This window comes from Nicotiana sylvestris, chromosome 10 (genome assembly GCF_000393655.2).
Source record: "Nicotiana sylvestris chromosome 10, ASM39365v2, whole genome shotgun sequence".
NCBI lineage: Eukaryota > Viridiplantae > Streptophyta > Magnoliopsida > Solanales > Solanaceae > Nicotiana > Nicotiana sylvestris.
In genome coordinates this window covers 44,688,632-44,760,720 of record NC_091066.1, presented here as the reverse complement: position 1 = coordinate 44,760,720, position 72,089 = coordinate 44,688,632, and the positions used below count along the sequence as shown (strand labels likewise).

Below are 72,089 nucleotides of genomic sequence, written 5' to 3'. Positions count from 1 at the left end.
GCTCAGCTCACGACAATGTGTGAGCCCATCTTTAAGCTGCTGAAGAAGAATGTTGCGGTCAAGTGGACTGACGAATGTTAAGAGGTATTTGATAAGATTAAGAGGTACCTGTCGAATCCACCTTTGCTGGTCCCACCAGAGCCTGGAAGACCTTTAATTCTCTATTTGACAGTCTTGGATAATTCTTTTGGCTGTGTATTGGGTCAACATGATGTCACGGGAAAGAAGGAGCAAGCAATCTATTACCTCAGTAAGAAGTTCACTCCCTATGAGGTTAAATACACTATGCTTGAGAGGACATGTTGCGCCCTGACTTGGGTGGCGCAAAAGTTGAAGCATTATCTATCTTCCTACACTATTTACCTCATTTCTCTCATAGATCCTCTAAAGTATATCTTTCACAAGCCTATGCCCACAAGAAGACTTGCAAAGTGGCAGATTTTACTTATAGAGTTTGACATCATCTATGTGACTCGGACCGCGATGAAAACCCAAGCCTTGGCCGAGCACTTGGCCGAGAATCCGGTGGATGATGAATATGAGCCACTGAAAACTTATTTTCCTAATGAAGAGGTCATGTGTGTTGATGAGGTTGACCATGATGAAAATCTAGGTTGGAAACTCTTATTTGATGGAGCTGCTAACATGAAAGGGGTTGGAATAGGGGCTGTACTTATCTCTGAAACAGGGCAACACTACCCTGTAACAGCCCAGCTTCGATTTTATTGCACCAACAACATGGCTGAGTACGAAGCATGCATTCTGGGTTTGAGGTTAGCTATAGACATGGGAGTCCAGGAAATACTTGTTTTGGGAGAATCAGATTTGTTGGTTCACCAGATTCAAGGAGAATGGGAGACTCGAGATTTGAAGCTCATACCGTACCGATAGTGCCTGCATGATCTTTGTCAACGATTCAGGTCAGTTGAATTTAGACATATTCCCAGGATTCATAATGAGATTTTTGATGCCTTGGCCACTCTAGCGTCAATGTTACATCATCCGAACAAGGCTTATATTGACCCAGTGCATATCCAAGTTCATGATCAACATGCTTATTGTAATGTGGTGGAAGAGGAAATCGATGGCGAACCTTGGTTCCACAATATCAGTGAATACATCAGGTCAGGGGTATATCCAGTACATGCTACAGGTGACCAAAAAAGAACCATTCGACGTCTGGCTAGTGGATTTTTCTTGAGTGGAGGAATCTTGTACAAGAGGACTCCGGATTTAGGACTGCTGAGGTGCAAAGATGCTAAAGAAGCTTCAACTATCATGGCCGAAGTGCATTCTGGAGTTTGCGGGCCGCATATGAACGGGTATGTCTTGGCAAAGAAGATACTTCGAGCAGGTTATTATTAGCTCACCATGGAACGAGATTGTATCAGTTTTGTTTGCAAGTGTCATCAATGCCAGGTACACGGTGATTTGATTCATTCTCCCCCATCTGAGTTACACACAATGTGTGCACCTTGGCCTTTTGTTGCTTGGGGCATGGATGTTATTGGACCAATTGAGCAGGCAGCGTCAAACGGGCACATATTTATTTTGGTGGCCATTGATTACTTTACCAAGTGGGTCGAAGCTGTAACTTTCAAGTCCGTGACCAAGAAGGTAGTGGTGGATTTTGTTCATTCAAATATCATTTGTCGGTTCGGAATTCCTAAGGTGATCATCACAGACAATGCTGCTAATCTCAATAGTCATTTGATGAAAAAAGTATGCCAACAGTTCAAGATCATGCATCGGAACTCCACTCCGTATCGCCCCAAGGCAAATAGAGCTGTTGAGGCTGCTAACAAGAACATAAAGTAGATACTTCGTAAGATGGTGCAAGGTTCTAGGCAATGACATGAAAAATTGCCTTTTGCCTTACTGGGTTATCGCACTACTGTCCGCACTTTAGTAGCAACTCCTTATTCGCTGGTATATATAACTGAGGCAGTTATACCTGCAGAAGTTGAGATTTTATCCCTTCGGATCATCGCGGAATCCGAAATTGATGATGATGAGTGGGTCAAAAACCCGGATCGAGCAGTTGAGTTTGATTGACGAGAAAAGATTGGCTGCAGTATGTCATGGTCAATTGTATCAGAAAAGAATGGCAAGAGTATACAACAAAAAGGTGCGTCCTCGGAAATTCAAAGTGGGGCAGATGGTATTGAAACACATCCTTCCTCATCAAATGTAAGCCAAAGGCAAGTTCGCCCCAAACTGGCAGGTGCCATTCGTGTGACAAGAGTATTGCCCAATGGTGCTTTGTATTTAATAGACATAGAAGGTAAATGTGTAGATATGGCTATCAATTCTGATGTAGTTAAGAGGTACTATGTATGATTTCTTTGCTTACCTTAAGTTATATTTTGTACTTGGCATATTCAAAGTTGAAATGACGAAGACATTTTGTTCCGCTACCCAGACACTTTCATCCTTTGTTACCCATTTTGAGCTTTATTTGTTTTCTTTCATACCCCTCTTTTGGAATCAGTAGTAGAAGTAGAGAATGAAAAAAAATGATGATGAATGAGTGAAAATAAGAAAAACGAAAAAAAGGAAAAAGAAAAGAAAAAAAAAAGGAAGAAAAGAAGGAAAAGGAAAAAAAAGAAAGAAGAAAAAGAAAAAAAGAAAAGAAAAAGGGAAACAAAAACAAACAACTTTCTTTTTGAACTACGTTCGGCCTGATTCCTTTTAAGGATACATAAGCAGCCTCACGGTTCGGTCCCATCAAAATAAAAATTAAAACTCCTCGGACCCAAAGAAACTGGGGCAGAAGTTTTGGTTTTGAAAAGATCTGATTCCAAAAGTTGTAATTTTGACCCCTTTTCATCTTAAGTTAGTTTGAGCCTTCATGCCACCCTTTCTTTCTAACCCTGTCCAAAAGCCTACATTACGGTCCAAAGAAAGACCTTCCGATCAATCTTTGAGGATGCCAGGTCAAGCGAGATAGAGGTATGATTTACATCATGGGTAACACTTTGTTCACGGGTGCAAGAGAGAAAATTTAAAATGAGAGAGTCTTATTGGTGAAAACCCTCACGGGCACCGTAAGGCGATGGTGAGTGAGAGAAAATATAAAATGAGAGAGTCTTATTGGTGAAAACCCTCACAGACACCGTAAGGTGATGGTGAGTTGAGAGATGAACAAATGAGAGAGGCTTGTAGGTAAAAACCCTTCGGGACACTGCAAGTCGAATGAGGCTTGTGACTTCACAAGGGAATTGGATCAGTGAAAGCCCGGTTTTTGAAGTATGAAGACATGACATAAACTGAAAATATGATTGGTTGGGCGGATTAGGCTAATCAGTCCGAAATGCATGTCATGATCATTGGAGCTGGCTGCTTCCCTCAGATAAGTCTTCTTTTTCTCATTCTTCTTTACATAGTCATCTGTGTTCAAAATTTTCATTTGTTCCTTTTGTCAAAAATCATTTTCACCTTGCTCTTTGAGTCTATCTTTATGAGTCTCTTTCGAATTAGCCCTTGTTGAACAAGCAGGAAAGGATTTCAAAGCTTACTACCAGCTTTTAAATTGCACAAAGCGGAGTCCGGCCAAGCACATCACAATTGACTTGATTTAGAATAAGCAATATGGTGATAACTAAGGTTCAGGCAATCAAGTGAATCTTGAATTTTGAGAAAATACAAGGATTCATCAACTTTCAAAATGAAAACATAATGCAACAAGTGAGGGTGAAATATTCATGTCGTGCAGAGGTTTTGTGGCCCAGTTCCAATCAAAAGGTCAAACAACTCCTTGCTAGCCCGAAGCAGCTAATTAGAATGAAGCATGGCAGTAGCGGAAGCAAATGCTCAGCAATGATGCCACAAACTAACCACCACGTTTTCAAACTAACAAGATTTTTCTGAAACAGGGGCAGGAAATATTTTTAATCCACAAGGACTTCCCATGGAAAAGCATGGTTCAGAGAGCAAGAAATTCTGTTCAGAATCCTCCAAGATGAGAGCATGGTTTAGGTAAGTTCATTCTAAGTTCTCAGGACCCACCTGGATAATGTGACTTAATTTTAAGTTTTTAGGACCCTCCTGGATAATGGGATTTAATTTTAAGTTTTCAGGACCCTCCTGGATAATGAGACTTAATTTTAAGTTTTCAGGACCCTCCTGAATAATGGGATTTAATTTTAAGTTTTCAGGACCCTCTTGGATAATGAGATTTAGTTTTTAAATTTTTAGAACCCTCTTGGATAATAGTTTTTAGTTTTTAAATTTTTCAGGGCCCTCCTGGATAATGGGATTTAGCTTTTAAATTATTAGAGCTCTTTTAGGTAACATGATTCGATTAACACTTACAGATGTGCCCAGATTCCAAACTGGGGCAGAAAAATATCTTTTGTTTTGTCTGTTTTGTCGTAATGGCAGACGCCCACCTGGAGAATAAGGGAATACAGTTCAAGTTTTGCAATCAAGCGCCCACCTGGAGAACAAGGGAATACCATTCAAAGTTTTAGCAATCAGGCGCCCACCTGGATAACGAGGGAATATAGTTTCAAGTTTTGGCAATCAGGCGCCCACCTGGATAACGAGGGAATACAGTTTCAAGTTTTTGGTAATCAGGCGCCCACCTGGATAACGAGGGAATACAATTTAAGTTTTAGCAATCAGGCACCCATCTGGATAACGAGGAAATACAATTCAGGTTTTAGTAATCAGGCGCCCACCTGGATAACGAGGGAATACAATTCAAAGTTTTAGCAATCAGGCGCCCACCTGGATAATGAGAGAATACAGTTCAAGTTTTGGTAATCAGGCGCCCACCTGGATAACGAGAGAATACAATTCAAGTTTTTAGCAAGTATGCGCCCACCTGGATAACGAGGGAACACAGTTTCAAGTTTTAGCAATCAGGCGCCCACCTAGATAACGAGGGAATACAATTTAAGTTTTAGCAATCAGGCACCCACCTGGATAACAAGGGAATACAGTTTCAAGTTTTAGCAATCAGGCTCCCACCTGGATAACGAGGGAATACAGTCCCAAGTTTTAGCAATTAGGCGCCCACCTGGATAACGAGGGAATCCATTTCGAAATTATTGTGATTTTCAGGCACCCTCCTGGAAAACGCGGGAATTCATGTTAAAGCTACTTCAATTCGCAAATTCAAGAAGCATCAGGAGCCTGCCTGAAGAACAGGGTCCATTTCTCAATTGCATATTGAAGATCAAGTAGAGATTCACGGAAGATTCAAGACAAGAAGTAGATAGGATCTTTTATTTTTCTTTTACTTTTGCTATAATTTTTCCTTTTTATTTTTGATGTAATGGCAGGAACCGCGGACCGGAACCTCGACGACGGCACCTCAATTGGCTCTCCACCTCGGTACACTCCATCACTGTTCCTACTTTTGAACTACACATGACCTGATTCCTTTATAGCCAAGGATATGTAGACAGCTCAGATACCAGGGCTCGGTCACATTCTCTTCATTTCTCTTAGTTTTTGGTCTCCCTAAATAAGGGTCGGGTAAAAAAAAATCTGTCTAGTCGTTCTTTGTCTGACAATACTTCGTATTTCCAGTCAAAGAGGAGCAGCTGTAGACATGTAATTTTTGACCCTCCCAGAGTTTTTACTCATTTTAGCCTTTAGATATTTAGTTTAGGCTTAATATCGCTATTTTACCTAGTTTTATTATTTATTTATTCGGCTATCATATTTTTATTTTTAGTAATTTCCTACCAATTAAATAATTAGTTTTTTTGTTTTGTCTTTAAAAACAAAAAGAAGAAATGAAAAAAACAAACAAACAAGAAAGGATGAAACAAAACAAGAAAAAAAAAAGAAGAAAAAAAGTAACGAAGCAAAAGCAGAACGGAAGTGCAAAAAAAGAAAAATCCAAAATGGTTTGTTTCATTCCTATATGAGCACATGTCCCATTATTTTTACTCCAAGTAATTTACTTTGTCCATTTTTATATTCTCTTAACAAATTCAATAGCTAAGGAAGAGAGACAAAGGGGCACAAGGTCATTTTTATGGACAGTGCACACATTGACAGTTGGGATTTTTGGCATATTATACGGGCCCACACGGTTTTGGGGTCTTCTTTTTCTCCAAGCAATGGTTACATTGGAGAGGCAGACACAGAGAAAAAAAAACCCCTAGGACACAAGACTAAAGACCCATGGCTGCCATCTTCAACCTAGAGACAACAATGAAACCCTAGTCCCCATAACCACTAGCAGCGCCACCCACCACGTCCAAGCCATAGCAGACCTTCAGCTTCATCTTCCTTACATATTACACAAAAAACACAAACCCTAGATGAACCTTTCTTTTTCAAGAAGACAAGAGCTGAACTCAAATCGTCACTCCTCACAGACCCATGGCTGGCTTCCTCGTCTTCCTCAGCTGAACGACCAAATGACCCCTGACCTCTCTAACCCCACCAACATCTCCGCCGCCCCTCACCCTCCAGCCCACGACCATAACTCCAGCTCCACACCTATCGTCTCCACTACGCACAACATCTGAACCTAAATCTCACCGGACCTTATGCTACTCAGGACCAAACGGAATGACCCCAACTCCCTTCAAAAACGAGCAACCATTTCATCTTTATCTACAAACAAGGAGGTAGCCATGGAGATAGCAGCTAAACCCTTTAGCCGTTTTTGAACAAAACCAAAATTCCTAAGCCAATCTTCTTCTTCACCTCGCACTCGCCGGAAAAACCAGCGGCCACGGCTGCTTACTGACCTCACTCCAAACGCCCAGCAACAGAAACCACCGAGCCAGACCCCCCTCATCTCCTTCACCCTACATCGCTAAAGACACTGAAGGTCGACTGTATCTAAATGAAAAATACAGAAACAGAGATAGGAGAGATTAACTAAGGATATCGTTCGAAAATGGAGTAACACTGAGGTAGGAGTTCGAAATTTGGGAGTCGTCGTTCGTGTTCCAGTCGCGGTTCGGTTTGAATTTGATTGCTACATGGCCGAGTTTCCTGTTTGTTGGTCATGATCTAAACGCCTTCCATTTTTTCCGTTCAAGTTCGAGTCGCCGGAATTTGACATTGTTGTGAACAAATTGGAGGTTCATCTTAATATGGAAAAGTTCTTGTTTATTAAAGGTTCACTCTTATCCTTCTTCTATCTATATAATATCCTTTAGTTTCATGTATGTGATTTCTTGGTGATGCAACTTTGTTGATTAATTTTGTGACTGTTTTGTTTGATTTCTTGGTGATACATTGTTGTTTGTTAAAGGTTCTGTTTGCTACTTTTTATTTAAGGCAAATAAGTCACAATTTGATAAATGAAAAAAGTTGAATTTGGTCAAGGGGTTAGTTCAATACAAACATGGACTTTGTAAAGGATTACTAGACGGGTTGGGAAGGGAATTATAAAAATTTGAGTTCGGATCGATATTCTTAGTTCTTTATCTTGCTTTGTTGCTTTTAATCGTTATGAGTATGTTTAGGCCGTCATCACTGGGTAGGAAAACTTTAGGATTTTTGTTATATTTGGGGTGAGAGGTTGTCCCTTAGATAAATTCATCCGGGGAATGCCCCGTGGACTCTGTAAGTATTTTAACCCGGGGAACGCCCCGAAGTACTTTGTAAATATTTTGGAGGGCGTAACGCGTTCGTGAAGGAAGCATAGTATAGTATTTTATTCTTATTTCTATTCTTATTTTTCTTTTATTAGGTGGGGACGACCTTGAGCCCTTTTATGTGTTTATTTTTCTGCGTTTGTTTTACCTCAACTTGAATATTTTAGAAGTCAACTAGATTGAGTATGCAACCGTGAATTTCACGGGACTTGGGGAGTGCCTAACACCTTCTCCCCAAGTCAAATGAACTCCCTTACCCGAATCTCCGGTGCAGACTTAGTTTTGGAGTCTAAAGTGTTTTAAAAGAAAAAATTATTTTTAGAAAAACGGTGACCTGACACACCGAAACCAATGTCAGGTGGAGACTCTGAAATATCTTTTGAAACACAATCCTTTGTCACTTTCATAATTGAAAACCCTTTTGAGCTTTACAAATCTTTTTATTTATTTAAGAGAATTAAGCGAGGTTTTTAAAAAATGGGGTGTGACAACATTCTGGTCAAATCAAAAAGGAAAGAAGATCATATCGACCACCTAAAAAATGCGCCTTCAGCGTAACCTCGGGTAAATTTCTCGGTTTCCTGGTATCCCAAAGCGGCATCGAGGTAAATCCTGATCAAATCAAAGCCATTAAAGGGATACATGAGGTATTAACCAACAAGAAACATGTGTAAAAACTGACTGGACGCATAGCCACCCAGTCGAGGTTCATCTCAAGGTCATCCGACTGGTGCCATAAATTCTTCAACGTGTTGAAGAAAGACAACGGGCTCCAGTGGAATTCAGAATGCACCAATGCCTTAAGAAAACTAAAGGCGTACTTGTCCTCGCCCCCATTACTCGCCAAAGCAGAACCTGGTGAGCGCCTCCTAATATTTGGCCATATCAGAGGTCGCGGTAAGCGCGGTGTTGGTCCACGAAAACAAAGGGACGCAATCTCCAATTTATTACATTAGCAAAACCCTAGTTGACGCCGAAACGAGGTACCCCCACCTCGAAAAGTTGGCCTTGGCATTGGTCATAGCTTCATGAAAACTTAGACCCTATTTTCAATGTCATCCCATATCGGTGGTGACAACCTTCCCTCTACGAAACATCCTACATAAACTCGAATTGTGGGGAAGATTGGCCAAATGGGCCATATAATTGAGCGAGCACGATATAACATATTAGTCGCGAATAGGGATAAAATCGAGGGTACTCGCCGACTTCGTCGTCGATTTCAGTGCCAAGATAATGCCCGAGGTCAAGCAGAAAGATTCTCGTACCCGTCTTGGACTACCTGACCTATGGGTCTTATATACCGACGGCGTATCCAATGTGTCGGGATCTAGACTAGGACTCGTACTCGAGGTCCCAACAGGTGAAATTATCCGCCAATCCATACAATGCCCCGATATGACTAAACATGAGGCCGTAATTGCAGGGCTTAAGTTGGCTCTCAAATACGGAGCACGACGAGTCATCCTCAGATGCGACTCACAGCTCGTTGTCAACCAAGTCACAACGACTTTCCAATTCAAAGAGCAGAGGCTACAAAAATACTAGGCAGAAATCCATAAACTGCTGCTAGAATTCGATAAATGTCGACTCGACTAGATACCCCGAGCAAAAAATGTCAAGCCAGATGGCCTCGCCACATTAGCAGCGGCCACCAGAAATATTACAAAAGAAAACGTGATCACCCTTCTCCACTCGTCAATACACCAACTTGTGGTATACTTTGTAAATTTGATTTGGGACGGGCGCACCCGTATTATAGTATATTTGCAGGAAGGAGCACTCCCAACAGATAAAAAGGAAGCCAAAAAGCTTCGAATGCAGGCGGCTAGGTACATCATCATAAATCATGACCTGTACAAGAGAACATTTGGGGGGCCCTTGGTGAAATGCTTAGGGCCGAATCAAATAAGGCGCATGCTCAAGGAAGTACACGAGGGCCATTGTGGTGCCCATACAGGCAACCGAGCTCTCATCATATGCCTCATTCGAGCAGGTTATTATTGGCCCACTATGAAGAAAGAAGTCTCCGATTACATCAAGAAGTGTGAATAGTGCCAAAAGTACGCACCTATGATACATCAAGCGGGCAAAAACCTCCACTCTGTCACTTCGCCATGGCCATTCATCAGATAGGGAATGGACATCGTCGTACTCCTCCTAGCAAGGCGAGGTAATGCACGTTTTCTCTTGGTTTTTAACTGACTACTTTTCCAAATGGGTGGAAGCAGGTGCATTCACCCAAACACGCGAAAAAAAAGTCATCACCTTTCATATGGAGAAACATCATATGCCGTTTCGGCATCCCTAAAGAAATCAGCTGTGATAATGGGCCCCAATTCACCGGAAAAAAACCACTGAGTTCTTCGAAAAATGGCACATCAAGCGAATACTCTCCACATCATATCATCCCACCGATAACGGTCAAGCCAAATCCTCGAACAAAACAATATTGAACGTCTTGAAGAAAAAGCTCGAGGACGCCAAAGGATTATGGCTAGAATTGCTACTATAGGTACTATGGGCCTATTGCACTACGCCAAAAATGAGCATAAGCAAAATGCCATATTCACTAGTCTACAGGACTGATGCCATGATACCTATCGAGGTTGGGGAACTTAGCTTGAGATACTCCAATGAAAGCGGACAAAACAGTAACGAGAAAAGAAAATAAGACCTCGACGAGGCAGAAGAATGAAGAGACATGGCGTACGTAAGAATGGTAGCCCAAAAACAGCAAGCAGAAAGGTAATACAACAAAAAGCCAAAATACAACCACTCAAAGTCGGAGACTATGTTCTCAAGGCCAAAACACAGGCGAGCAAAGCCCCGAAAGAAGACAAACTAGGAACCAAATGGGACAGGCCATACAAAATCACGGCAGCAGCAAACAAAGGAGCATTCCAACTAGAAACAATGGAGGAAAAACTACTACAAAACAATTGGAATGTTGCCCACCTCAAATACTTCAACTTCTAAAAATGGACTCCCCTCAAGTCGTACTCTTTTTTCCTCACCGGGTGTCACACTTCGTTTTTACACACCCGAAGGTAGTACAATGGAGTTTTTCCACTTTAAGTGACATTATTCGAAGTGAGATTATTTATTCATTTTTATTCAGAGCCGCCACTTGGGATGGTTTAATTGGTGTCCCAAGTCACCGATTTATTTTGAATCCCAAATCGAGGAAAATTCGACTTTCCTTTTGAAGTCTGCGAACCAGAAATTCTGAATAAGGAATTCTGTTAACCCGAGGGAAGGTGTTAGGCACCCCCGAATTCCGTGGTTCTAGCACGGTCACTTAAACTATTACAGTTGGCCTATTATCTGATTTTAATACATGTTTTAGCCTATGGTACATTTTTAACTTATTAGCCGCTTTTAAATTATTTTTAGGAAGATTCAACGTTATCTAAAACACGTCTTTGGACCACGCCACATGAAATGCACCCGTGATCCATGACATATTCATTTAACGTTGTTGAGATTTGGATTTGGGTCACATGAAATGCACACTCGAGTTTAAGAAGGTAATTTATTAAGATAACGCGTCTAAAACAACTATGCGTTTGCAACTTTGCGAGGGCCATGGAAACTCGTTAAATGGCGCGCCTCAATTTCTAAGGATCAAAACAAGATTAATTAAAATAAGGGCCGTGTAATTATCATTTTGTTTGGCACGACACCCCTCGATTTATTCTAACCAAAAGGTTTCTATGCTAACTCATGAGGGCCATAACTATTTGATCTCATTTACTTATGGCGCACCTCGATTAACAATAGAACTAAATAAAATGAAAATTCAATTCATGTCCACATGTTAACAACCCAAAATTAACGATCAAAGGATAATATGAAAGTGCTGCATATTTCTCGTTTTAGCATTTCAATCCCTTACAATGCACTTTAACTAATCATCACTGCCAAATCGCGACAAGAATTAACCAAGAGTCAGATCATATTATTTTGAGATCTCTACCAATAACTGACCTTAGAAAAGGGCAATTTAAAACCAATCAAATGCAACGAAAAAAACCAAAATTCATGGACAGATCTGTAAAGTTTGGTTCAAAGGAAAAGAAATACAAAAATTGAATAAACTAAACTTTATCAATGTTCTAACACCTCCATTCTCTAAAGAGATCTTATGAACAATAGAAACTTTCCATAAAGCAAAAAAAATCAAATCGCAGAAGGTTTGGCAAATTTGCAGAATTTAAATGAGAATTTAACCAATTCAATTAAACCCAACATGCTTAGATTAACCAACACAAACTTTCATAGCTGAAAACCGGAATCAAACTAATTCGAACAGATATCATACTCCGATGTTTCCAACAATTTCAACCAACTTGAGATGAAATACACATCTCTTACACACTAGAATAATAGAGATCAGAACTGGAACCAATATACAGGAAGCTAAAAGGGAAACCACAATTTTTGATCATTTGAATAAAGCATAAGAGAGAAAGTTTCCACAACTTACCCGATCGCACAAAGCAAAGCTCGAACAAGCCAAATGAAGGCAGAAACAGACTCGACGGAACTCGGATAGCGTATCAATGAACAACTCGACGGACCGGACACGACGACCTGAATAGATTCACTAAACTGGATTTGGGTAGCGAATTCGAGCTGACTTTCGCACTGATTTGGTGTAGTTTCAGGGAGTTTTGGAGCAGGACTTACTGTTGGGTCGACCTCTACTTCACCGGATTCTATGAAAGGTCATCAGAATTACATGTTTCCGGTCAGATTTGGTTCTGTCTAGCGTGGGTCCTACTGTTTCTTGACAACAAAACGGGGAGGTTTTGGGGGAAAACGTGAAGGGGGTGGAGTTGAGAGGTCGTTGGCTTCTGCTTCGTGGAGTGAAGAAGAATTTCAGGGGGTCGTTTCGGTGGGGGATGAAGAAGATGAGATCGTGAGGGGGAGGTCCTTGATGCAAAGCTGCACAGCTTTTTGTTTGCAGAATCTCTGCCTTGTGTATTTCAGTTGCTCTAGGATATAGGTGTTATTTTTTGTTCTTAGGTCCTTAGGGTCTTTTTTATTTTATTTTTTATTCCCAAGAAGAGTCTAGAAGGGTCCCTAGGGTAAGCTTGATGGGTATTGAGTATTGGGCTTAAGGAGTGGGCTAGAAACTTGGGCCTTTATGACTAGCTATGCTTAAAATTAGCTTAATTAACTAAAAATCTATCCATATAGAAATATTATCAAAAATATTAATTAGCCCTACTTAAATAAAATTATTATTAAAATAAAGACTGACCGTTAAAACAAAATTATTTTTTGGTATTTTTCAAGATTAAAATGACTACCAAACATTAATGAAACTACTTTTTTGTAATTTTCATTTTCTTGTAATAAAATAAAGTAAAAGAGTCAAAATTAATTAAAATAACGCTATTAGGCCTAAATTAAATATTTACATACTAAAATATAAAAAATCTTGGGGAGGGTCAAAAATCACATGTCTACATAAAAAATATTTTCCCTTGCACCTTGAACTATTTTCCCTTGAAACTTGAACTGTCTTCCTTCGAAACTGCTTTCCCTTGAAACTCGAGTTGTCTTCCTTCGAAACTGCTTTCCCTTGAAACTTGAGTTGTCTTCCCTTATACTCCAGGTGGGCGCCTGATTACAACAAAACAGACAAAACAAAAGAAATTTTTTCTGCCCCAGTTTACACTAGGAAGATTTGTGAGTTCTTAGCAAAATTGTAAACCACTTGTACTATTGATGCAATGATAAGATTAAACTAAGAATAGACTAGGAAAACTATAAAATAAGCTTGACTAAAGTAAAGACTGACCCTATTCTCCAGGGGGGCCCCTGATTTCAAGAAAACTAAACATTGATAACTTAAGAAAACTAAAAATTGACCCTTTTTTTCAAATCCAGACTTCCCTTTTTTTTTTTCAAAATATCCTAGGAGAAAATTCGTCAAAGTAGGTTTTCTATCTTAGGAGAAAGATTCATCAGACTAAGATGTTAATCCTAGGAGAAAATTCATCAGGCTATGTCCCTTTTCTCTTTTTTTTTTGGTATCTTAAGAGAGAGATTCATCAGACTAAGATTTCTATCCTAGGAAAAAGTTCATCAGACTAAGTCTTCTATCTTAGGAGAAAAATTCATCAGACTAAGATTTTGATCCTAAGAGAAAAATTCATCAGACTAGGTCTCTTTTTTGGTATCTTAGGAGAAAGATTCATCAGACTAAGATTTTGATCCTAGGAGAAAGTTCATCAGGTTTTCTATATTAGGAGAAAGATTCATCAGACTAAGATTTTGATCCTAGGAGAAAGTTCATCAGACTAGGTCCTCTGTCTTAGGAGAAAAATTCATCAGACTAAGATTGTGATCCTAAGAGAAAATTCATCAGACTAGGTCTTCTATCTTAGGAGAAAGATTCATCAGACTAAGATTTTGATCCTAGGAGAAAGTTCATCAGACTAGGACTTTTTATCCTAGGAGGCAAAATGTGACGACCAAATGACAAAATTTCATGCACATGAGCAAGATAGAAAATGCAAAAATTTGAGAAACTTCCCTTTGTCGGCTCTTCTCTTCTTTTCATTTTCGTTTTTTTCTCTCTTTTTTTTTATTTTTCTTTTTTTTCTTTTCTTTTCCCTTCTTTTTTTCTTTTTTTAACCACATTCCTTGCACTGCTTTGTTCTTGTTTCATACAATGAAAAATTTGTCAGTTTTAAAAATGGTGGTCGGTTTGTGGCCTTGTGTCTTGAGCAGCTTGGCTTTTGCTCGATCATCTTGAGTCGGTCTCAAGAAACTTTTGTTTTGCACCAACTCTAATTGTTTCACACCCAGTTCCATTTGTATTTCTGGCTCAATCAGCCTTATCCCAACTGGAGATCTTTGCTTATGTGAGCTTTTCTGATATCTTGAATGACTTCCTGCTTTTTGAGCAATTTGTTTGTCAGAGAGAACCACCAGTTATCTTTCTTGTGCCAAGTAGGATGACAAGAGTCTTTTTTGGGGAAGCCATTATATGAATACTCAATGTATATTGACAGAAACAACTTAGTGCTGGCCAAATTTGCTTTATGCAACTGAAAAGCTGGTAGCAATTTTGAAATCTTTTCTTGCTTGTTTTGACAAGGACTGACTCAGAGTGGAGGACACAATGATGCAAAGAAACAAGTATTAACAATAAATGCCCCTATTGGAAGGACAGAAGGAAGATTTTTTTTTTCAATAACTAGCCTTAATGATCTTGACATGCATTTTGGACTCCACGGCCTGATCTATCAAACTAATCCAATCTTCCCTTATACTATTCTTATGATCTTTGAAGTCGGGCCTATCCATGCCAATCCTTTGCATCAGCTTCACGACTCACTTTCGACTAATGGTGCCCCGAGGAGTTTTCACCAACAAGTCTCTCTCATTTATTCATCTCTTCTTACCGTCGTCTTACAGTGCTCGTGAGGGTTTAATAAGACTCGCTCATTTTTCTTTTTCTTTTTCTTTCCCTCTTTTTGGGAGCAACTCGACGATGTTCTAGGTCGTGTGACAACTGTTGCTCAATGCATGCGTCTCTTGGCATTTTTTAAGGCATATTGGGAGGTCTTTATTTGGAAGGTTTTTGGATAGGGTTGGAAAGAAAGGTTGGCGTGAAGGCTCAAAATAAACTCAAAATGAGGGGTTGTAGACTTACAACTCTTGGAATCGACTCTTTCAAAAATGAAATAAAATCCTTGCCCCAGTTTCAGATGTTGTGGAGTTTTGGATTTTTCTATTTTTTCTATTCTTATTTGGTTGGACCGAACCGTGAGGCTACCTACGTTTCCTTTTTTTAAGGAATCAGGTCGAACATAGTTCAAAGATCTGACCTAACTAATTTTTTCATTTTTCTTTCTGTTGTTTTTTTCTTTTCTTTTTTTCTCTTTCTTTTTATTTTGTTTCAAAACAAGTTGCCCCAGGCCCTATTTTTAGGGTATGGACCTCTGACAAATCTTTTTTTTTTTGAACTTTCTAAGAATTGCCCCAGTTTGTACTCTTAGGACCTGAATTTTTTTTTTACTCTAAACTTGATTCCAAAAGAGGGTAGTCAAAGAAAATAACACAGACTCAAAAGGGGTAGCAAAGGATATAAAGTGTTTGGGTAGCAGAAAAAGGGCCTCCCAACCTCGAGAACGCCAAACATAGTATCTTTTTGCGATCACAGCATTGATGAACATGTCTGTCTTCTTGGTGTGTCATGGTCATAAGACACTTTCCGTCCCTTAATGTCGAAATTTCTAACAAACTTCAATTGATTAAACATCCTCAAGCCCAATCTTCACAATGATTTGAAGGTGAATTTTACTCGACCATAATTCCAAAGTATTTCAACTCTTTATTCATCCTCAAAAATGCCTTTTCCTCAGTTGTCCAACTCAAACTTAAATCAATTTTCTAAGATCTGGCCAAAATTCCGCATGCATGTCATGTTATTAAGACTAGCGGGAAAATAACTAATCATGAAATGACACAAAAGGACAAACTGTATTTCATTAAGTAAACAACAAGACAAATAACCTAAAATTCGAGTTATAACCCTAAATAGCCCGGCTAATGAAAATAGCAACAGAACAGAAAGACAAGACTCACACAAACAGAATAGAGGGATAGAATGGTTTGACTAAATAAAACAAATTAAATTCGGATCACAACCCTAAAATAACCCAGATAATAGAAAAAACATCAAAACAAACTACCAAGATTCCTTCATAGTGCGGAGGGAATGACTTTTCAATTGGTAAGCTTGATATTTAGCCACAAATTTGCTCATCAGAATCAGCAGAGCCTTCTCCAATTTCAAAATCATTAACTTGGGTTAGCAAATTCCCGAGAGGATTCTCATACTCCCTGTCACCACGCATCATCCCCACAAAGTGTGCATCATGATGTGCAGGTAAAGGATTCTGCGCGATATTCTGGGTGTCACTGTCTTGGATCACAATCAGGTTTTCCAGGATCATCCTTTCTATTTCTCTTTTCAAATCCCGACAGCTTTCAACATTGTGCCCCTGGGCATTGGAATGGTATTTACACCTTTTAGAAGGGGCCAAAGCTTCTTGCACGGGGGTCCAGATGATTTGGAGGAATGGGTACAATCATGTCATAATGCTTTAATTTCTCAAACAAGCTTGCATAGGACTCTCCTATTGGTGTAAAATTATCTTTCAACTTTTGCTCCCCTCTATACCTCTGGCCTGGATGTGGGTTATAGGGTACCTAAAAATTTTGTGGAAGCTGGTGGAGATTTTGTGATACTCGTGCTCGCCTTCTGGGGTGTTTTGGTGGCTGGACGACATACTGAGGTGGAGCGACAGAGTATTGAGGGTTCTGAGGTGGATAATACTGCTTAGGGGAGTCATGGAAAACTTGAGGAGGCTGCTCATACCTTCGAGATGTTCTCCTGGGACCTCTTCTCGACCCCGATGTCATCATGATTTCTTCAACCTTCTCATTTGTGTCGCTAAAATTATCAGAATCAACCCGGACAGCCTGAGTTGCGGCTTTAAAAACTGCTTGACTTATAATTTTGCCTGTCTTAAGAGCATTCTCTACCATTTCTCCTATTTTGATTGCTTCCGATAAGGATTTGCCAACTGCGGACATCATGTTTTGAAAATAATCTGGCTCTTGAGCGTGAAGGAAGACAGTGATTAGCTCGTGGTCGTCCATGGGTGGCTTAACTCTAGCTGCTTGCTCTCTCCATTTAATGGCATATTCCCTAAAACTTTCAGTTGGTTTCTTCTTCAAGTTTGAAAGAGAATTGCGGTCTGGGGCAATGTCAATGTTGTATTGGAACTGTTTGACAAAGGCATGTGCCATGTCATCCCAGACATACCAGCGAGACGTGTCTTGATCCATAAATCATTCGGAGGCTACTCCCGTAAGGCTTTACCCAAAATAAGCCATCAACAATTCTTCATTTCTTCCCGCACTTCTCAGTTGATTGCAATACCTTTTCAGGTGGGCTATGGGATCTCCATGTCCATCATACTTTTCAAATTTGGGAGTCTTGAAACCAGGCGGCAATTGGACATCGGGGAACATACATAGATCTTTGAAGGCAACACTTTTTTGACCTGCCAACCCTTGCATATTTTTCAACCGTTGTTCTAAGCTTTTCACTCTTTGGGTCATTTCTTCCTGTACAATCTTTCGGGCAGGCTTCTCAATGTTTGCAGGACGATCAAACGAGTACGAGTGGTACTCAGGAGAGTGATACTGCTCTTGCTGTGTAGCAAAATGTGACTCATGACGAGGCTGTCCTTGACCACTGGCCCATGCTTTATACATTTCGGTCATTTGCTGATTCAATATTCTATTTTTCTCAAACACAGTAGACTCTTGTTGAACCCTCTGACCCTGAGTCTCTGGAGCACTTGTAACAGCTTCGATGTCAGTTATCATTTTTCCTTGGATCTTGTGTTTCCAGCTTACCACAAACCGACCACCTCAACTTTCTTCACAATTCAAAACAATACATATTAGAATGGACTCAGTCAATCCTTATTATTATCAATATTTTTTCATTTTTTTCATTTCTTTTTAATGGTAATCGAACCTGATGTGGGTTGCCTACGTATCATGTGGAAACATGAATCAGATCTTGCATAGTTCAGGAAGATCAGGAATAAAGTAAATAAACCAACTTTTATTTTTGGATTTTGAACTTTTCGAAAGAAAGACATATAAAGAAGAAAGAAAATATTTTTTGGATTTTGATTTTTCTTCAGCAATTTTGCAAAGAAAGACTTTTAAAGAAGAAAGATTTTTTTTCCTTTTTTTTGAATTCGACTTTTATTGTTTTTTTTGGAATTTCGATTGAAAAACTTCTAAAGAAGAAAGAAAATATTTTTGGAATTTTATTTTGAATTTATGAAAGAAATGCTTCTAAAAAAAGAAAATATTTTTGAATTTTGAATTTTCTTTTCAATTTTGAAAGAAGAATGAAAATATTTTTGGATTTTTGGAAGAAATTAAAAGAAAATATTTTTGTATATTTTTTTAAAAAAAAAACAATTAGGGTCTAAAAGAAAGGCTTTCTAAAGAAGCAAGTAATGGAAAATATTTTTTGGATTTTTGAAAATTGGGGTCACAAAAAAAAGACTTTTCTAGAGAGGAAGTAAAGGAAAATATTTTGGATTTTTTGAAAATTATTGGCCGGAACCGATGAGGTTTGCCTACGTATCTCACATCCGGTGAGAATCAGACCCGCGTAGTTCGCCCGTTTTGATGCAACCGGAAAATATGACTTATTGTGAAATGACTTTTTCTCTTCTTTTTTTCAAAATTTCGGCAGAGTTTCAGGATAATTCAAATACCTACTTCTCACTTTTTTTTTTTTCATTTTCTTTCCCTATCTAGAAGCTAGTCAACATTCAAGCCGAAACAAACAGATACACAAGTAGCACGTAAGATGCATCAGGATGGTCTTTTAATTTGGGTACACTTGTCCTAGACAGATCCAACCCCTGTGTTGAGTCCCCAAAGTCAAATGCACGTGATGCAAACAAGCGTTCCTACTGGGGATCCGGCATGAGGCTGAGTTATTCTAGGTTCAAAAACCTGGTTATTTGTTCTAGACTTGTGTACCAGAGCGGACGACTAGAGCCGAGGGGGGCAGCGTACCGGGAATACAGAAGCTTCACCGGTTTTGCAACTTGTCCGAACCTCGTTCTAAAATTTGGGATATGACTCTAACAGAAGAGAAGTCACACGAAGTGCACACTCCTCCATGATTTAGAAGACTCAGAGAGAAGAAGAGTTTCATAGCAGTTTATATACAATTCACAGAATATCAAAGCGGTAAAAGCAACACGTAGCACATTAGGCCCAAACATGTAATAAAACCAAATAATAAATAAAGTCAAGTATAACAATTATTCTAAGCTCGAATTCTTGAACCCTGAACCAGAGATTCTGGGTTCGATCCCCAGCAGTGTCGCCAGAGCTGTCACACCTCCTTTTTACACACCCGAAGGTAGTATAAGGGAGTTTTTCCACTTTAAGTGACATTATTCGAAATGGGATTATTTATTCATTTTTATTCAGAGCCGCCACTTGTGATGGTTTAATTGGTGTCCCAAGTCACTGATTTATTGTGAATCCCAAATCGAGGAAAATTCGACTTTCCTTTTGAAGTCTGCGAACCAGAAATTCTGAATAAGGAATTTTGTTAACCTGAGGGAAAGTGTTAGGCACTCCCGAATTCCGTGGTTTTAGCACGGTCTCTTAAACTATTACAGTTGGCTTATTATCTGATTTTAATACATGTTTTAGCCTATGGTACATTTTTAACTTATTAGCCGCTTTTAAATTATTTTTAGGAAGATTCAACGTTATCTAAAACACGTCTTTGGACCACGCCACATGAAATGCGCCCGCGATCCAAGACATATTTTATTTAACGTTGTTGAGATTTGGATTTGGGTCACATAAAATGCACACCCGAGTTTAAGAAGGTAATTTATTAAGATAACGCGTCTAAAACAACTACGCGTTTGCAACTTTGCGAGGGCCATGAAAACTCATTAAATGGCGCACCTCGATTTCTAAAGATCAAAACAAGATTAATTAAAGCAAGGGCCGTGCAATTGTCATTTTGTTTTGCATGACACCCCTCGATTTATTCTAACAAAAAGGTTTCTAAGCTAACTCATGAGGGCTATAACTATTTGCTCTCATTTACTTATGGCGCACCTCGATTAACAATAGAACTAAATAAAATGAAAACTCAATTCATGTCCACATGTTAACAATCCAAAATTAACGATCAAAGGATAATATGAAAGTGCTGCATATTTCTCGTTTTAGCATTTCAATTCCTTACGGTGCACTTTAACTAATCATCACTGCCTAATCGCGACAAGAATTAACCAAGAGTCGGATCATATTATTTTGAGATATCTGCCAACAACTGACCTTAGAAAAGGGCAATTTAAAACCAATCAAATGCAATGAAAAATACCAAAATTCATGGACATATCTACAAAGCTTGGTTCAAAGGAAAAGAAATACAAAAATTGAATAAACTAAACTTTATCAATGTTCTAACACCTCCATTCTCTAAAGAGATGTTATAAACAACAGAAACTTTCCATAAAGCAAAAAAAAATCAAATCGCAGAAGGTTTGGCAAATCTGCAGAATTTAAACGGGAATTTAACCAATCTCAATTATACCCAACATGCTTAGATTAAGCAACACAAATATTCATAGCTGAAAACCGGAATCAAACTAATTCAAACAGATATCATACTCCGATGTTTCCAACAATTTCAACCAACTTGAGATGAAATACACATCTCTTACACATTAGAATAACAGAGATAAGAACTGGAACCAATCTACAGGAAGCTAAAAGGGAAACCACAATTTTTGATCATTTGAATAAATCATAAGCGAGAAAGTTTCCACAACTTACCCGATCGTACAATGCAAAGATCGAACAAGCCAAATGAAGGCAGAAACAGACTCGACAGAACTCGGACATCGTATCAACGAACAACTCGACGGACCAGACACGACGACCTGAACAGATTCACTCAACTGGATTTGGGTAGCGAATTCGAGCTGACTTTCGTACTGATTTGGTGTAGTTTCAGGGAGTTTTGGAGCAGGACTTACTGTTGGGTCGACCTCTACTTCGCCGGATTCAATGGAAGGTCATCGGTATTACATGTTTTCAGTCAGATTTGGTTCCGTCTAGCGTGGGTCCTACTGTTTCTTGACAGCAAAACGGGGAGGTTGTTGGGGAAGACGTGAATGGAGTGGAGTTGAGAGGTCTCCGACTTCTGCTTCGTGGAGTGAAGAAGAAGTTTAGGGGGTTGTTTGGGTGGGGGGATGAAGAAGATGAGATCGTGAAGGGGAGGTCCTTGATGCAAAGCTGCGCAACTTTTTGTTTGCAGAATCTCTGCCTTGTGTATTTCAGCTGCACTAGGATATAGGCGTTATTTTTTGTTCTTAGGTCTTTAGGGTCTTTTTATTTATTTTTTGTTCCCAAGTAGAGTCTAGAAGGGTCCCTAGGGTTAGCTTTATGGGTATTGGGTATTGGGCTTAAGGAATTGGCTAGAAACTTGGGCCTTTATGACTAGCTATGCTTAAAATTAGCTTAATTAACTAAAAATCTATCCATATAGAAATATTATCAAAAATATTAATTAGCCCTACTTAAATAAAATTATTATTAAAATAAAGACTGACAGTTAAAACAAAATTATTTTTGGTATTTTTCAAGATGAAAATGACTACCAAACATTAATGAAACTATTTTTTGTAATTTTCATTTTCTTGTAATAAAATAAAGTAAAAGAGTCAAAATTAATTAAAATAACGCTATTAGGCCTAAATTAAATATTTACATACTAAAATATAAAAAATCTTGGGGAGGGTCAAAAATCACATGTCTACACCGGGTTTTGTCCCAATTGGGTTTTCTTGGGGATGTTTTTAACGAGGCGACGAAGGGGACGTCTCGAAGTTTAAGTATGGTTTATCGCTCCGCCTGCTGACTTCTTGTCTAGGCCGAACGATAAAGGGACTAGGTACACTAGAACTTCTCCAGTATGTGTGTGGAATAAACAGAAACATGTAACACTCTCCAATGAATGAAATAAAGCAGCATCTTTGCACATCTCCACCAAAGTCTTTCTACATTTTACATTCGACCTCGCTCGAATTGTTTTACATTCGACCTCGCTCGAATTGTTTTACACTCGACCTCGCTCGAATTATTTTACATTCGACCTCGCTCGAATTACTCTACATTCGACCTCGCTCGAATTACTTTACATTCGACCTCGTTCGAATTACATTACATTCGACCTCGCTCGAATTACTTTACATTCGACCTCGTTCGAATTATTTTACATTCGACCTCGCTCGAATTACTTTACATTCGACCTCGTTCGAATTATTTTACATTCGACCTCGCTCGAATTACTTTACATTCGACCTCGTTCGTAAACATAAGAGGCGATTTTCCAAACACTCTTTCTTCCCCAAAACACAAGTAAGTGATTTTTAACTCATTTCTTTTACTCCTTAACTTCTTTTTACAAGATTTCATCCTAGAATCTAGGGTTTCATGGTGGAATTGGGAATTTTGCATAAAACATAGAAATATTGAAATTTGGGGATTTAGACCTCAAATTGAGGTAGAATTCCAAAACCAATTGTATATCCGGGCTCGGGGGTGAATGAGTAATCGGGTTTTGGTTCGAATTTCAGGTTTGGACCAAGCGGGCCCGGGGTCGATTTTTGACTTTTTGGGAGAAATCACTAGAAAACCTATTTTCATACTTTACAATTGGTTCAATTAGCATATATTGATATTATTAAGTAAATTATGGCTAGATACAAGTGAGTTGGTAGTAGAATCAAGAGGTAAAGCGGTACTTGAGGCTTGATTGTGTCAGTGACATTGAGGTAAGTGTTTGGTCTAACCTTAGCTTGAGGTAATAGGAATTGTAGTCTTATTTGCTATGTGTTAATTGTTGAGTACGACGTCGTGGTGACGAGTATCTATACGTTGGTGTCAAGCATGCCCGTGAGTCTTATACTATGATTGTTGTGACTCCGTTATGTATTGTCCGTGCTTAATATGGTAATTTCTAATGTTGAAAAATGATTATGGAAGTATTCTTGGTAATTGACCATTATAGAGCATTGACTCAAGTTGAAAATTGAGTTGTGAAGTAATTGTGAAAAAAAGAAGAGGAGGATGCAAAGATACTTGGACAAAATCCAACTCACGTTACGCCGTTTCAATGAATGAACCCTGGTCCACATACCTCGGGAGCAGAACAGTGAGGCCGTTGCTCTCGCAAACATGGGATCGTCTGTTGAAGAAGATGACCTACTCCCCGGGGCTGTTGTTCAGCTATCCAAATTAGTGGCCGAGGAAGGTCATCCCGAGATTAATTCCACCAGCCTAATATGGGATTGGAGAACTAAATATATTGACTATTTGAAAGATGGGAAACAAGCCACAGATCCAAAGGAATCAAGGGCCCTGCGAACCAAAGCAGCTCGATTCTCGTTCGACGAAAATAGGACTCTATACAGAAGAACCTTCGATGGTCCCCTAACAGTATGTCTGGGGCCGGGAGACACAGATTATGTACTCCGAGAAATTCACGAGGGTACCTACGGAAACCACTCCGGCGCCGATTCCTTAGTCCGAAAGGTGATCAGGGCAGGCTACTACTGGGACAACATGGACAAGGACACCAAGGAATTCGTCTGAAAGTGCGACAAATGGCAGATATTTGCCCCTATGATTCACCAACCCGGTGAACAACTGCATTCAGTCTTATCACGATGGACGTTCATGAAATGGGGAATGGACATCATCGGACCTCTACCAACGGTACCAGGTAAAGCTAAATTTATTTTATTCATGACTTACTATTTCTCAAAATGGGTAAAAGTGCAAGCCTTCGAAAAGATAAGAGAAAAAGAGGTCATTGACTTCATCTGGGACCACATCATGTGCTGATTCGGGATTCCTTCGGTGATAACATGCGATAATGGGAGGTAGTTCATCGGAAGCAAAGTAACATAGTTCCTCGAGGATCACAAAATCAAGAGAATCCTGTCGACGCCCTACCACCCGTGTGCAAACGGTCAGGCCGAGTCTACAAACAAAACCATCATCCAAAACTTAAAAAAGAAGTTGGAAAGTGCTAAGGGAAAATGGAGAGAAAAAATACCCGAAGTGCTATGGGCATACCGAACAACTCCAAAATTAAGCACAGGGGAAACACCTTTCTCTCTAGTATACGGTGCCGAGACTTTGATACCAGTGGAGGTCGGAGAGCCGAGTGCCAGATTCCGACACATCACCGAGAGCTCAAACAACGAGGCCATAATTTCATACTCGGAGAAATATTATAGAATCTTGATTCAAGAGATGTTTTTTCTTTCGATGCTTTTATATACTTTCCATTGGAGTGAGGACATGAAAGAAAGACTAAAGAAGATGTAACTTAGACATAATTTGAGCTGACTTCTAAAGTAGAAGTTACATTATGTCTATTAATTCAAGTAGTTTTTTTTTGTTTCCCATACGGTGTCCGGTACCCACATTAATTCAAGTGCTTGATTTCATGTAAGATGAAGTAGAAGCATACTATCTAAATAACAAGCAGAATATTTGGTGTATTAGAATAATTGGTTATTGTTTGAATATTACTTTGTTACATTGAGCTTTATCTTCAACACAATATTAATATTTTTTATACATAACAAGACATAATGATAAACTAAAGTATTAATCTTAACCAAGTGAGAAAGGGTGATACCAACTTAGTTGATTGTGCAACTGCAAACTATAACGATGTCAAAATAGTAAAACAACACTACTAACAAAATGTGTCTATCTCCCTAGATTTAGACTTCGATTATTCATTTTCATAGGTTCAGACAATATCCAATCATTTTAACCTCAACAAACACATTACCATATGACAATCATCATTAATCATGCATTAATAGAAACTTGTGTTTAATTTTTTATTCATAATTATTTATTTAAAGTTTTTTTTCATAACATTGAAAATCTTACAACGCCGTATATTCTGATCAGTTGCCCTACAGTGCACCACCAGCTCCTATCAGTGCACCTCCGCTCCAGAGTTTTCAGGGTGGTTATCCAGGTTGTTAGGGTCAGTTTCAGGGTCAGTAGTCTCAGCAGCCCAAGTCTTGCTATACTTATGGTGATATGAGGCACATTGCTAGGTTTTTCCCTCGAGCCTCAAGTAGTTCTCAGCACCAGGGTTCTCGTGCTATGGTCCCAGCACCGGGTGTTCCACCACCCGCTCAACCAACTAGGGGTTGGGGTTGAGGTAGAGGCCGGGCTGCTAGAGGTGGAGGTCATGCAGCTAGAGGTGGAGGCCAGCCAGTAGAAGGTCGTCTTAGGGATGCAGTTCAGAGTGGTGGGGCCCAGCCCCAATGTTATGCTATGCCAGGCAAACTTGAGGCTGAGGCCTCCGATGCAGTTATCACAGGTAACGTTTCAGTGTGCAGTAGAGATGCCTCAGTTCTATTTGACCCAGGGGCCACATATTCTTATATATCATCTTATTTTGCCCCCTATCTGGTTGTGCCTCGTGATTCTTTGAGTGCTCCTATATATGTGTCTACACCGGTGGGTGATTCTATTATGGTAGATCATGTTTATTGTGCTTGCATGGTTGTTATTGGGGGTCTTAAGACCTAGGTAGATCTCCTATTTCTCGACATGGTGGATTTCGATGTTATTCTGGGGATGGATTGGTTATCCTCATATCATGCTATATTGGATTGTCACGCCAAGACCATGACCTTAGCATTACTGGGGTTGCCTCGTTTGGAGTGGAGAGGGACTCCAGGTCATTCTACCAGCAAGGTTATCTCATATATGAAGTGTTACGCCCCGAAATATTACATCAATATTATGTCCCGCAGTATTATATTGCGACGATATTATGCACTGCAGTAATATATTATGATTGATATTACGTCCTACAGTATTAAGTTATGACAGTATTGTGCCCGACAATATTACATTACAGTGATATTACGCTTCACAGTAATAAGTTACGACGATGTTGCATCCTGTAGTATTTTACATTGAATTTGTAGTAAGGTAATTGACATTAGTCCAAGGAAAATATTATTTGGGGATTATAAGGATTATGCTATTTCACAAGTGATTAGTAAATTCATGAAGGTGAAATGGGGATCAAGTCTAAGAAAATGAATTTTGTCAAAGTTTGGCATTTTGGGGTAAAATACTGCTCGAGCTAAAATATCTGGTATTTATGGACTAGTGCCATACAAGGTACTACATGGCGATGATAGTAAGGTGTATAAGGTATGTGGAATGTGAATAATATTTTAAGTAATTTGGGGTAATTTTTAAATTATGCGGGCAATTGATTAATTACCGGGTAACAGGATATTACCCAGTTAACCAATAAGTGGATAAATTTTTTATTAAACTAACCCCCCAACGTGGCAAAAAGCCACAAGACTTAGAAGTGACTAAGCAATAACTTTGCCAAATGGCTAAAATATAGCAACCAAGTCATACTTAGACTTGATAAGATTTATAAAAATCTTATCTATAACATTAATAAGTAGTCTTGTAAAGATTTCAAAAAATCAATCCGCCTTTGAGTTTAAAAAAGAACCAAAGACATTCATAAATCCAAGAGCAAGAAACGACAATTTCAATTGGCATGTCTTGCAAACTTTTGACCTCAAACATGCAGCAGATCATCATTAATGGCACTTCAATAAAGGTTTGGATTGTTACTGGAGATAAGCAAGAAACGTACATTATTTCCAAATTCAAATAATCAAGGAACAGACGTGATTCTTAGCAATATGAAATTTTTTGCAATGAAATTCTTGCAAACAATTCCAACGACAATTATTAGAACCGTAGCAACATAAAATTTTGCGGTTCTAAAGGAGTACGGTGCAATCTTTTTCAAGAGTATTATACGGAGTTTTCCTTACTTCAGGTATGTTAAGGCTATCACTTCTTTCTTTTGGCATGATCCATACGATACGAACGAAATGTGCAAATGCGCAAATTCCATAAATGACTCTATTCATAGAAGTATTAGAGATATCTATGTTCCTGAATTTCCATGTGTCATAATATTGTATCATCTGTTCATGGGTCTCAGAAAAATATGAAAGTTGAGAAAAAAAAAGTTTACTTTATGAGATTGCTCAAGACAAAATGGTCTTATGAAATTCTGAAAGATTTTATTAACGTACTTTTCATGTATTGCATTCATGTGCATTGACCATGACCAGATGACGTTATATACGCGTATATATGTAAATATATGTATATGGGATATGGAAAAAGGTTACGACATTATATACGCACCACCACCTGATCAGCTGGTATATGATGGTGATGTTGCCCACAGTGGCTGAAATATGATACAAACAGCATTATATACGCATATACATATGTAAATATGATTCAAACGGCGTTATATACGTATATATATATATATATATATATATATGTATGTATGTATATATGTATATGGGATATGAGAAAGGTTATGGCGTTATATACGCACCACCACCTGATCAGCTGGTATACGATGATGATTTTGCCCGCAGTGGCCAATATGATATGATGGGATGCCCTCAGAGGCTGATGATGTTATGAAATATGTACCTATGCACGACATAACATTCATACGCATACGCATGACACTAAAAGTAATTTATGATTTACAAAGTTATTCAGACTTACAGGTTGAGTCATGTACTCTATATGTCTTCCATGTCTCTTATGTATTTATTTATGTACCTTACATACTCAGTACATTATTCGTACTGACGTCCCTTTTGCCTGGGGACGCTGCGTTTCATGTTCGCAGGTCCCAATAGACAGGTTGAGAGCCGTCAATGTAGGTTACCAGCTCAGCGGAAGATGTTGGTGCGCTCCATTTGCTTCGAAGTTGCTGGTTTGATTAGTATGAGTTATATGTATATTGTTTGGTATGGCGGGACTCTGTCTCGGCCTTTATGATATTTATGTATTCTTAGAGGCTTGTAGATATATGTCGTGCACATAAAAGATTGTACGGCCTTGTCGGCCTATGTTTCGAGTTTATAAAGAATCGTGTTGGCCTATTAAGACCGTATGTCATGTATATATGATGATGTAATAAGAAAGATATGTTACGTTGGTACTCGGTTGAGTAAGGTACCGGGTGCCCATCGCAGCCCATCGGTTTGGGTCGTGACAAAAGTGGTATCAGAGCAGTTCTATCCTAGGGAGTCTATAAGCCGTGTCTAGTAGAGTCTTGTTTATGGGTGTGTCGTGCACCACACTTATAAGCAGGAGGCTACTGGGCATTTAAGACTGTCACTCTTTCTTCTTACTCTAGATCGTGTGGTAGAGCTCACCTATAAGAATTCGATTCCCTAACTTCTATTCGTAATAAGGCGATGCCTACATTCAGAAAGACGATCGATAAGAGATACAACTATGAGATTATTGATTTAGAGGAACTCGATTTTGCATCTTGCTTATGATAAGTAAATGTGAAATCTTTAGAAAATCATAGATGTATTGAAAGGTGTAAGCCTCTTGGTAAGGATCTTGAGGCAAGAATACATATCCACCTTAATGGTGAAAGACAATGAGAGATTTAGAAGGTAAATACAAGTGTCAACAAGTAAAAGAAGTAAGATGAAGAAAAGTACGAGGCTCCCAGTTAATGAAGGTTAACAGTGTTTATAATTCAAGCAGAGGAATATAAGCTTTTTGAGTTATATTCAATGGTAACAGAGGTATGTATAATTGGTCGTACCCATCTCAGTGATGCCCTATGGGGGCTAACAGATATAGTTTAAGAAAAGGACAAGTTATCAGGATCCGGCTAGGGATGTAGTAACCCAAAATAGTGAATGGATTGGTAGAGTTAGTTGACGTTTCCGAAGGATAGTGCAAACATGGTAATGGATCTCCCTGTGAGACATCTCGATGATGCACCCTAAAATAGTACAACTAGATATGAGTACTACAAAGACATACACTATAAGCCTTGATGGGATAAATATTACCTTAGTGTGGCTCGCGTCCCTAGTAAAGCAAGAACGTTAAGCCACTTGAAGAGCCACTGGATGGAGCAAAGGAAATCTAAAAGCAAAAGATTATCGTATTGAATTTTTCACAAGAAAAAGGATATGTAAAAATATTAGCAGAGTAATGAGAAGAGAGATAAGGAAGCATTATGAATAAGGTGTGATACATGGATGAAAATGGTAGAGTGTTACGGAACCTATAATCAAATGAAGGAAGAGAATGAAAGGTGATAGGCCTCAAGACAACGAAAGAGTATAGGCCATAAGGTTATGTCCTCATTTCGAGAAATAAGTTCGTGACTCCAACGCGACTACCAGAGGGGAGAGTTAATCCCAGAGAAACATAAATCAGTATGGACTGGTAAACAAGATAAACCAAATATGAATTAGGGACTGAATAATTGGAAAGTACTCGGCATCATGGGAATTTCAGATTTCATTCCGGCGGTAATAGAATGGACCACAGAAGAATATTCACGATGAATTCAGAGAATAGTCATTCAGGGAGATACTTTCCTAGAGCAAGCAATATGAGCAAAGTTATTAAGAGATTGTATGTGCCAGTTACGCTAAGTGTCACCCTCGCGAGTAAGGGAATTTGTTATCCTTGGTACAGGAGAATTGCTGCAAGGCGAGTAAAGATCATTGATGTTAAGAAACGACGCCAAAGATGAAGAGGAAAACATCTATAGGTAGATCCTCATAGCTCCAACTCTTAGTACTCCCCTAAAGGGGGAATATGGAATGATAAAAGGAAGAATGCGATAAAAATGAGAAAGGGTTGAGATTGCACTTATCCAAATGCTACAAGTATGCTACGATTCCAGAACATTATGCAAATGCAATGTCAAGGAGAAGAAGTAAGGGTTCCTGCCCGAGATGTTATTGATAATTAAGGAGCCAGTGCGAGACGTAAGTTAAGACCAAAGAAATAACCCAAGGAAGATTTCACGGAATATTGACATGAGGATGGGCCAACGAGTAGTTAGTAATTAATTCAGGAAGAGCCTAGTCACGTCTAGTCAAAAGGATACAGACAAGACAGCAGGTCATGCAAGATAAAGATAGTAAAACCCAATATAGTGAATTTAGCCCCATAATTATGACACTGTAATACTTGAGAAGTATTCAAATAGGAGTTGGGGTAGTTAAAGGTACCATATGAGTATTACGAAAATAAAAGATAGTTCCACTGGAAAGACAGTCAAAACTTCAGTTCAGAAGCAGCCGAACGGGCAGATGAGTATGGAGGTAAGTAACTAAAGATAATGACAAGTGAGCACGAACATCAAAAATTCTATCAGGAATACGGTATAATAAGCTCACAGCTTTACGAGAGTCAAGGGCTCTCCCTAAGTACTGCAACGAAAGACTAGCTGAGGAGATAAGAAAGAAGGATTCAACCTAAGCACAACGACCTAAAGAGAAAATGGTCGTGTAACAACAATCTCGCAACAACATTGTAAGCATTCCAAAGGAAAGTGGCATCTACCATGGCTAATGAACGGGTAGTAAGAATTAGAACTAATATTCGAGATCATATGAGTTGTGTGAAAACTCTGGAAAGTGTGGGCACTAAGATAAGCTAAGTAGGGACGCAACAAGGGGCAGAAAGATCAGGAAAAGTAATTACACGCGTTTAAAGAAAGCTGAGATGGAACAAAAGGAACTATTCAATCAATGATCCCGAGTTACTACGTTATGGATACACTCAAGAATTTGGAGCTTTATGTAGGCAACATATTGTTGATAATCATAGAGCCATAGAAGACTCCGATACAAGTTAAAAGAAAGAATTGATCCCAGGGCATAGACAAAGGATTGAATTGTTAGAAGATTGTATCATGGATATTCCATAACGCCCATGAAAGGCTAAGGTAATAACTGATACCATGAGCCACGGATCAGAAGATAGTTTAAGCCTACGTAAAGGCTGATCAGAATAAAGAGGAAACTAAAGAATTACATCACCAAAGTAAATTAGGAGTCTGATTATTGGACCTAGAAAAATTATAGAAGTTGTGTTGGAGAACATGACAGAATCACTCTTAATATCAGATGTTCAAGAGAAATAACACAACAACCATAATCTATAATGGCTTTACAAGGAAGCTAGTTAGAAGAAGTACCAGCCTCATAAGAAGTCAGTATGAAGCTCCCATCGGATTGTGTATGTACCGGAGTTGCGAATATTATAATAGAGCTTCAAGTTATGGATGTGAATTACACCTAGGTGGAAGGGAGGTTATGAAAGAGATAGAAGATATAATATGAGAATTTAAGTAAGTAAGGTAAAATTGAACAACGTACGAGGCACTAAAATGCAAAAAGTTGTGAATAATCCATACTTCGCATAGAAGGTTATAAGCATGGGGATTCAATATCCAGGAATGATAGCGGCATCGTTAGTGGCATATCTTCCAGCCTATGGTTTCTACATATCGAGAGGTGTAGTTAAAAGAGTATAGAAGAGTTAGAGACGATGTGACGTCTCGCTTGATATTCCGAAATAACATAAGAAAATCTATGGTGCAAGCAAGTTGAAGAAAGGTTGCAAGTAGTATAAATGGATATGTGTAGGTTGCAAGATAAATATGGTAGAGCGACAAGGTTTTAGGAAGACAGGAGTAAGGATAAGAAAAGGCGAGTGAGAATGTGACGAGAATGGATAATTCCTCGGGATTAAGCCCATGAAAACAAGAAGAGCTAATGGTTTCTCTAAAGTTATAGAAAGATCAGTATAGCATGAATGAACTCAAAGGACTCTAAGACTCGTAGCATTTAGAAAAGATGGAATGCTGCCTTGATAGTACCATAAAGGTGTAATTGTGATGGATAAAAGATGACGTTTAGGTCTTCGAGTGAGTAATGATTTGAAGAGGATTTCATGGATTGTACGAAATTAGGATACCCCCATAAGGTGAATCACATTGAGACACTATGAAATATGATTATGGAAATCACTTCAAATATTCCTCGATGCAACGTAAGCCCTAGCGATAATGTATTACGTAAAAAGTTTCAAGTCTTCAAGTAGAGGATTATAGATCAACATTGAGGCGAATCAACAATGGTCAGATATAAGTTATAAAGTATGACATGAGATTAGGCCATGATTCTTAAGACGAACGGTAATGAAGGAGCATTGAGGGACTGAGATTTATACCTAAAGGATAGGTAACAAAAGTAACTGGGAGCTTGGTAAACATACCTCAGTAAAGATAGATTGAAGTAAAAACAATTATGGTATAGTATAACCCATGGAAATGCAGTAAAGTCATATGAATGGATAACTAGATCTATGAGATAATTTATAGCCATATTCACAAGTTCTACAAAGTATCGAGCGAAGGACTTCAGAAGGAAGGAACACCCCAATCATACAATAATTGGATGATAGATCCTTTCTTATTACATTTATTGCCCTTATCAATATTTATTACATGTTCATGTTATTATATTCGTGGCCAATCATTGATTATTAAATTCGTTATTTAATGTTCTTGAACACTGTTCATCTCCTGAATATCGTGTTTATTGGGTCTAGAATTTACTAAGTTCAACTAAGATTCACCCATTAATTCATCATTAATTGGTTTAACTGAAAGGTTCAATACTTTTTTTGGTCAAACAACTTCAGCTATAAGGTAATTTTCTTATATATTACTCCACTTACTTGGACTAATTCCATCAGCTATTTGTTACGTTCGACCAACATAAATACCTAATATAATATTAGCTTTTTAAGGACAAAAAAAGGTCACATTCTATATAAACTTATGGCGTGTTTTCCCCACTCTCAATTTGCTCTCCAATAAGCTTAGTTTAACAATCGTTTTCGCAGGATGAAGTGTACAAGCACTACCAATATGTAAACTCCTCATTAATCTTGGGTGGTTTCACTAAAATATCTCATTTAGAGATGCATTGACCCCCTTTTCAATTATTCAACTAATTCTTACAAGTCACAATTACTTTAGCCTTCCAATAATCTTCAAGTGTGATTAGGCTTTCTCCATAGTAGTGTTCGCTATTGAAAAGAAATTACCCTTCTTACAAGTTCCCACTTTTGCAAAATTTAAAGAAGGATTTTTCTTAATAAGCTAAGTTAGTGTATATGGTTCTTTAATATGGGATATTCAAAAGAATGTCCACATAGAATTTGATCACCAATTTAGAAATTACTCTTCATAAAAAGTTCCCACTTTTGTAAAATTTAACGAAGTATTTTCTTTAATAAGTTAGCGTATGTGGCTCTTTAATATGGAATATTTATAAAAATGCCCACATAGAATTTGATCACCAATTTGCCTAAGTAGTACAATAAAAGATTTTTCTTAGTTTACATATGCACCTACCTATAAGCAATCTTTTGGTAGATATTTGGAATTTTAGTTCTCAAAATGTATTACTCTCTCTCTCTCTCTCTCATTAAATCTTCATTTTAGTTGCCATCAAATTCTATGAAATGGGATAAGTTAAGTCTAAAAAATTGACAATTTTGTTGAAATTAGACAACTATTTTAATTTCCTTTCTTTTCATTTCTCAAGCACAATGCTATTATGACAGGAATATGCAAACTCAGATTCAGAAAGGAAACCAAGGATGTTGTCATTTACTTTCACAATATTCAATGTTCTCATTGTCCTATTTGAATTATTGACACATTTTTATAATTAATAATTAAAAGCATGCTTAAGGGAGCTTACACTCAAAACAAGATAGACAAGGCTCCTTAGTCATTCTGTTTAACCTAAGGTTGACAGCTCCCAAACTCCCGAAAATATCTTGGACGAGTCATCCCACTAATACATTTTCTGTTCAACAACTGACCTAATTAAACAATTCTTAGTTTAGCTTCTTCCGTTTATTGTCCTGTCTAATTTCTCCTGGAAGAGGAATAGCACCTTTCCTCTTTTCTTTTTCTTAATTGAGTTAATACCCTAAAACTTCCTTAAATAATTATATTTTTATTAATTTTTTACTTAAATTATCCAATGTCTGCAAACCCTCCTAAACTATACTGCTTTTCGTATTAAAACCCTCGCATCGCTGACCTGTCATAACGTGTGTAAATACTCGCTTGGAAGCGCGTGACAACTGAAAAATTAAAAGCCATCAAAATAGCCCATGTAACAGAAAATAATGGCTAATAGCCTAACCCTCTTTCAAATTTATTTTTTTTAATAAATATTCTTCTTATTTCAGTTATATCCATCTTTCTTCCTCATTTTTCACCATTCTTCCTCGTTTTTTTATCTTTCTTCTTTGTTTTTCACATTCTTCTTTATTTTTTTTACCTTCTTTCTTCAGTTCTCCATATGGGTTTCCTCTGAAATTATTTATTCTCTTTCTTATTTTAGTCTTCTTTCATGTCTTACACATATTTTTTAAAAAATACCAATTTTAATTTTCGTATTAAACTCAACACCCTATAAAAGAATAAAGTTGAATCTCTTGAATATTATTTATGTAATATGAAATTAGAGAATATAATTGCTGGGCAATTAATTTTTTATTTGCGAAATTTTATTTTGTGTAATCTTTTTTATGTAATATGAGATGACTTTTAAGAAATGCAATATTATATGCCTTTATTTATCTTTTTATTGTGCTACAAAGTGAATATAAATAAAGACTTATCAATTCGAGTCTAGCATAAAGCACAATCACAATTAAACCTAAAATTAAAACAGTACATTAGATATTATTTTGGTCAAAACTCCTAGAATTAATCAATTATTCGAGAGTAATACATCAATAATAAACTATATAATTTTTTTTTGTATAAACCATAAGTTAATATAGTTAGACAGACATACCTTTAAAAGTTCAACATGTGGTTTTAATATATAATGAAATATAGTTCAGGGGGTTTTATGGACACCAGATAGTTTAAGCAGGTAACTGACAAAAAAATAATAGTTTGGGGGGGAGAGGGGTTAGGCTGAGTTAAATAGCCACGTGTAGTGTTGCACGACACGATTTTTAGACAATTAGGAGCGTGTACTAGACGCACTTCTAAAAATAAAATTGGGGGGGGGGGGAGGTAATATGAAGGGCAATATAGTTCACTAGATTTTTGGTGACACCGAATAATTTAAGTAAAAAAATGACAAAAATTTAATAGTTTAGGGTGGTTTTAGGGTAGTAACTCTATTTAATTTAAGTTGTTTGAAAAAGAAAAAGAAAGAAAGAAGCAATTCATTTTCCTTGGATATTAAATATAGAAAATAAAATCTGGTTTTGTCTTCCATTTCTAGTAGAGAGGATTTTAGTAGTACAGTTGGATGGCTATATGGGTTATGATTACACATCTTATAATTCCCTACCCATTTCCCTTCCCTATTTACTCTCCCTTTGTATTAAAAAATTATTTTTTTCCTGGTAAGAAATAAAATTAACAAGAGTCTTTTTCTCTCTTCTAACTTTTCCGTAAGAATAAGTGCCCGTTTGGCCATATTTGTTTTTTTCTTTTTTTACTTTTTCGGATATTTTTTTTCGAAATCAGTGTTTGGCAATAAAATATTCAAAGAATTTCGAACTTTTTCAAAAATTTGAAAAACTTCAGAAAATTATTTTTCAAAATTTTCACTTCAAATCACTCACAAAACTCAAAAATACTCTAAAATTATATTCATATCCAAACACAACTCTAATTTTCAAATATCATTTTCACTTAGAAAAAAATACAGTCTTTAGTCCAAACGTCCATTCAGAAAACGAAAACACCAATTCTCCTTTCTTCTCACTCAACTTAGATTACAAGGCTCAAAATATACTTTATCCCCTCAACTTGTAAAAAATTTCCATAAACACCTAAACTACACGGCTGACTGATTTCACACCTCATTTTACCATTAATACCCCCTGACATTGTGCATGACCACTTTAAATGCATAACATGAGCCCAACACCTTTGGAAAATTTGATTTGGCTGGACAAGATCCCATTTCATATATAAATCTTTGATCTTTCTTAGAGTTTTAATTTGAATGTAACAACTAACAAACCAAGAAGATGAAGTTAGATGTATTTATACTAGTCTACTTTTTCGGTCACTATTCATCTCACAAAGAGAATAACTTTGTGAATAGCTTTGAAAATATGATCTTTGGCCAATTTTAACATCCCACATGCTTTGATTCTTGGCTTAGTAAGCGCATGCCACGTGGAAATTTGGGGAGTCTTAGATCCATTTTTATGTATGTTGGTGAGTGTCAAAGGTCACTCAAATTAAGGTGTGTAAGGAAAATTAAAATTTGTACATTGATGGAAAAATATATATTAAAACTAAATTAAATAAAGAAAATAGAATCGTCTTTCCATTCATACCTCTCTTTTCTCTATTATTTTATTACAACTTACAAAAGTAGATGACTTTTCTCATTTTGATTTTATCTTATATATTATTGGTTCATTCTTGAATAAAAATTTATAATTTCTTAAGTAAGTTCATAAATCAAGGTTTTTATATAATTATAAATAGAGAAAATTTATTTGTTCCCTTTTTTTTGTGTGAAGAAAGTGAGAAATGCAATTATTAATTTTTTATAACGTTTTCTATCAACCAAATTAGTTTTTAATCATATCAATATTAACTTGCTGCTCATAGTGAATCCAAGATGTTCTATGATTTCTTCTCAAGTTCATACTAATTAATAATTGGATTAAAATAGTATCAAGGAGCAAGTTATATATTGACATAAAAAAAAGAAAAAAAGAAAAGTGAGATGTATGTATGCATGTGATGATGAAGCATAGTAGCGATGGTTTAGAATCCACTTGATTGCCACATGGCGTCTTAAAATCTGAGGAAAATATCATTGCCACGTATGCAATCCCAAGGAAGAGAGAAAACATAGTTAAAGATCTCCTCCTCTCTGCTCCATATCTTTTTCTCTTCTTATAAACTCTCTCCTCTCTTCCCCTTTTATTTTTCTCTCTCTATCTCTAAATCTAATTTCTCTCCACACAAATCTAAAATAAACCTTCAGTTTACCCAAAATCTACTACCACCAATTTTCAGGATTCCAATTTCTGGTAAAATTCCTTTTTTCATTTTTCTTTGAATTTTTGAAAATATTTACCTTCATTTTTTCTCGTGCGTAATATGTCATGTTTAAACTAGTGATCTTGTTGACGTGCTTATATATGTTGACCTGTATTTGTTTTTAATTCTAATTTAATAATAATTTCTTTTTGCTAATCAGCTTTTTTAAACTATTTTCAAAGTTTTTATTGGAATAAGAAATAGTACTCCATATAATTGGAGAATTGATTGATTTTTCAAAAGGTGCTAATTTTGTTGTGCATTTTTGTAACTGTTTGAGGATTTGTTTTTTTGGTTTTGCAGGACTAAGGGATATATTATTTATCTTCCTACTGTTAAAATAGTGAAATTTACAGCTGCCATAGTTTTGAAGAGACAAGCTTGAAGCTCTAAGGTGAATTTTTCTTGATAAGAGACGTGGATGGACCATCCTCGGATTGGGATCCAAATATGTTGAATTACAGTATTTTGATCCTTGATTGGTAGAGGCTATAGTAGCGGGCGGTTGATGGCTTTACCAGTCAACAGAATTTTTATCATATCACTAAAATTCTTGGATTGTCAAACAGTTATATATGGCTGCTGCTGCTGCTGCAAGCGAAAGGTGGATTGATGGTCTTCATGTCTCCTCGTTGTTTTGGCCTCCTCCGCAAGATGCACAACAGCGGAAGGTGCGCTTTTTTTACTTTGCTATAATATCTTACCGTGGCTATCGTCAGCATTGTGTGGAGAAATGCACATTCTTGGAGACTTGGATATAATATGGAACAAAAAGTTGAAGAAAAAAATTGCTTCTTTTAGGGAAAAATTGAAAAGATTATCATATCGGCTAAGTTTAAGTTGCTTAAGTGGTCAAGTTTTTTTGTATATTGTGATAAGAGAACAATGCTTGTGGTTAGGTAGAAGGGTATACAAAAAGGAGGAATACAATGTTGCCGAATCTAATGTACTATTCTATGTGCCAAAAGAGGCCCTCCAATCTAATTAAAGATAAGTTGAAGGAATCATGCAACATGCCTATTAAAATAGAATGACTACCTTATCAGAAAGAGGAAAGAAAAAAAGAACATAGAATGACTATTTTCCCCAAACATGCTTAGTTGAAATAAATGGGTTTTGGAATGTCAAAAAAATCTTAGCTTTATGGGAAAGAGATTGAGGATAGTTTGACATAAACAGGCTTAAGCATTATCCATAGACCACACCATAACTAATGAAGCATGCAGCCAAAGATTACCATTATGTGTGACTAGAGCTTCGGTGTTTAACACCACAAATTAATGAGGTAGATACAAATAATCTTTGCTGCAATTATCTTGCAAAAGAACAACTTGCAAAATAGTTCAGCTACTTCGGTTTGTCATTTGAAAAGCCTTCTTAAATGTACCTTATACTAAGTGTTAAACCTCTCATGTTCCAACATTACGTAAATGCCTTGATATTTGGTGAAACTTTAGCTGAAAGGTATTCTCCTCAAAAGTGGTGACAGAATTTTGTAATAAGATTCCAACCATTAAGAACGTCACATGTCAACGACAATGATAAGGATTTGCATGTGAATTTTTTTTCAAGGGTTGGAAAGAATGACGTTAGTGATAGATTCGAAGATCTTGTAGTAACATTTACTTCTTCATAGTTTAAGCCCATATAGAAATGGAATCCAAGAAAAAGAGTTACTTTTCTGGTGGTAAAAAGATGAGAATGATAAAGTGGGAATATAATAAACGCTTGAAAGCCAGTCTTGATTTTATGAGATAGTAAGGAGCATCTCTAACCCAATGGTCCTACAAAAAGCAAGTTATTGCACCATGGTTTACTCTTTCTAGAGCAAGAGGACAAATGAAGGATATAGATGTGAGATACACTTTAGACCTTCAAGTACCCCCGAGGATATCCTTGTGGATGGCTCATGGGAGTAACAATTTGGAGATCCTAGGTTTGAATCCCATTTAAAATACTTTAAGTGAGCTCTTATGTCCAACCTTGGTGGATATGATTATATTCGCAGCCTGTTCCTTGTGGACCGAACAAGTTGCCAGTGAATTAGTCGAGGTGAGCCAAATTAACCTGAACACTGTTGATATTAAAAAAATTAGTTCATGGACTTTCATGTGTGATATTTGTACTTATAGAGACCATACTTGCTGCTAATCGCCTTGTAGAGAGAATTAGGTTCGTCAATTGGCCACCCCAACTTTCTTCCTACTAAAGTAAGTGATTTCTATGTCGCGCATGTTCCGTTGTGACAGCTTGTTTATAAGTTGATTGTCTGTCAAGTGGGTAACATGACTAATTAGCACGTAGAAGTGTGTAAAACGTGCAGGATATTACAATGAGGATTGGTTGACACATACTTCAAATGGATAAACAAGAAAGTTTCTTTCGAGGGGTGTCAGTGTTGTATAGTGTTCAACAAGGAAAGCACCCAATTGTGTGGCATAATGGTTAATAAAGTGGGTGCAAACCTTAGAGATCGGGGTTTAAGTCCCAACAGAGACAAAAAGCACTAGGATTCTTCCATTTGTCTTAACCCTTGGTCGGTAGACACTACCTGTTGGCGGGAGTAGTAGGAACCCAGTAGATTAGTTGAAGTGTATGCAAGTTGGCCCGAACCCAACTTTATCAAAAAGAATGTTCAACAAGGAAAATGTTGACCAAGAAACAAACAATTCTAATTTGAGATGCAAGATGAAAAAATGTGCTCCTTACAGAGGGAGCAAATGGTGAGTAGTAAAAGGGACATAACCTGAAAGGCCAGCAGGTAGGTAGCAACTTCTTGAGGATTAGGCCTCTTATTAAATTTCGAGAAAAATCTCCATGAATTGTGCACTACTTAAAGATCTCTGATGCAGGATTCCGTCCTTCCTATGCTATTTGTTGGACTTGGAATGAGTTGAGTTAGTCTCATTGCAAATTAACGAACTCCCATCTCACATTCTTCTCAAGTGCATTCATCTCCTCCATCATCACCCGATTATCATCTTAAACTTTTTAATGCCTGAAAGACTTCTGTTCTTCTTTGTTCTCTATGGTCTGCATTTTGTATGTACACTCATGGCAAACCTCTTTTTATATTCTCTTCACAGGCTCAAACTGCTGCGTATGTTAAGTACTTTGGTCAGTCTACATCAGAACAATTTCCTGAAGATATAGCTGAGGTATTCAGTGAATTCTGAAGTGTTAAGTTTTTTCTTATAATTTTCAATATCTAGACTAAGTTTTATTCATTCTTCCCTGTAAACTAACTGCATGTGTTTAATTTGGAAGCTCATACGGAACCGGTATCCATCAAAGCAAAACCGACTTTTTGATGATGTTTTAGGTATGATTAATTCTTACTTATTATTTAGCATTTACGATATCACTTGCACCTATTTGTGATGCTTGATTGACTTACTTCTGTTTTTTGTTGTTTGTTTCAATTGTCAGCGACTTTTGTTCTTCATCACCCAGAGCATGGACATGCTGTAATTCATCCAATTATTTCATGCATCATTGATGGTACACTGGAGTATGATAAAAGTAGTCCACCTTTTGCTTCTTTTATATCGTTGGTTTGCCCAAGCAGTGAGGTATTCAGATTCTTTAACAATTAATTTGATTAATCTCATCATGCTTTTTTACTCCATGATTTGTTTAAAGCCTATCATGAATATCATAGTCTGGATCTTCCTACTAATTGTTAACCCTTAACGTAGAATGGATATTCTGAACAATGGGCTCTTGCCTGTGGAGAGATTTTACGAATCCTAACACACTACAACCGCCCGATTTTCAAAGTTGATCGTCATGAGAATCGAGCAGATAGAAGCACCAGTGGAAGCCATGCTTCAACTAGTAAATCTGCTGACAGTGAACCTGGTGTGCCTTCTATACAACATGAGAGAAAAACCCTGAGACCATTGTCTCCATGGATCACTGATATATTGCTTGCTGCACCACTAGGGATTAGAAGTGATTACTTCCGTTGGTAAGCATGTCTTTTATTGTGTCTTACGGGTTAGATGTTCCATTACACTTTAAAATTCATCAAGATGCAAGAGAACTTCATTAGCATTAGTTGAAAATGAATATTTTTTATCCATATTGTTCCTTCTACCGAATGCTTTCCAGCACTCGCTGTGAAAAATTCTTCTAAATTTAAATGGAAACTTACTTGACATTACCTCTGAGAAAAAAAGTTGTTTCACTTGTGTTTTAACATAACAGGACTTGATGTTCACCTAAACGGTGAACTAACTCATTCCGGCTCTACTCTCTGCAACTTAGACTGTTTCTCCTTATATATGGCTTGCCCATTAAGTTCAAACACATACGAATTTAGAGATTTATCATGTAAAGCGTTATGCGGTCATTGATCTTGAAAGCATATGTAATACTTGTGAACAGATTGGATGGATTTGTTCTTCGGAATTGTTTAGGGAGAAGGCGAACTGTGACATTGACTCAAGGTCTTTTTATGATTGTGAGGGAGAGCATGATGGTTACTTACAAAGTTTATTCCTGCCTCTTGCTTGTCTTGGTTTAGCACGAGTCCACTGATTGCTCATTTAACTATGTCCTTTTACTCTCTCCGGGTCATTGTGGAATTACTTTTTTTATTTCCTGATTCCTTGTGACAAAACTTGGCAATCTGATCAGCCTTGTGGTCTGCTTTTTTCTGTCTTTCTTGCATGTGTTTAGGCTTAACACCATAATCCCTGGCTGGTATGCGATGTCAATCAGGCTCTTTCAGTTTTTCTGCTATTACCATTTAGAAAGGACATGAGATATAATTGTGCTTTATGCCCAATTCATGTACTGTCGACCTACATTGCCCCCTTAAAAACTACTAAGAATTAATGTACCTTTATATTAACATTGCTCAATGGAATGTGAAGAGATCTATGTTGGATGTTCAAGCATGTCGAAACAAATAGTATTTGTATCTTTGACAATTTCTCTCAACCATTTAAGAAGTTATGGATGCCCTAGGATGCTCCTTATGTTTCTCCATGCTCACTGGCTTAACATGATAGGATTCTTTACCTCCTACACATTTGTTTCTTCTCCTGTTTCATCTTGTATGGTTCTTCGCGAGAGACATGTTATGCTGGTAAAGCGCATGGAACAATGCTCATTTTTTAATGGCATGGTGGTGCGCTTCGCCTCGTTAAATCTGAATCAGCACTTTGGTGCAAGCATTTAAGCGCTAAGCCATGCCTCATCGTCCATGGGTTCTGTCGAGTAGAGAGCAATACTGTATTATAAATACTTCACCTAATTGTATCCTTTTCAATTCTTTTGTTTAAACAATCGTGGTTTGGATTTATAATGATTATTCTTGGAGTGTATGCCTTTCTACACTAAAGCCCCTGCTTTATTAGCTCTTTGTGTTTAAAGTCCCAACAATTTTCAGAAAGCTTTTTTTTCTTTTCACTTTCCACAGTATGACTCTGCTTTTGAGTCCATCTGTCCTTCAGAACTCCCAATGCTAGTAGGTGTTTATCTTCTCCTTGGTGCTTTTCAAATTAATTTTTAGGAATATTAAAGTTAAAGCCAGAGGCGGATCCAGGATTTCCGGAGGATGGGTTCACCATTACTTTAAAAAAAAAAAATTAAAACAAAAGGTTGGTAGGGATTTGATCCCCTAACTTTAGGCTATTGGAAATAAGAGACCAAAACCAGTGCACCACTTGGTCTCTTTTGACCATGTGTTTCATCAAGTATATATATCTAATTTTGCCAAATTATGTACATTATATTTATACTTTAATCCGAGGACCACGGGTTCACGTGAACCATGTTTTACTTGGTAGATCCGCCCCTGGTTAAAGCCCTCGCTTTGTGCTTACAGGCCCAATAATCTTCAGAAAGCTCATTTGCACTTTTTGCCTCTGATAACACTCCTTTAACTACATTTGTATCCTTTAGAACTTGTCCCAATGCTAAAAAAAAGGGCAGCCTGATGCACTAAGCTACCGCTATGTGCGGGGTCCGGGGAAGGGCCGACCACAAGGGGTCTATCGTACGCAGCCTTACCCTGCATTTCCGCAAGAGGCTGTTTTCAGTGCTAGTCTGTATTATTTTCTTTTTGGTGCTTTTCAATTTAATGAACTATTGGAATACTATCGTTTTGTAGACCTGAATTTTTTTCATTGCAATTTTCTACATTGCTGAGTTGTGGAGTTTGAGACTGATGAATCTGGACAAATGGAAACTACACTATCCCGCTCTAAATATTGTGAAATCTTTCATGCTTGTGTAGGTGTGGTGGTGTAATGGGAAAGTATGCTGCTGGAGAACTCAAGCCCCCTTCAAGTGGTATGTGGACTTTCTTTTCGTGAAATGTTTGCGCCTGTTTACGGTTCTAGACCTGCACTTTCAATATTTAGTTTTTAACACCTAGTTGTGCAATTCCTATGGACGCTGATAATGTGCTTGAAAATCTATGCAAGAAGTAGTTTCTTACCATGCTAAGTAAAATATGGGAATAGATTATTGACATCTTTTTTACTTACCCTATGTATTGTCATCACCTAGCTAGTGAAAATAATGCACTGAGCTCATGTTTAGAGAGATGGCATTTCAATTCACTGTAATGTTTCCTGCGTATTATTCTTGCCGTAGTATCTTACTATCTGTCTCTGTGTGTGTGTATGTTGTTGTTGTTGGGGGTGGGGGGTGGGGGTGGGGGTAGGATTGCCTTTTTACATTCACAGCACCTTTTCTCCTACCGTTCCTACCAGAGGTGAATTGCTTCCTTCTGCTCCCACAGGATTAGTGACCTTTGAAACTATAGGCAACCAAGTCTTGCAAATTTTTTTTTATCTTCCTCACATTAACATTAGTTCTTTTCCCTTTTTCTAGATTCTATTTCTTAAAAAGAATAAAGAAACAGGACCTGTTTTTCCTGTCCGCCACTGCAGTTTTGCTCTAATTGTGAGATGAATTCTGATAATGTGAAAGAATCTAAGTGTCCACCCAAAAAATCTTAAGGCAATGGGCGGAGATCCACGATCTTCATAAACCACTTTGGAAGCCCTTATACTACCTATTTGGGAACACTATATAGCTCAATATTCAATACTTTTTCGCACATGTAAGATTCACATGCAAATTCTGGTGCAGACTTACTAGTGAGAGAATGGAATTACCCGACGTTGTGTTTGATACTATGTGAAACTATCCAACTCAAAACCTTAAGGTTATGGGTAGAATAGTTAAAAACGTTTATAAATTTATTTGGAAGCTCTTACTATCTATGTGGGACAACTAATATAACTCAACGTATAACGTAAATTTGCTTTGTTTCTCTTCATTTTCTTCCACTTGTCCTCCTATCAGACGTTGAGTTTCTTAACTTTCTTCTGGAAGGCTGAGATATTAATTTTAAAGAGTTTTCATATGTTAGAATTGCAGCAAACTGTTATTGACTTGACGTTTTATTTTAGCTGCTTCTCGTGGGTCTGGGAAGCATCCACAACTTCTGCCTTCAACTCCAAGGTGGGCTGTAGCTAATGGTGCCGGTGTCATTTTAAGTGTTTGTGATGAGGAAGTTGCTCGCTACGAGACTGCTACCCTGACTGCAGCCGCTGTTCCTGCACTTCTGCTTCCACCTCCAACGACGCCTATGGATGAGCATCTCGTTGCAGGACTGCCAGCACTTGAGCCATATGCACGTTTATTTCATCGGTAAGACTAAAAGCATTTAACTTATTTTATAGGCTTTGAAACAAGGAACTCATTTTAACTTCTGTTTCTGGATTAGTTATTATGCAATTGCTAGTCCAAGTGCCACCCAGAGGCTTCTTGTTGGACTTTTAGAAGCTCCACCATCTTGGGCTCCGGATGCACTTGATGCTGCGGTACAACTAGTGGAACTTCTACGAGCAGCTGAAGATTATGCATCTGGATTGCGTGTAAGTTATAAAATCTTCCTTCAAATTATCATGAACAAGATTATGTGAGCATCAATCTGATATTTGTCCGAACACCTTAGTCACTTTTGTTCATTTCTGTGTTTTCTTCGGGGTTCTTTGTACAACTGTAAGGTTCCATATTTTAACCATCTATGCTATGTCGGAACACATGATTGAATTAATCTGTATGAATTGTATATAAACTTGTCCAAAAACTACTATGCTCTCTAGTTCTAAATGAGCATATCTGTACACAGAAAGAATTCATTGGTTGCAGTCTCAATATATAATTAATTTCAATATGTTGTATATAAACTTGTCCCAAACTACTATGCTCTCTAGTTCTAAATGAGCATATCTGTACACAGAAACAATTCATTGGTTGCAGTCTCTATATATAATCAATTTCAATATGTTGAATTGACTTAGTTGCTCTTCTCAAAGAGCTTAAGTTGTTCAAAAGGAGCACTTTTGTTTCATCACCCAATTCTGCAACATGCTCCTTCATTTGCGGGTCTGATTCTTTTTTATAAACCGAATTAATGAAAATGTTTTTATTGGTGGGTGATGGTGATAGTAGACAGGGGTCTAAATGGAGCGGCTTGAATAATAAGCTTGAATAGTAAGAATCTATACAGTGGATCCCAACTAGGTCGGGTTACATAGTTGCTGTTGTTGTTGGTGCTGGTGGTGGTACTGTTAATAGTTGAATTACTCTGGTACCATGTTGAAATATGTTAACCGTCTTATCTATAAGTGTTTAAACTGCTAGAGAGGAGATAATTTAATCATACTATGTTTGGTTCGTAACATGTGATATATGTGAGATATGAGAGAAGAGTTTGACAGAATGTGTAAGACAAGTGTCTTACTACTAGGGCTTATATAGATATGTACAAGGTGTAGTACAAGACAACAGTCCAAGTTAGCACACCTTTAACCACCTTCATTTTTTTTAGACAACTTATTATTAGAATGAAAGGGCCCCAGATATATCAAAATTGATGTTGAGGATCCATATAGCCAACCCGAACTAGTTTGGAACTGAAGCATAACTGTTGTTGTAGACTTGCAGTTTTATATTTCTGTCTCCTTGCTTTCACCTATCCTTGAAATCCGTTGCATAAGCTATGACCTCTGGAATGTTCTCCACTAAAACATATTTCTAATGAGTAAACTTATTGATTCTGTTGCTTGAGTACACCTCCTGTCCTCAATTAATGGAGGTTTATCTTTTTATGTATCTTTTCTTAGGATCTCCTGTAGAATTCCTAACATTTTATGTATTGCCAAAGCTTCCTAGGAATTGGATGCATTTGCATTTCTTGCGTGCAATTGGAATTGCCATGTCCATGAGAGCAGGAATTGCTGCAGATTCTGCAGCGGCTTTACTTTTCCGAATACTTTCTCAACCTGCTTTGCTTTTTCCTCCCTTACGGCAAGTTGAAGGAATTGAAGTTCAACATGAACATGTGGGTGCAGAAGCCACCATTGAAGCCACAGTTGAAGCCACTGCCCAAGGGATTGCATCAATGCTTTGCGCACATGGTCCAGAGGTTGAATGGAGAATATGTACCATCTGGGAAGCTGCTTATGGCTTGATTCCTTTAAGTTCATCTGCGGTTGATCTCCCTGAAATTGTAGTTGCTACCCCTCTACAACCACCCATTCTTTCATGGAACCTGTATATACCCCTCCTTAAGGTTCTAGAGTATCTTCCTCGTGGGAGTCCATCGGAAACTTGTCTCATGAAAATATTTGTTGCTACCGTTGAAGCAATTCTCCAGAGAACGTTCCCACCTGATTCCTCTAGAGAGGAAAACAGAAAAACCAGATACGTTTTTGGCTCTGCCTTCAAGAACCTTGCTGTGGCAGAATTGCGAACCATGGTTCATTCGTTGTTCTTGGAGTCATGTGCCTCGATAGAGCTTGCTTCTCGTCTTCTTTTCGTTGTCTTAACTGTATGTGTCAGCCACGAAGCAAAACCAAATGGGAATAAAAGGCCTAAAGGCGAGGATTCTCACCCACCTAGTGAAATAGGGGTAGACACACTCGCAACCGTTGGAGAAGAGAAAAAGATAGGAAGTAAGAAAGTGAAAAGACAAGGACCTGTCGCTGCATTTGATTCTTATGTTCTTGCAGCTGTCTGTGCTCTTTCTTGTGAACTTCAGCTCTTCACTTTGATTTCAAGAGGGACAAATCAGCCAGATCCGAAAATCATCATGGATGAAGCAAAACCTGCAAATGATTCATCTATTGAGTTACAAAATGGGATTCATTCTGCCGTCTGTCATACTCGGAGGATATTGGCAATTTTAGAGGCACTGTTTTCCTTGAAGCCATCTTCTGTTGGAACTTCATGGAGCTACAGCTCAAATGAGATAGTTGCTGCAGCTATGGTAGCTGCTCATATTTCTGATCTGTTTAGACGTTCCAAGGCTTGCATGCGTGCTCTTTCTATCTTGATACGGTGTAAGTGGGATAATGGAATTCATTCCAGGGCATCTTCACTATATAACCTAATTGATATTCATAGCAAAACTGTCGCATCAATTCTCAACAAGGCTGAACCATTGGAAGCTTATTTAATACATGCACCAGTACTAAAGGAGCGGCCCAGATGCTTAAATGGGAAAAAACATTATAAATACACAAGTCGTACAGCAGAACAGCCATCAGTGCCTCAGTGCAAAGACTCTGATTGTAAAGCTTCAATTGTGTGCGGAGAAGGTTCACACTCAAGTGAGGTTGCAGGGTGCACCATCAGCAAAGTGTTTGCAAATTTCTCTTTAGATGCTTCAGATTTGGCCAATTTTCTGACAAAGGACAGGCATATAGGATTTAATTGCAATGCACAAGATCTTTTAAAATCAGTGCTTGCGGAGAAACAAGAATTATGTTTTTCTGTTGTCTCATTGCTCTGGCACAAGTTAATTGCATCACCTGAAACCCAACCCAGTGCAGAAAGCACTTCTGGCCAGCAAGGATGGAGACAGGTATCTACCTTGTTACTTGTGTTAATCATTGTTAACGAATTGACTATTTTCTGTGGCAATTGTCCAATAAGAAAAATATATCATCCTCGAGTAAGATACAATGTACCTGATAAGCATATACTATGTGCAATGCGAGCTTGATATCACAGTTTAATATTTTGAAGTTGATTTTTTCATAATCCTTCTCTCTTGAAGTTTCAAATTGGTGGTTTTGTTGTTAGCTTTGGCGTCAAAAGATGTGAAACCATGTTACTTGAAGAACAAAGCACCCCCCTTAAACAACATGATTTTCCTTTTCTTTACATGTGTGGTCCAATCCTATTTCCTTTTCCTGCAACTCTCTGTACGTGATATTAGTTTTTGCTAGGAAGAGTCCTGTTTGCTAACACTTACTCTGCTGAAAATTAGAATCTTTTAAGTGACAATCCCAACTTTACTCCCTCAAAACTTCTTTTTCTTCCGAGGAAAAATAACAATCTTCACCTCCCTCAAAGCATGTTAAGCTCATGTCAAAGGAGACGGGAATAACAGGGACTTTTCCTATTAGGTCATGGTAGCACCAATCTCTTCTTCTATTTAAATTTCTCTATGAATATGAATTTGCTATCTCACGTCGTGCACTCCATGCAGAAGCAATATGCACATTCAAAGTAGCGGTAAATACCAACAACTTTAATTAGAACTGCATGATACATGCAGCATAACAAAAAAATCATTGAACTGTCTTCAAGAGGTGGAAAATGTTATGATAGCAGAAAGTGAACGTGTTAGGTTTTGGGAGTCAAAAATGAGAAAATGTTGCTTTTACGATTATTGTGCAGTGGGTTTTTGATAGCAAGAAGAATGCCTGTAATCAAGTTAGAGCACATGATGCTTTTTGCAATGTACATTCAAATACACAAGATACTTAGTACTGATTTATATGGTGCTGACAATCGTCCATAACTACAGGTGGTCGATGCACTATGCAATGTTGTATCAGCGTCACCTGGAAAAGCTGCAACAGCCATTGTTCTTCAGGTCCAGATTTCGCTTTAACTGTATTTGGTCAAAATAGATCATGAACCTTTTTTTGTTAGGCTGCTGCTATTGTGCAAAGTTTCTATTTATTAGGATCCAAAGGGCTAACAGATACACATGCTTTTAAAAAAATTCAAATTTATGTTTAGGGAAAAGGGACAAAATTGTCCTTGCACTATTCGTAGTTGAGCAACTTTGCCCTCTGTTAAACTTTTGGTTTAACATTACCCGTTCCGTTAGGAAAAAGTATCATTTTTGCCCTTGACCCCTAATGTAGCTCCAACCTGAGAGTAATTTTAAACCATAGTCAAAAGATGGGTAAATTTAGACCTTTTATTTCCAGAATTTGGACATGTGGAATCCAACCATTTCGCTTTGGAGCTCCATTAATGGAAAGGGAAAAGACGAGACGATTTGATAAGAGTAAGGGAATAAATGGACCAAAAGCGTAATAGAGGACAAAATTGAGCAATCTTGAATAGTACGGGGGAAAATTTGCACCTTTTCCCTTTTCTCTATCATATTTTCGGCCTTGTACACATGACAAATACATCTTTTTTACGACAATGGGTACAGCACTTGTCTGGGTCCGAAGCTTCTTCAACTTGCATGCTAATAGTTATCATAACTTGCTTCTAGGTGTATTTAGGTCTTCATCACCATATTTGTTTAGTCACTTCATCATAACTTGCTTCTAGGTGTATTTAGGTCTTCATCACCATATTTGTTTAGTCACTTTCTTGCCAAACTTTACTTGTCAGGCTGACAGGGAATTGCAACCATGGATTGCTAAAGATGATGATCTTGGTCAGCAGATGTGGAGAATCAACCAACGTATAGTAAAGTTGATAGCAGAACTAATAAGGAATCATGATATAGCAGAATCTTTGGTTATTCTGGCTAGTGCCCCAGACCTCCTTTTACGGGCCACAGATGGGATGCTTGTCGATGGAGAAGCATGCACCTTACCGCAACTGGAGGTAATGACATCTATAATTTCTGGTTTAGGTAACTTTTATAGTGGTTCTCATTTCCCACTGTGATGAATCTATGATTCAGAAAGCTAAGACTTCCTATATGTTCGTGACTACTTGAATAATAATTGATTCATCATACTCCTTATCTTTTGCATATTTTGATGTATTTACATCCTTGCTCTTAAAAATATTTGAGCAGCTTCTGGAAGTGACAGCTAGAGCAATTCAACCAGTGCTTGACTGGGGAGAATCCGGACAGGCAGTTGCTGATGGCCTCACAAACCTCCTGAAGGTGATACTCTTTGCTCGAATTGGGGAACAATAGAAGTGAAAAATGACCTTGTCTTCTTTGAATTTTACTTTAGCACTTAAATGATGAGACACATTTTGGGTTACAACACTGACAGATTCATTTCATTAAATACATTGCAGTGTCGCTTAACAGCCACAGTTCGCTGTGTTTCTCATCCAAGTGCACACGTCCGTGCTCTCAGCACATCGGTTCTTCGTGCCATTATGTATGCTGGTTCAGTAAGATCTTCAAGTGCTAAACAAGCAGATGTAAATGGTTTCCACAGTCCTGCTTATCAGTACCTAAGCATAAGCATCATTGACTGGAAAGCGGATATTGAGAAATGTTTGATGTGGGAAGCAAATAGTCGGCTTGAAAATGGGATGTCTGCTCAATTTCTTGATACTGCTGCTAGGGAATTAGGCTGTACTATATCAATCTGAAAATTCACTATTCTGGGGCCTATATTAGGTTTCTCTGTACTTATCTTGGTAAAGTCACTTTTTGTTGGCTTGAGGATGAGGAAAGGACAGAATGCAAATGATATGTAGTTAGAAAATGATATTTAAAGAGTCCTTTCGGCCATCCACCGTTGGTGTACAATGGAATGTAGATAGTCCTCCTCCATTTTTATGTTTGTTGTATGTCCAGAAACGAACATGTTTGTGAAAGAAGTAGATGTAACAGTGTATATTCGAGTGAGTTACAAAAGGCTGGCTCAGCTTTAGAATTTTTCCTCGAGTCGCCTCCATGTAATAACACTTTGTTGTACATTCAGCAAGTAAATGATATTTGGAGTTTTTGTTTTTATTCTCCTCTCATTTCCTTTTTTTATCTGGTTTCTGATTTAGATAACTAATGGCTGTGTAAATGGCCTCGCAATCTGCTCATAGTAAGGAAAAGGGATTAACTAATGGTGGCAGTTAAGCAGATCAACATGTTTTCGTGGGTGTCACCTTCTTCCATTTTTAGATGGCATAGGAGGCTCAAATAAGGTTTATGATTACGCAAAATACAAGTTATATGGTTAATGCCAAGCAATCATAAAACTACGGTCTATAGCCACTCAAAATTTTAATAGCTCATTTTTTTTTGCCCATTGACAGAAAAATGGCCATTCGGTCCAAACATATTACATCTAATAGTCCGAAATGTCTATTTTGTATATTTTTTGTATAGGGATAATCTATTTTGTAAATTTGTTGCATAGTGACAGTCTATTTTGTATAATGAAAGTCTATTTTGTATAAATTTTTGTATAGTTACAATCTATTTAGTATATATTTTGTATAGTGACAGTCTATTTTGTATAGTGACAGTCTATTGTATAAAATTGTATAATGACAGTCTATTTTGTATATTTTTGTATAGTGACAGTCTATTTTGTATATATTTTATATAGTGACAGTTTATTTAGTATATTTTTTGTATAATGAAAGTCTATTTGTATATTTTTTGTGTATATTTTGTATAGTGAAGACTATGCATGAGATACAAAATTAAAGAGAATTAAGACCTAAAGTTAGACTATGCATTAGTTTCCGCCATCTTTGTTTCTCCCGCAAAATGCAATAAATCAAAAGCCTTCAGCTCCATTACCGCTGCTATGGCCACAACAACACAAAGAAACCTCTCAATTTTCTACACTAGAAGACACTTCACCGTCGTCGGAGCCAAAGTCACCAGAATGAGGTCTCCGCCAACATCGACGATTGGAAACTTACTCGTCGTCACTTTAATTACAAAAGCTTTGACAGCACCAGGGGGAACACGTAACATAGAAAAATACAATGGTTTAGTTCCCCTATCAGAAACCCTAGTCCTCCAAATCCTCCTGGCTTTAGGTATGTATAATACGACGATATTGAAGATCTCAAATTCCTGCTTCTTATCTTAGATTTCATTTTTCTATTTTGGAACTTGAGTTGGAATTGGAGAAGAGGGGTTTTTGGATGAAGGACGGAAGTGTGTAAAGATGGGGTTTGAAATATAAGGAAAACTGTGTTTCGGTGATAGTTGGGTCGGTGGCTAGCCTTTTAATTAGTTTTGGGCTATAAAATGCATACTGTAATTTTGTGGCTAGTGGGTGATATTAGTTTCTAGCGGCTAGTCATAAATGAAGTTTGGTCATCATTTGGGATTTTTACGTTCCTATACACTATTTGAAACTTTTTACAAAAATTGTTCATGTTTTGTTATTTATCCGACCTACACAAGTTTTATCTACAAAATATATACATTCCACCTTAAAAGACTCTCAATCCATTATTTGTGCCTTCAATCAAGGTATTTAGTTACACCCTTTTCCTTTTTTCCCCCCTCTTTCCCCTTTTATATCCAGATCTTCCACCCTTGCAGCAATTTAAGCCAACTACTGTATCCCTTGATTTTAGTTTCCAGCATTTTTTAAGTCTATCAAATGTGGCTGCGACTCTAATCATATCATAGAAAATATATTTTCTCCTTTTCTTTTTCACTTTAAAAAAAATGTGTTCACATCGCCACTGTTTCAGAGACGCGTTGTTTCAACATAACTTGAAAAAAAAATTAAAGAATTATATATATGTTTTAAACTAAAAATAATTGATAGACATATAATATATAATTAGTACATAATTTACATATATTGACTAAAAAAAGCAAAGTGTGAATTTAAGTGACTATTTTTGTAATAATCCCTTGAATAAACAGTCCACATCATCCCAAGAAAAAATAAACAGACCACATATGTGATGACCCAAAAGGTCATCACTTATTTTAAAAATAAATTCTGTGTTTCGAGGCTTTAAAAAAATATCTTTCAGTATCATCTCGATTTGCGTGCGCACCCGGAAAGCTATTATGTGATAATATGTGAAAAATAATAAATTTTGCCTTTAAAATGAACTTAAGTTGACTTCGGCCAATATTTTGAGTAAACGGACCGGACTCGTGATTTGACGGTCCCGGAGAGTTCGTAGGAAAATATGAGACTTGGGCATATGCCCGGAATCGAATTCCGAGGTCCCAAGCCCGAGAAATGAATTTTTGAAGAAAATTATTTTCTGGAAAATTCATGAGTTTTTAGAAATGAAAAATATTTGGAAGTTGTTGGTATCGGGCCCATATTTTGGTTCCGGAGCCCGGTATATGTCTTACATGTGGTTTAAGTTGAGTCTGTGAAAGTTGGTAAGAAACGGAAGTCATTTGATGTGATTCGAATATGTAATTGTAAAAATTGATACTTTGAAAGTTTTGAGGTTTTTCTTAGATTTCTATGCTAAATTCATTGTTAAAGATGTTATTTTGGCGATTTGATCGCACAGATAAGTTCATATGATATTTTTGAGTTAGTATGCATGTTTGGTTTGGAGCCCCGAGGGCTCGGGTGAGTTTCTGATAGGTTTCGGAAGTTTTTAAAACATAGAAAAAGATGCAGGTTTTCAGTTCTGGTGTGTTGGTCTTCGCGTTTGCAGAAGGACTCTCGCGAACGCGAAGGGTAAGTCAGGCTGAAGGAATTTTCCTTCTACGCGAACGCAAGACACAGGATGCGAACGCGAGACACAGGATGCGAACGCGAAGCTTTGGGAGTGTTTCCCTTCGCGAACACGGACCTGCTATCGCGAACGCGAAGGCCTTTGGGCCTGGGCAGGGAATAAGGATTTTACTCTATGCGAAAGCAAAGGCTCTGGGGGTTGAAGCTCCGCGAACGCGAGCCTGTTATCGCGAACGCGATGGCCAATTGGGCCTGACCCATCGCGAACGCGACAGACTCATCGTGAACGCGATGAAGGTCTGCCCAGTGATTTTAAAACAGAAGCAAAAAACGGGCAGAACCCATTTACTTCATATTTTCAAAATTTGGGAGCATTAAGGCGCTTTTCAAAGAGCAATTTCTTCCCCAAAATATTGGTAAATGATTCTAAACCTTTTTCTTTCGATTTCCATTGCATTTCATCAATTTTCATCCAAAAATCTAGGGTTCTTATGGTAAAAACTAGGAATTTGGGTAGAGTTAGGGCTTTTTGATTAATTGAGATTTAGACCTCGTTTTGGGGTCGAATTTCGAAACTAATTGCATATTTGGGCTCGTGGGTGAATGGGCGATCGAGTTTTGGTCCGAACCTCGAGTTTTGACCTAGCGAGCCCGGTGTCAATTTTTGACTTTCTGGGGAAAATGATAGAAAACCTATAATTAAGCATTGGGTATGAATTCTTTAGCATTTATTGATGTTGTTGAATCAATTTGGACTAGATACGAGTAGTTTGGAGGCGAATTCTAAAGGAAAATCGGTGTTTGAGGCTTGAGTTGGTCGTGGAAGTTCGAGGTAAGTGTTTGGTCTAACCTTAGCTTGAGGGATTTGGAGTTGTGTCCTATTTGCTACGTGTTACTTGTTGTGTACGACGTATAGGCATGGTGGCGAGTGTCTCTACGTTGGTGTCAAGCATGACTGTGAGTCTTAAATTGAAATTGTTGTTTTCTTAATAAGTACTACGAATGCCTAAGTTGTTGATTCTCTGTGTTGAGCAAGGATTATGATTGTTCTCGTGGAAATTGCTTATGGTTGGGTATTGGTGCTAGTTGAGGTTTTTTTGTGAAGTTAGATATTGGAACAAGTTTGGTTATAGCTGATTTACCCTTGCCGGGACGCATTTACTTATACTGTCGATTCCCTTGTCGGGATAGGGTTGTTTTCTTTATTGTTCCCTTGCCGGGACTCTCTTTGTGATTGGTGTTGAACTGTATATGTGGATCGGGTTGCACGCCACAATAATATTATATTTCGATTGGGTTGCACGCCGCAACAACATTATGTTTGGATCGGGTTGCATGCCGCAACAATAATATAATTGGATCGGGTTGCACGCCGCAACAGTGATAAATGATGATTGGGTTGCACGCAGCAACAATGTATTTATAATTTGGATCGGATTGCGCGCCGCAACAATAGATAATAAAAGTGTTTATTGATTGATAACGATTTCCTTATTCTTTTGCTGTGAATTTTAATAGTTTTTATGATTTTTTCTCAAATTACTGTTGGTAAATGATATTCCCCGCAGCATTGTCCCTTCTATCTTTAATTGTCTATTTCTGTTTATTTTCCGCTGTATATGATATAACTGCACAGGTTTATTTAGTAGTCTGGTCCTAGCCTCATCACTACTTCGTCGGGGTTAGGCCAGACACTTACCAACATATGGGGTCGGTTATGCTGATACTACACTCTGCACTATATGCAGATCCCAGAGCGGAAGCTTTTGGACCATAGCTTTGGGTGGCTGTCTTCAGTCCAGTCGGAGATTCCGAGGTAGTCCTGTAGGCATCCGCAGGCCCTGGCGTTCTCCTCTATCTTTATATTCTATTTTCATTTACTTCGGAGACAGATTGTATCTTTCTTTCCAGACAATTGTTTGTAGTATTCGTAGATGGTCTGTGATATTGTGACACCGGTTTCGGGTAGAGATGTACTTGGTATTGTCGTACTTGTTTTTGGCTAAGTTATCATATTATGTCTTCCACATGTCTTCATTATTTGTTAATATATCACTGTTAATCGTATGTTGTTTTAAACTGTTAAAAAGGGCTTAATAAAAAAGTTAGTGAATCTATAATACTCGGCTTGCCTAGCTTTCACGAGTAGGCGCTATCACGACTCCCGAGGGTAGGAAATCTGGGTTGTGACAAGTTGGTATCAGAGCTCTAGGTTACATAGGTTTCAAAATTCACGGACAAGCTTAGTAGAGTCTGAGGGATCGGTATAGAGACGTTTGTATTTATCCCCAGAGGCTACATAGTTAGGAAAAACTTCACATTTATTCTTTCCTGTTGTGCGGTTTGGTTACACAATGCTAATTTAATTTCTACTCTGTTCTTTCGCAGATGGCGAGAACATGCGCTTCCTCATCCACCGATCAGCAGCCCGAGCCCCCAGCAGCAGCTCCCACGAGGGGCAGAGGTTGAGGCCGTGCTAGAGGCCGAGGTAGGGGTAGAGCTCAGCCACTACAAGAAAGTGGAGATATGACGACATTTAATAAATGTCGTATTATGTTGTTTAAATGTCACAAATTTATTTACCGACATTTAATTTACATTTGCATCAAATGTCGTTAATTTCAATGTCGGTAATTTTCCGACATTTAGGTAAATGTCGGTAAGAAATTATGACACTTACTTTACGACATTTAGGTAAATGTCAATAAGAAATTATGACACTTATTTTACGACATTTTGGTAAATGTCGATAAGAAATTTGCGACACTTACTTTGCAACATTTAGGTAAATATCAATAAGAAATTTATGACATTTAATTTACGATATTTAGGTAAATATCGGTAAGAATGTTACGACATTTGATTTACAACATATAGGAAATATCACTTAAAATTTTCGACAATTAGATTAATGCTACTAAAAGAATACGACATTTACGTATGATCTTCACAAAATGTCATATTGAAATATCTGACATTTTGGTAAATGTCACTAAGAAAATTCACAACATATACAAAATACCGTTTCCACTTTATGTGAATGTCATTAAAAAAAATTAGTGACATATCTTTCACAACATAGCAAAATGTCGCATTAAATGTTTGACATTTAAATTAATGTCGCTATCATATTTTTTTGAATGTAAATAATAATGTTCTGTTTAGTTTCATCATGAACACATTTACTGTAACGACCCGATCGATCGTTTTGAACTTTTGCACTTTGATCGCTAGTTCCCGGGCATGACTTGCCCCGTGTAACGTATTATGACTGATGTAGATCATTGGTTTTGGTTTTCAGGAAAAATCGGAATGAATTTGAAGGAACAGTCTCAGTTGAAAGCTTTGAATTTGAAAGGTTGACCGAGAGTTTTCTCATTTTTGGAGCTATGGAGCTCAGATTGAAGCGATTTTTACCATATGGATTGGAGTAAGTGTTCTATATCCAAAGGTGATTATATTTAATGATTCCATGGTTATTTTCATCGAGAATTAGTGAATCAAATGGAAGAAATTGGAGAAAATTTGTAAACTTTTCAAAAACGAAAATTCTAGATTTGGAGGCCGAATTGTTGTCGAATTTTGGTAAAATTTGTATGGTTAAACTCGTGGAAGGATAAGGGACCCGTTGATGTAAAAATTTATGAGTTTTGAGAAGTGGGCCTGGGGCTCGAGTTTTGCTAATATCGGGATTTTTGATACTTTTCGATTGTTTTCGCTTGGGCTTTGCTCCCTTAGCATATTGTGATGTATTCATTCTGACTTTGGATAGATTCGACGTGCGTGGAGGCCAATTTGAGGGGCAAAGGCATCGCGAGCTAGAGATTTTGCCGGTTCGAGATAAGTAATGATTGTAAATACTGTCCTGAGGGTTTGGAACCCGGATTATACGTCGTTGTGTTACTTTGAGGTGACTTGCATGCTGGATGACGAGCGTGGGGTAGGGCACCGCTGGGGATTGTGACCTAGTCCACCCCGAACGAATATTTTAATGCGTATTTGATAGTTAATTATTTGACATTATTATATTTTTGGGTCGTATGCCATGTTTGGGGCCTTGTGCCGACTTGTTGAGACCCTTAGGGGCCTTTTTTTATCTTTCCTTACTCTATTTGTTTGAAAGCATATTCTCAGTCATGTTTTACCTGTTTACTGCTCAAATCTGGCTTTATCACTATATTTTTAAAATGTGGAAATTGTTTTGGGCTGAGTTCCCTGTTTTACTGAGATAGACCGAGGGTCTGATTGTGAGATTGATGACTGAGATAGACTGAGAGTCTGATGGTGAGGTTAATGACTGAGAGAAGCCGATGGCCTAGTTGTGAGGATTATATATCTATGGATCAGGCTGCACGCCGCAGCAATGTATATATATATATGTATATGGATCGGGCTGCATGCCGCAGAGATACTTATATGGATCGGGTTGCACGCCGCAACAATATAGCGCTTGGGCTGTAGGAGCCCCTCCGGAGTCTGCACACCCCCAGTGAGCGCAATCGACTATTTATATGGATCGGGTTGTGCGCCACAGCGATGCATGGATTGGGCTGCACGCCGCAGCGGTTACTTTGATTTCAGTTATTGTGAGAGATATACGGATCGGGCTGCATGCCGCAGCAGTTACTATATGGTACCAATTGAACGTGAATGCTGAGTGCGATTACTAATTGGTAAGAGTTGAGTCACGAGTGACAGAGAGGCTAGCTCGAGGGACGATAGATATATACATGCATATGAGTGATGTTTTTGCCTGAGAGGCCTGTTTATGGACTTATTGATTTCACTCTTCTTTAAAGTGAATTTCTATCGAATATGTTGATTTATCAACTGTTTTCACTCATCTTTATATTGAGCCTCTGTCGGAAAGTTGAACAAATGTTTTAAAACAACTTTTATTTAAATTGGGGTTTATGAGATGTTCAGAAATTAATCACTGATTTGGCATTGGTTATTTCCACTGAGATTTTTAAGTTATGAAGTGTTTATGATTACTGTTTTGCTCGAGGGGTTGTTTTACAAACTCTGTTTTGCCGGAGGGGCCGATGATGGCTTTAATCTCTATTATTATCTTAAATGGTACTGAACCCCTACCGAAACTGCTGGAAAGTATTTCAAAATGATTTTTACTAAAAGCTGGATTTTAAAAGGGAAGATTGACTCATATTATGATTTGAAGGCCTGTTGTGTTTATTGAGCCTAACGTGAATGTGGATTCATTGTTTCCTACTGCTCAGCCTTTATTTACTCTTATTACTTACTAGGTTGGAGTACTTATATTACTCCCTGCACCTCGTGTGCAGATTCAGCTATATCAGAACCCGGTAGCGGGTGTTGATAGCTCAGCCGCGGAGTCATCAGAGTTAGCAAGGTGGTTGCATGACGTTCGCAGCACCACTTCCTTTCCCTCATTGTTGTTACTGTATTTAGTACATTTTTAGACTTTTGTTGTATTCAGACCTTGATAGTTGCTCATGACTAGTGACACCCCGATGTCGGGCGGGTATTTTATTCCGCACTGTTATTCCAGGATTTTATTATGAAACATTGTTTAATTTAAAGACTTAACAATGACTCTTAATGCTTAAAGGGTTAATGTGAGTGTTATGTCGGTTGGCCTTGTCTTCGCGAGAGGCGCCATCATGACCGGGCCGGTTTGGGGTCTTGACAAGTTGGTATCATAGCCTAGGTTACATAGGTCTCACGAGTCATGAGCAGGTTTAGTAGAGTCTCGCGGATCGGTACGGAGATGTCTGTATTTATCCTCGAGAGGCTGCAGAACCTTTAGGAAAACTTCACATTCTTGAATTCTTATCGTGCGTCCTTTGATTCAGCTTGAAATGTAACTCTTTAAATTCCTTCCACGCGTTCGTGTGCGCGCATGAGTGCTCAGTGTCAGATATGCCTTGATGGCTTGTGATTCCCTGATCGAGGGGCGAGATACGATCTCTGTGTGTTGATATTTGGCCAGTCTGGAGGACTTGAGGTCGGATTTCTGTCTATAGCTTGAGCACCGAGGTGCTGATTGTGTGAGCAAGTATTTTTAAACTTATATGTTCGGTAGTGTCCCTATTAGTGGGAGCGATGGGTGGATAACTATGTGATGAGTATGTTAGTATTGCGAGATGTATCCATCTTGATTTGAGGTATAGCCCCGAGTTATGGGTGTGCAAAGAGTCTTTTCATGTGTCCTAGTTGGGAGTGAAGTAAATTTCATGTTGCGGTATGAGTTCAGACTTAGGAAGACTAAGTGACTGCGTAATGGTTATGACAGTGGAAGGTATACATAAATGTTAGTTTAAGGCGAAGAAGGTGGGTTATCTCATGCGAAGTGTTCCGAGGTTGTACGATCATTATGTGTCTATTAGATTTGCGAGTGAAGGATACGTGTTGCAACTTAAATTGGGTCGCTTAGTGAGTGGGCGTAATTGTTGCGAGAGTGGAATGCGAGATTTGCAGAAGAGTTATAATTCTAGATGATCTGTGTTTTCACAAGCTTATAAAAGATTTGAGTTTAATCTCATTATGGTATCATGGCATCAATAGAGTATAATCATTATGAGTTATTGAACGTGTGTTGATCTATGGATTTGAGCCAAGTGGGGGAGTCTGCTATTGAATAGTTGATTGCACGGTTATGTGCTCTAATGGTTCCAGTTCGAGGCGTATTTGTAAATCAGTTGTGGCTCGAGTAATGGAAATTTCAATAAAGGCTATGTTATGTTTTATGGGTGTACAAGAATCGGGGAATGACTTGAGTTGTGGTTGGTAACGAATGCTCGGTGCATAGAGTAGGAAGTTGCTTGGTTATATTGGAATGAGGTCACATTCTACAGTGTCAGAGCGAAAATGAAGCATAGGTTGTTCGGTTCGCTTAATCAATCTAACTGCGATTTGAGTAGAGTGGATGCCTCTAGGGAATGGTCCTATTGTGTTCAAAATTTTACATGCAATAATTGGAAGCTTTCAAGTTGTACTTATGGATAGAAACTGAGTTTCCTTGGAAGATGTCAAGACTTGTGGTGTTTTCCATATTAATTGTGGGATTCTATGTATCAGTATCAGGAGGTAACAGATTTAGATCCGCAGGAAGTTCTTCAGAGCGAAGTATTTCGAATGTGGTGCTTTTGGGAATATTTAAGAGAGAATATCAAGTTGAAGATGAATCAGAAGGAAATTTAGATAGATGGGGTAGCTTGATAGTAGACCAAATCGGTATGGTAAGGATATGATTAATTCCTGGTGTGTGTTCGAGGTAATAAGTTCTTTCAGGTATTTTGCAGTGATGCTCTTAGGTTTTGATGGCTTGCTTATCTTGATTGAGTTAGAAGGATTCAGTCCTGACAGGTCCGATTTGTGCAAAGGGAACTCGGAGAGTTCTTGATGGTTTTACCGCAGTTTGGAGATGTATATTTTCTATGGGCATGCGTAGCATGGGATGTATAATGATTTTCTTCTAGATGGGACCAATGGAAAGTTCTTGACTGGTTGAGTACGTAGATGTTTGTGGCTCGGAAGGGATATGAATTTCTCGCGGTTATCCGAGAGTGGTACGGTTTATACGGTATGTTGGGTAAGACTGAGATTTGCATGTGTAAGGTCACGGTTCAGATTTGAATGGAAGGTCATAAATTCTTAGGCAACACGGACAGTTTCAGATAATTAGAGAAATGAACTTCAGATGATTTGAGAAGGGATCTCCAGATGATTAAGGAAATGATAATGCTAATTGAGGTGATTTGACGAGGGTATATGTTCCAGAAAGAGTCAATACGATTGAGTTGATGGTACTTCGGTAGTATTGCAGCACTTATCGTTAGGTTGGCTGCTGATATTCGGGTTTGCTTGGTAGCACCGAAGAATCTTAGAGTATCTCACGTGGGGTGATTGGGTACTAGAGGCGAGTTATATATGAGAGTAGCGGAATTTGGATCAGATATGGTAATTCATGTGTTTTATGGACTTTTGGACTAAGAGTTCTCATATACAGGTTAGCTTGTGGTTGTGGATGGCAAAATGTAGGTAAGTTAGTCAGATATTAGTATGTGCTATGCTTCAGTCATTGTGGACCTTCGAAGGATTATTTATCTGTTGTGGGTAACTGGAGTTGATGTATGGTCCATTGGTAGACCTATATGGGATATGTGTCCGGCATCAAGACAGTTTTGTTGACTTCAAGTTGCTGTTGGCGAAGGATATGTGGCTTCGATTGTTTTGAGCTATTAGCAATTATGGGGATCTATGCGTTACCTTTCTGTGTTGTGAGACGATATGATCTGTTGGTTATAGGCACCTATGGTATGGTTCTATCGGAGTTTCATAATGGAAGTCGAGCGGGAAGAGTAATTTGGTGTTGCTCGGTGAACGGCGTATCGGTTATGTCCTATCGGGTGTGCGTGGTGTATGTTATTTGCTTCACCACGAGTATGATGAATTGCTTTGGTTCCAGATATCAAATTGTATGTGGTTGTCGTTTTCGGGCACAGTGACTTAAGGTGGTTCCATGTGGAGCAGTGTTTAAATAAGGTCGCGCATTGCAGTAAATATATGTGGAGGTATGCCCTTGCAGGTTATATTCGTGTGTTATGTTCCTATGATGTGAGACGGGTTCTCAGTCTTGTGTTGTGGTGGTACTAGTGAACTTGAGGTTCAGCTCTTTCATTTGAGTCATTTTCATGATTTGAGTATGTTCGGATTGTTGCGTATTGATGCGTGTATTGTGCAAGTTGTGGCTTAGGTCTGTATGGATGTGTCATGTCACCAGAGTAATGTGTTGGATTAGAGGAGATCGTTGGGGATCATTAATAAATACAAACGGATTCGATTTCAGCATGTTTGATGGGTAAATATCGAGGTTCGATTCAGAAATTTGCTATGGTCCTTGCCAAAGGAGAAGTAACCTTATGGATGACTGATCTGAGAGATGGTTATGATTTATTGTGTGTTTCATTTAACATTGGCAGTATATGGAAGTGTTGGAATGAGACTTTAGTTGATAAGAGGTTTCTACCGATATTCGGGTGTTGTGTGCAGCTTCTGTGAATGGAAGTTATCGCTACATGTGTTTGAGTTACGTGGTATATCGGATAATTGCACTTGAGTTTGCAGGCATGGGTTACTACAGCTAGTTCGGGTCTATTCAAAGTATAAATGTGAGGTTTTGATCGTATTGATGTTTTCAGAAGTGAAAATGTGGTTCTATGGTCTATGAGCTAGATTGGATTATGTAATTTTAGTTAAACGGTGTTATCAGACCTATATGAGATAGGGTGACGTGGGATCACCCCCGGCTATATGCATGGTAAGGTTATTCATCGATTGGTGGGCTTTTAGAACAGCTCTGGGTACGTTCGAGGACGAACGCGTGCTTAAGTGGGGGAGGATGTAACGAACCGACCGGTTGTTTTGAACTTTTTCACTTTGATCGCCAGTTTTCGGGCATGACTTGCCCTGTGTAACGTATTATGACTGATGTAGATCATTGGTTTTGGTTTTCAGGAAAAATCGGAATGAATTTGAAGGAACAGTCTCAGTTGAAAGCTTTGAATTTGAAAGATTGACTAAGAGTTGACTTATTTGTATATGAGCTCGGATCGGAAATTTTAGGATTTGGATAGTTTCGTTGGGTGATTTATGACTTAGGAGCGCGAGCGGAATGCATTTTGGAAGTTCGTGGAAGGATTTGGCTTGAATTGGCAAAGTTAATATTTTGGCGAATTCCGGTTGATAGGTGAGATTTTGATCATGGTTGGAATGGAATTCCGAGAGTTACTGTAGCTTCGTTATGTCATTTGTGATGTGTCTACAAAATTTCAGGTCATTTGGACGTCGTTTGGTCGACTTTTCGATCGAATTCGGATTTCAGAAGTTTTGGAATTTTTAGGCTTGAATCCGAGGGTGATTTGATGTTTTGATGTTGTTTTGAGCATTCCGAAGGTTGGAAAAGTTTGAATTATGTTACGGGGTGTGTTGGCATGTTTGGTCGGGGTCCCATAAGGCTTGGATATGTTTTGGAAGAGTTTTTGGAAGATTTTGGCATTATGATTATAAGCATGTAATGATCCAAAGGTCCATTTTTAGTTCTAGAGATCGAATTTGATTTTGAGACTTCCGGAATTTTGATAATGAATTATAGGACTGATCTGGAAAGTTTGGTCTAATTTCATCAAGTCGCGATTGGGTTTTTGACACGAAATATGAATTAATTGTTTAACGAGCGAAATAGGTATTAAACTGAGCAAATGAGCTCCGAATTGAGTTTCGACTGAAGGGCTATGTTCGTATTATTATTTGTGACTCATAGGAACAAGAATCATCGAATTCTGAGTTCGTATGATGGAGTTAGAGCCTTTTTAGTGAAAAAAAAGCTGCTGCAATTTTCTGGGCAGTTTCTGCATTTTTTCGCACATGTGAACAGTAATCGCACCTGCGTGAACAGTATCCGTATACAGTACCATGTACAGTAAAGATGAACAGTATCCGTGTACAGTACCTATGTACAGTACATATGAACAGTATGATTCGGGCAGTCCGAGAGTTTTCTCATTTTTGGAGCTATGGAGCTCGGATTGAAGCGATTTTCGAAGCGATTTTCACCATATGGATTGGGGTAAGTGTTCTATATCCAAAAGTGATTATATTTAATGATTCCATGGCTATTTTCATCAATAATTAGTGAATCAAATGGAAGAAATTGGAGAAAATTTGTAAACTTTTCAAAAACAAAAATTCTAGATTTGGAGGCCGAATTGTTCTCGGATTTTGGCAATATTTGTATGGTTAAACTCATGGAAGGATAAGGGACCCGTTGATGTAAAAATTTCTGAGTTTCGAGAAGTGTGCGCGGGGCTCGGGTTTTGCTAATTTCGGGATTTTTGATACTTTTCGATTGTTTTCGCTTGGGCTTTGCTCCCTTAGCATATTGTGATGTATTCGTTCTGATTTTGGATAGATTCGACGCGCGTGGAGGCCAATTTGAGGGGAAAAGGCGTCGCGAGCTAGAGATTTCGCCGGTTCGAGGTAAGTAATGATTGTAAATACTGTCCTGAGGGTTTGAAACCCGGATTATACTTCGTTGTGTTACTTTGAGGTGACTTGCACGCTGGATTACGAGCGTGGGGTAGGGCACCGCTGGGGATTGTGACCTAGTCCATCCCAAACGAATATTTTAATGCGTATTTGATAGTTAATTGTTTGACATTATTATATTTTTGGACTGTATGCCATGTTTGGGGCCTTGTGCCGACTTGTTGAGACCCTTAGGTGCATTTTTAATATCTTTCCTCACTCTATTTGTTTGAAAGCATATTCTCAGTCATGTTTTACCTGTTTACTACTCAAATTTGGTTTTAACACTATATTTTTAAAATGTGGAAATTGTTTTGGGCTGAGTTCCCTGTATTACTGAGATAGACCGAAGGTCTGATTGTGAGATTGATGACTGAGATAGACTGAGAGTCTGATGGTGAGGTTAATGACTGAGAGAAGCCGAGGGCCTAGTTGTGAGGATTATATATCTATGGATCAGGCTGCACGCCGCAACAATGTATATATATATGTATATGGATCGGGCTGCACGCCGCAGAGATACTTATATGGATCGGGCTGCGCACCGCAACAATATAGCGCTTGGGCTGTAGGAGCCACTCCGGAGTCTGCACACCCCCAGTGAGCGCAGTCGACTATTTATATGGATCGGGCTGTGCGCCACAGCGATGCATGGATCGGGTTGCACACCGCAGCGGTTACTTTGATTTCAGTTATTGTGAGAGATATACGGATCGAGCTACACGCCGCAACGGTTACTATATGGTACCAATTGAGCGTGAATGGTGAGTGCCAGTACTAATTGGTAAGAGTTGAGTCACGAGTGACTGAGAGGCTAGCCCGAGGGGCGATAGATATATACATGCATATGAGTGATGTTTTTGCCTGAGAGGCCTGTTTATGGACTTATTGATTTCACTCCTCTTTAAAGTGAATTTCTATCGAATATGTTGATTTATCGACTGTTTTCACTCATCTTTATATTGAGCCTCTGTCGAAAAGTTGAACAAATGTTTTAAAACAACTTTTATTTAAACTGGGGTTTATGAGATGTTCAGAAATTAATCACTGATTTGGCATTGGTTATTTCTACTGAGATTTTTAAGTTATGAAGTGTTTATGATTACTGTTTTGCCCGAGGGGCTGTTTTACAAACTATGTTTTGCCCGAGGGGCCGATTATGGCTGTAATCTCCATTATTATCTTAAATGGTACTGAACCCCTACCGAAACTGCTGGAAAGTATTTCAAAATGATTTTTACTAAAAGCTGGATTTTAAAAGGGAAGATTGACTCATATTATGATTTGAAGGCCTGTTGTGTTTATTGAGCCTAACGTGAATGTGGATTCATTATTTCCTATTGCTCAGCCTTTATTTACTCTTATTACTTACTGGGTTGGAGTACTCACATTACTCCTTGCACCTCGTGTGCAGATTCAGGTATATCGGAACCCGGTAGCGGGTGTTGATAGCTCAGCCGCGGAGTCATCAGAGTTAGCAAGGTGGTTGCATGACGTTCGCAGCACTGCTTCCTTCCCCTCATTATTGTTACTGTATTTAGTACATTTTTAGACTTTTGTTGTATTCAAACCTTGATAGTTGCTCATGACTAGTGACACCCGATGTCGGGCGGGTATTTTATTTTGCACTGTTATTTCAGGATTTTATTATGAAATATTATTTAATTTAAAGACTTAAAAATGACTCTTAATGCTTAAAGGATTAAGATGAGTGTTATGTCGGCTGGCCTTGTCTTCACGAGAGGTGCCATCACGACCGGACCGGTTTGGGTCGTGACATTTACATTCACAAATGTCAACTTTTATAACAAACATGAAATAAATGTGAAGCAAATATTTTTGCACAGTAACCAAATAACAAAATAACAATATAAAAAGTACTTAGTACAAGATAGATAATGTCAAATCAAATGATTTGTTCTCACGTAAAACCACTAACTAAATCATAAAGGATAGTAATTTCAATGTGTAAGTACTTTAAGATCGCTCCTAATTCGAATTAATTTTCCTCAACTTCTAGAGTAAATATTATAAAATCAACTCTCCACAAGTCAAGCTTTTTACTGCCAGTAATTGACATCACTTTCTTCAAGAATGCTGCACAAGAAGTCACAAGAAAAAAAAAGAATTATACCTTTATAATAAAGTGAATTCTTTCCTCCTCTAAAACAATTGGAATACCAAAAATAATTACATTAATATGTTCTAAAAGAGAAACAAATTGATAATGAATGTAATACTAGCAATTGAAGAGAGAAAGAAACAGACAACATAAGCAATAATCCAAGAAAGTGAACGCAACCGCCCAAACCGAACAACAACTGAAATATTGCAATATCATAATGCAGTTGATGATATTTTTTTGGTTGTGGGGGGATGTGAGGAGAAGGGAGAAAATATAACTCCACCCGATGGAGGTTCTGCTAAATTTAAATAAATATAAACACGATCAGGCCTAAAAAGCTAAATACAAGTAAGCACACATAAAGCTACCTGCCCAAGAAAGGTTAAAACAAAATCTAAATGAGATAGCTCATTTTGGAGAATCTATTTACCTCTAAGATAATAATGAATTTTTTGCAACAAATGCTATATCAATAGTCAATAATGCACTTTCATATCAGAGTTCAGCATCGATTTTGTACTAGAAAAATGGTGTTCAATACAATACACAATTTCACCCTTTACCAAGGAAAAGAAAATGTTCAGCTATTCTCAATTCATCTTGCACTTAAGAAAACCATTCCCTACTCTTTTAGTTTTTATTTTTCTTCGAGACTGAGGCAAAAACAGGGTGGGAGAGGGGAGGGTTGAATTATAAAATATTAGTTTCCGTAAATTGTATACTGAGATGAAAAATAATGAATGTTATATAAGTTTTGCAAACTATAACATGAAGGGTTTCTCCCTTTGAAAAGAAGGAACAAGAACCTTGTAATTTTTTCAAACTTATCCGCTTCTTTTTCTTTGTGTCAACTTCACTAACTCCAGTCTTCTTGATTATGTTAACCTGAAAAGAAATATTAGATTAGTTACTCTGGTAGTTTACAAAATTTATAACTTAAAAAATTGTGAATACAAGATATAAAAAAATAGAACAAAGTCATATAAAACAGAACACTTTTATGGAACAAAGACCAAAACTTTCTATAGCATATTCATACTAATTAGCAGCAGTGAATATTATCTGGAGGAAGAAAGAATGTGCCCAAATATTATACACACTGCAGAGTGTGACATGATCAAATACAGAATACAACAATGAAAGCGTCTACCCTCTTCTGATAAATAGGCTTCACTCCATTAATTTATGGTAACTTATATATAGTATACCTTTATAAGGAGGATGCAATCAATTATTAATGAGCAGAATAAGTTGTGCCAATAAATTCAATCTTTAATCATATATTGAACAGGGAAAAGCAAACATGTGCAGAATGCTACCATGCTTTATGGCCTTTGTTACAAAACTAGGGGAACAATTCCACAAGAGCTCACTAACCCAGATATGGCTACGCATACAACGTGGTAGACATGAAAAAGATTTAGTTAAAATGAGTTTACGAACTCACCATCTTTGTGTGAACAAGTGAAACAGGTGATAGTGATTGTTGGTGATCGTCCATTGAGTTAGCAGAAACCTATAACAAAAGAGAAAGGTTGCTACAATTAAAAGAATACTAAATTACAAGATTATCTTAAATACAATAAATATTTGCTAAAAGGCACAATATTTTTTACTTGTTCATCACCAGATAATTTCTTAATTGAGCCAATAGTAATACCCAATGATTCTAGATATGCATGTATACCAAGCTTTACTTTATCGTTTATTTTTGCATCCATATCCTTTGATGCTTCTAACATTTTTCCCCCAACGCTTTTATTTATTCTTTTGCTTCAAATAACTTTTTCTCCGTCGCTTCTATTTCTTCTTTTGCTTCAGACAATTTTTCTTCCATTGCAATTCTCATAGCGGAGGTAGCTTTTTCAACTTCTATCTCAACCCTTCTATCAAAATCTCTTTGCTCAGCCTGGGATAGCTTATATGCAGGGCCATAAACAATACTTGGAGCTGCTCCTTTTCCTAAAGTTCGAACATTTCCATAAGTGTCTGGTCCCATAACCTGTGCATACACATCATTGGGAGCACTTCTAAGGACATTTAACTCGGGATACACCTTAGCAAGTTCATCCATTTCTTTCTTTTGGAAGGAAATGGTAAAGCAATACAAAGTTAATAAAATTTTATATTGGAAAGAAAGTAATTCATATTCATAAAGAATGGGAATTTACCATAGTTTCATCAGCTATCTCATTTACTAGTTGTTTATTCTTTCTCGTATGTGTTTCTTTGAATACATCGATACGACTTGATTTTACACCATTCTTCTTTGTCATATGTTTAAATAGTAAAAAATTTGTTGCCAATATATTCAAGAAAATTAGTATTGATATATAAATTGGAGAAAAGCTTATAGTAAATATGGTATACATCATCTACAATTTGAGAATGACTTTTTCTTCCTGATGTGTGTGGCATACTCAACTTCCTTCGACTTTCTTTGTTCCTTTCGCTCTTTTCCTAAAAACGTTACACGTAATTTTATATATTAGAGCTAATTCATGGCCAAACCTTAGACAAAAGAATAAAACTTTTAAAAGAAAAAAGAGAAAAGATAACAAGAATTACAGAGGAAAAGCATAAAAATATTTAAAGGAAAAAGTGTGATCCGCATAAGGAATGCGCTAATAGCATGTGCTAAGGGCAAGAGAAGAAGATGTTTGATGCTCGGAGAATACCATTGCTTCGTTAGAGCTCCAATAATGAACTAATGCACGCCATTGGTCTTCTTCTATCATGTTTGGATGTTTAGCTAAGCGCTCGATATTGTTGTTGTATGGCTCATAACCAATCATTTTTGCTTCATGCTTCCATTCTTTCCATTTAGATCCAACCTATATCATCAACATATGTATCATATCCTCAGTTGCATCAGTATTTTCCTGCAAACATCAACATATAACACATGTATACAAGCATAAAATCAATAAGCATCTTAGTATATAACCTTTTTCTTTAATTTTTTAAGCACCTTAATATGAGCCCATATCCTATTCTTGTACAGTTTAGGCACAAGCCTCCAATCTTTATGATTTAAAGGAGCGAAAATGCCATTTCGTTCTATAACTACAAGTTTTGAACTCAATCTAGCTGCATCAGGTCCAATAGCTTGACTAAGATTATTCAACTCAACATGTAAAATGCCACCATCTTTTCCCCATCCTGAGTGCATCATAGTAGGACCTCTAGGTCGCTTAGATTGCTCTTCATTAGCACTAGAGTCTACAATGACCAAATATAAAAAAGAGAGTCATCCATAACTAGTAAAACTCAATTAATTTTCCTTTTTCTTCTTTTAAATATTCACATATAAACACACCATTAATACCAAGGGATTAGAATAATATAGTGATAGAGGAAAAACTGTTGAAAATGAAGCATATATGTTTTTGGGAAAAGAAACTACAACAATACAGGTAGGTATAGTGATATGAATTCTTTCTTGGATAACGTATCTGCTAGACTATTAGGGCCTCAGCTAGATCCATTAACATCTCTTTCTTATTTCTTTTTTCCTTTTTTGGTTAAAAATAAGTAATTGTATATGACACTCTTAAATATAATTTAATTAATCCTGGACAGATTACATTGTAGTATATCCATAGTGTAAAGTACAACACTTCAATTATTAACAACCAGAAATAGTGGAGGGCAACACACAGACCAAGCGTGTTATACACTCAGTTGTACAGAATACATACCTAAGAAATTTTCTGTTTCATGTGAATCATTTCTTGATTTACCAGATCGGATAGCTTGTCCTTCATGTTGTGGCCAGTTTTGAGGTGGTTGAGGCATCACCGCACCGCCCATTTCTTCTTCTTGTTGCTCCGAAAAATCAGGCAGAAGCATTTCTTGACTGGAATTTTTATGTCTTTTTCTTGCCATCACAATAAAATTGCTCAAAAACTACAGTTCCTGCAAAATTGAAAAATATTTTCCACTATCCAGACGTATAAAATAATATCAAACTAGCAGGCCAAACAAAAAGACACATACACACATGAGATTTAAACAACTAAAAAGCATAATAAGAAATCTCAAACTCGATGATCTATGTTTAATAACAATCTTTACTAAAATAGTGACAAAAATAATAAAAGTAACTAAGATATGTCGTCTTCTTCATCATATGTTTCAATACTTTCCAAAGTAAGTGGGTCAATTTCTATTTCCGACACACCTTCTCTAACCCATTTAATAGCCTCTTCATTTTCAAATATAATATCATCTAGCTGTTGTTCGGGCCACAATTCCATGTGCTCTTCCATTTGCTCATTTACTGGTTTGTTTTCACCTAAATTATAACAACCTCTTGGTTTAATTTCCACTACAATCTGCCATTCTTTTGCTATTGGATGATGGACATAAAACACTTGTTGAGCTTGAGAAGCAAAGATGAAAGGTTCATTTGACGGATGCTGCCTTTTGTAGAGTAGCTGAGAAAAATTAACAAGAGTAAATCCATAATCATCTTCCACAATAAGACCCTTTTTGTTGTCCACCCATTCGCATCTAAATAGTATAAACTTGAGGTTTGCGATATAATACAACTCAATTATATCCGTGAGAATTCCATAAAAGGTGACTTCTGCTAATATAGGATTTCTGTCTCTTGCGCTTGCATAGCTCTGAGTGGTAGCCTTTACCATAACTCCACTATTTTGTGTTTTTAGCTTTGCATCACGAGACTTTGTTAAGTATCTAACTCCATTACTTATATATCCATTCATCCTTTTTGCTTGCTTTGATGGGCCAATAGCTAGATTTTGAATTTCTTCTGGTATTTGCTCACCTTCCATGTGTATCTTCTCAACCTATAAATAAGCAAGAACTAATTAAAAATTGATACTATATATAGTGTGTGTGTGTGTATATATATAAAAGCATTTAAGCTGGTTCACAGTTACATGTTTTCTAAACCATATGTGAAATTTTTCATTGTGAATTTGATCCACATCATGTCTCGATAGACGAGGATT

The 72,089-nt window shown here is 37.7% G+C and overlaps 3 protein-coding genes across 6 annotated transcripts in view; 1 reads left to right on the top strand and 2 right to left on the bottom strand.

Annotated features, from left to right (window-relative positions):
- Positions 1-37,096: 37,096 nt before the first annotated feature.
- LOC104248118 (protein GIGANTEA-like) lies at positions 37,097-51,250 on the top strand. Of its 3 annotated transcripts, XM_009804311.2 has the most exons (15): positions 37,097-37,244; positions 37,558-37,648; positions 37,824-37,925; positions 40,341-40,412; positions 40,522-40,576; positions 40,684-40,826; positions 40,953-41,224; positions 43,502-43,557; positions 44,688-44,928; positions 45,005-45,155; positions 46,451-48,151; positions 49,103-49,171; positions 49,933-50,151; positions 50,348-50,440; positions 50,581-51,250. In XM_009804311.2, the coding sequence occupies exons 3-15, from the start codon at positions 37,830-37,832 to the stop codon at positions 50,881-50,883; spliced, it is 3,471 nt and encodes a 1,156-aa protein (XP_009802613.1). In that variant the 5' UTR covers positions 37,097-37,244; positions 37,558-37,648; positions 37,824-37,829; the 3' UTR covers positions 50,884-51,250. The 3 variants fall into 3 exon arrangements, with proteins under 3 accessions (XP_009802613.1, XP_070016790.1, XP_009802612.1); XM_009804310.2 differs by having other exon boundaries at positions 37,099-37,244; positions 37,558-37,925; XM_070160689.1 differs by lacking the exons at positions 50,348-50,440; positions 50,581-51,250 and having other exon boundaries at positions 49,941-50,035.
- A 15,638-nt stretch (positions 51,251-66,888) lies between these two features.
- LOC104248117 (uncharacterized) lies at positions 66,889-71,052 on the bottom strand. Its single transcript, XM_070160822.1, has 7 exons — positions 70,809-71,052; positions 69,786-69,941; positions 69,478-69,567; positions 68,724-69,109; positions 68,555-68,623; positions 67,914-67,992; positions 66,889-67,079 (listed from the first exon to the last, which is right to left on the bottom strand). The coding sequence occupies exons 4-7, from the start codon at positions 68,847-68,849 to the stop codon at positions 66,982-66,984; spliced, it is 372 nt and encodes a 123-aa protein (XP_070016923.1). The 5' UTR covers positions 68,850-69,109; positions 69,478-69,567; positions 69,786-69,941; positions 70,809-71,052; the 3' UTR covers positions 66,889-66,981.
- Positions 71,053-71,116: 64 nt separating this feature from the next.
- The window catches only part of LOC104248116 (uncharacterized), a 4,290-nt gene continuing 3,317 nt past the window's right edge, over positions 71,117-72,089 (bottom strand). For both annotated transcript variants that reach the window (XM_009804307.2, XM_009804308.2), the window contains exons 3-4: positions 72,018-72,089; positions 71,117-71,924 (exon numbers count right to left, since the gene is read on the bottom strand). The exon at positions 72,018-72,089 is cut by the window's right edge and continues 28 nt beyond it. In XM_009804307.2, coding sequence (XP_009802609.1) covers positions 71,214-71,924; positions 72,018-72,089 — 783 coding nt within the window. In that variant the 3' untranslated portion in view covers positions 71,117-71,213. The remainder of the gene's footprint in view (positions 71,925-72,017) is intronic.

Excerpts from the sequence above, each read along its gene's own strand:
- LOC104248118 (XM_009804311.2), top strand. The coding sequence starts at position 37,830 with ATGGCTGCTGCTGCTGCTGCAAGCGAAAGGTGGATTGATGGTCTTCAT. Across the intron at positions 37,926-40,340 it reads AAGATGCACAACAGCGGAAG|GCTCAAACTGCTGCGTATGT; the intron begins GTGCGCTTTTTT and ends TTCTCTTCACAG. Across the intron at positions 50,441-50,580 it reads GCCTCACAAACCTCCTGAAG|TGTCGCTTAACAGCCACAGT; the intron begins GTGATACTCTTT and ends AATACATTGCAG.
- LOC104248117 (XM_070160822.1), bottom strand. The coding sequence starts at position 68,849 with ATGTTAGAAGCATCAAAGGATATGGATGCAAAAATAAACGATAAAGTA. Across the intron at positions 67,993-68,554 it reads CACTTGTTCACACAAAGATG|GTTAACATAATCAAGAAGAC; the intron begins GTGAGTTCGTAA and ends ATTTCTTTTCAG. Across the intron at positions 67,080-67,913 it reads AAGTTTGAAAAAATTACAAG|CATTCTTGAAGAAAGTGATG; the intron begins GTTCTTGTTCCT and ends CTTCTTGTGCAG.